The sequence below is a fragment of the Thalia democratica genome, chromosome 6 (genome assembly GCF_965202585.1).
Source record: "Thalia democratica chromosome 6, ktThaDemo2.hap1.1, whole genome shotgun sequence".
Lineage (NCBI taxonomy): Eukaryota > Metazoa > Chordata > Thaliacea > Salpida > Salpidae > Thalia > Thalia democratica.
In genome coordinates this window covers 15615951-15688039 of record NC_139170.1, presented here as the reverse complement: position 1 = coordinate 15688039, position 72089 = coordinate 15615951, and the positions used below count along the sequence as shown (strand labels likewise).

Sequence of the window (72089 nt, the reverse complement as noted above, 5' to 3'; positions counted from 1 at the left end):
GATTAAAGTGAAAAAAAAAATCATTTACATTGATTATAGACTTAAATTTTATTAAAGTTCTAATTAAAATTTATCAAAGTTGTTTACAAAATATATGGTGTGAGGCTTGATGACCAAAATTTCTTTCTCCACACCACCTATTTGACCATAGTTGTGAGCATTCACTTTTTTATTTCATTCTTGTGTATAATATACTATAGATTATAGAAGTAGTAATTTTCAAATATTTAAAAACAACAGTAAGTATTGCACCTAATATAAAACTGCTTTATTTTTCATAAAATTATTTCTTAAAAAATATATCATTAGGCAACTAAAACTAGATTCAGCAGGGCAGGGATACAGCATGATCAAAAATGTTAGGTAGCTGCAAATCTATGCGAAACATTTCTCCAGCTTAAATTAGGATACATTCTACAGTGAAAATGCTGCATTCGAGCTGCGACACTCAACAAAAACGGTCCAACAACCAAAAAAAAAATTGACAGGTAAGTCCTGGACAAGACGTTAAAGGTATCCAAGTGCTGTACGACTCGGTAACCGAGAGTTTTTTTGTGCACTTGGTCCTAAAACCAAATATTATTAGCGATAATTTATTGTTAAGACAATTCTTGAACAACACGAATAAAAAGTTTAAAGGCTTAGAGTTATAATTAGGTACCGAAATTGCTTATATAAAAACTAATATTTTTTTATAAAACAAAATAAAATAAACTAAGCTGTAAAAGAAACATCACTACTCATACATAAATTATTGAATTAAGAAAATGAGAACGGTTTAATTAAGACCTTGAAGAGTCCACTTCAATATTTGTATACTGCAAAATGTATCCAAATAAAATTTTACAAAACAAGAAAAATTTTTCAATAAAGTAAGATCTTTTTGTGGCCCAACAAATCCAAAATATAAGGTTTTGTTTTTAAAAAACTCAAACAATGAATTGTTACGCATTTAACAATTTTTTAATAGAGTTCAAATAATTAGCGATTATTAATAAAAAAAAGTTTAAAGTCTAAGCTTTAAACTATAGTTTTTGAAAAAATTTAAACCTTTGTACGTATGATTAATTAAATTTTGCTTTAAAACCAATTACTAAACAAAGTTTTAAAAGTATTTTTAGCAAATTATTTTTACATAAAGATTTAAACATACCAATTTGATCATCAGACCACAAGTCTTCGGTAGACTGTGATCAGGGCTTTGTTCTCGTTTAAACTTATCAGTTAGCTTCAACCGAAAAACTTGCAGTCGTCAATCTACAAACAGTTTATGATGTTGTACCATAAAGCAACCATTTGCTGGTACTGATCAGTAAAGACAGCATTGTCTTTTACTGTGCAACGTTTAAAACGTTGTCCACTAGCAAGACAGGCTGACTGACGACTGACGAGTGTAAATAAGAACAAAACCGAAAGCTTTTGGTCTTATCTGATGATTGCATTGGTATGACCAAAACTTTATGTTAACTTCAGCTTGTCTTAAAAGTCCTGGCTTAAGCTCTGTAGCCTATGTTTTATTTGATAACTTAATATTTGTAACAGTATAGTTTTGTGTTATAAAGTTTAACTTTTAAATCTTTCCCTTTTTTACTTCTTATTCTAATATTTTATTACACCTGAACATTATTCTTGAAATACTTTTAAAATGAAAAAAAAAGCAAATAAGTTTCATAAAAAGCATTTAAAATAAATCTTATCGTAACACATAAGTACACTAAAAGCTTTAAAAGTTAAGTTAAAACTTTTATGTTTAAAAATTATCTCTTAGCATTGCTAAATTAAATATAAATGCATAATAAAACTAGCAAAGTAGAGTCTTTCTAAGCTGAAGAATTGAAAATAAAATGCGTTTTTTTTTAAATATACGTTGCCTGCAGATTTTCATAAGTGTACCAAGCTTCATTATATTGAAATTAAATAGAAATTTTAACGTTCTTAATTGCTAAGCTTACAATTTATTAGTCACAAAAAAATTTTCGAAGGTCAATAAAAAGCACAATAAAAAAATATTTGTATTGCAAATAAATATGAACTACTTTTTGTTTATTGTTAGACTTACAGTGTTAGTAATCTTGGTAAAACTTTAGAAAGATTTATAAACTAACTTTATACCTTTGCAATAACAATAATTAAAAAAAAAAGAGTTTACTAAAAACGCTTTTTTTTTTTTTTTAAAGTTTTAAAAGGTAAATTTTAGTTTTAAATCTACATTTTTAAAACTACATACTTATTAAAGTACTTATTTAAAAATAAAGTTTATATTGCTGATAAAACAATTAAATATAGTATCAGTGTCAGTTAATTTCGATACTAAAAGTGAAGCAATTGTTAGATAAGCAGACGTTAAAAGGTATCCGTGGTGTACGACTCGATAACCGAAAGGTTCTTCGTGCACCAGGTTCAAGGACCAAATATTTTGAGCGTATATTTTTAGTCGTTCAATAAACTAATTATTTCATTTTCAATTTAATACATATTAATGAAAAAATTTTGGTTAAATACTTTATTGGTAAAGTTGTTCATTTATGTTCATACTTTATTATTACTGTTTATAAATTTAGTTTTTGCGATAAGTTCTTATAAATTAATTATTAAACTGCCTTAAAAAATTGAAAATATTTTTTTTTGTATAGAGCCTAATACGAAAAAATTAAACATTATAAACTATTTTTACATTTTACATATGTATTCGGCCAAATTAATTGTTTTAATAAGTTTTATATTTAAGTATATTTATTTTCAAGTTTAAATGTAACTTTAAAATAACTATTGTACTAATGCTTAACTTTTTAAAGTTTTACAAATTATATGAAACATAGGCTTTTAAGTATAGCATTATTAATAAGATTAAGCGTAACAGAATTTATGAATTTGATTAGGCACGTTAGTAAGTTTACAAAAAGTAAAACGTTCCTTTTATACAAAAGTGTGTATAACAAATTATAGAATTAAAACATGCAGCACTTTTTTAATGCTTGGCTAAAACAAGTACAATTTTTTAATACTTAGCTGAAAAAAGTGTAACTTTTTTTTTTGCATCTTACATGGTTTGAAAATAATTCATACATAAAACTTGTTTAATACATTCATATTCCAACAGCAAAGTAGGAGTTTGTATTTAATCAGCTCTAGTAATATCTTTGGTATTTTAAATTGTTAAAAGTTTTAGTTAAATTTAAATTTGTTTTTAGCTACCCGTGGATAGCTTTCAAATAAAACGTTCCAATAGTACATCCAATGTTAAAAATAAGTCTAATGTATTGTATCTCGCTTGTTTATGTATAGAGTTAAATCTAAAACTAAAACTAAACTAAAAGCGTTTTTGAAAACACTTTTGTTAGGTAAAATTTAAAACTAAAAAGGCATTCAACATTTTGTACGTAAAAAATTAAGTTAATAATTATTTATTTCTGTCTGAGTTGTGAAAGTAATTGTTAAAATTTGCAGCAATCAGATTAAAACTGATTAAGTCATAATTTAGTACAAAAAGTTTAAAAACTTTAATGTTTTATTTAAATCTTAATTATTATACAAACAAAGCAACTTTTATGTAAATAAGATAAGTTATATTTTAAAACAAGGTCAACTTTTGATAAAACTTAAAAGGGTGCGAAATCATACTTTACATGAAATATGTTAATTACAAGTGTACTTAAGTAAGGTTCACTTCAGCAATAAAACTTACAAAAAATACAACAACTAATATAATTATAATTGTTAGTAATTGTGTTACAATATATTTTTTTCTTATGCTTATTCTTTGAGGTTTTTCACCATGTAAATTTTTCAAATTATATATTTGTAGTTACAGTTATTCAAATTAAGTTTACTTTAAAATATGAAATAATATTTTATTTGACGATAACCAGGAAGTTAAGTATAATATTCGTTGATAAAGATTAATATTCTTTGTTTTAAACAAAAGTTTTTAAATTTATTTTAAATGAAATATATACAGGTTTAAATTGAATAATAGAATATAATACACTATAGTCTTGTAATAAAAATGAAAAGTTAAATACAAAAACAATTAAAGGTGAAAACAAGCTGTAAGAAAGTACTGTATCAAATATAAGTGTTCTTAAACTAAACTGATACTGCTTTTTATTAATTTTTCTTTGAAGCTTAGATTATATACTAAACGATTGAGAATTAGGTAAAACATTACGTTACTGTTGTGTTTGTTTATACTCTATTTTTTTAAATCACGAGCTTAAAACCTAATCAAAATGAATATTTAAAACAGTAGTACTAAAAAAGTATTAATTGAAGTTAGACTTACTTTTTCTCAAATTCTTGTGAGTCGTTATTCGGTATAAAAAAAAACAGTAATTACTTTCCAAAAAATTCATTGGTAAAAAATTACAATAACTTTTACTTGAAACAGATCTCGTAAATTTATTAATGATTAATAAAATGGTATTACTTTGTTGATTTTCATAATTAACTTTATTTTATTTTTAGTTTACGTTTATACACTAAAAATAAAACAATATTGTTTCAAAGAGTTATTTATCAGGCGTCTTAATTGGTGTCTCTAGACATACAAAATAAAAAAAAACAACTACTTTTGTAACCTTAACAATCACAAAAACAAAACGTTTTTGTTTTTATTCAAACATTTTTTAAAAATAGGGTATAAATAAGCACAAAAATAATGTAAAGTTTTATCTTATTCTCAATAATTTAGTATATAGTCTAAGTCAGGTTTCAAAGCATAAAATTAATTAAAAGCAGTATTCGTCTTAAAAACTGTTTTAGTTTTATATTTTCCTTTAGAAATGTTTTTCAAAAATACTTTTAGTTTGCTTTTAGTTTTAGATTTATCTTTGTATATAAGCAAGATACAATTCATTAGACCTAGTTTCATGATTGGATGCACAATCGGTACTCATTATTTTAAAGCTACACATGGTTAGCTAAAAAATAAAATAAGTTAAAGTTGTTTAACAGTATAAGTTACCAAAGATATTTCAAGTGTTGAGTAAATAAAAAGTCCTAATTTATAAGTTTCTTAAACTTGTTTCAAATCTTGTTAGATACAAAAATAGTTATTAAATTTTTTTTCAGCTACGTATAAAAAAAGTACTGCATTTCTTATTTTTTAAGTTGGTATAGTTTTAATTGTTTTTATTAAAACACTGCTTTACTTTTCTTAAATTTTCTTACAAATATTCCTGATCGATCAGCTCCATAAAAATCAATTTCCTAACCAACTTCGTTAAAAAGGCATTAATTTTTAAGTTTTATTCTTAATTTTTTTCTTTTTTGTTTACATTTGTATACTTAAAATAAAATAGTGATTCTTCAAAATGTCATTAATCAGGTTTACGTTTCTAAAAATACAGAATCATATAAAAAAACAACTTTTCTTCTAGCCTAAACAATCACAAAAACAAAACGTTTAAATTTTAATAAAACTTTTGAAAAACTTTTCTTTAAAAAAATATTTATTTTTAATTTATTTTTTTAACATTATTAGTTTTTAAAATAACCAAAGTTATTCAAAAACTTTTACTTTTTTTCATGTTTTAAAGTATATTAAAATGATCTTTAAAAATCTAATAAAGTGTGTTTAAAACTTAAATACTTTATCTGTTGAGTAAAAGTATTACAATCCTTAAAAATAAAATTAAAAGTGTATTGATAAAAATTCAAAAGAAGTGTATATACAAAATTGACTTAGTTTTGTAGTATATACATTGGATTTTACTTGTTTAAAAACTTAGTTTAGTGTTAGAAACCTTAAAATTTTTCAGTAGATTTTAATAAAACTTAAAGTTTTAAATAATCTTGTACATTTCAAGAACTTTAAATTTATTTTGATTTTGTTTAGTTTCTGGTAAGGTACACTCGAATACTTTAGTTTAGCACAATTAATTTTTATAAAATCAAAATATAAAATCGAGTGTGTAAACACTTTTAGGTATACTGAATTATCTGTAACAAACTTAAAATAGTTTTAAAAGTAAAAAGAAAGACAATATTTTAAATAACTAAAGCTAATATGAGTTACGAAGAGTACGTTAATATCTTAGAACATATATACTACTTTAAACTCTTATTTTATTTTAATTAATTATAAAGCTATACTAGACTTTAAGTATATAACTTTAATCTTATCAAATCTTTGTATCTAAAAATGCATCAATAAACGTTTTTAAGTTTTAAGAATTTTATTAAGTTATGAACCTCTGTAAAACATGTAAAATTGTTTACTATTTGACTTTTCAAAAATGCTAATAAACAACTATCTAATTAAACTTATTTTGTACGTAATGCATATTTTAGAACAGTAAGTTATTTATTTTTATTTGAAAACTTTAAACTAAGCAAAAACTATATATGAAAATGCTTTCAAAGACTTTTTTCCCAACAAAATTATCCTGAAGGTATAATTGATAAGTTAGATTGTTTTAAACTATAGCAGTGAAGTTATAAAAAACCTTAATAAAAGCAAAAGTAGTACCAATAATAAGCTTTTTTAAAGTTTTATTTAAGTAAAAAATTACTTTTTAAATGATAGTTTTTTTTGTCGTTGTAACTTAAGTTCTACGTAGATATTAGTTTTTTAAATACTCTTTAATACTTATAATTTACAAAGTTTAATTATTTTAATACAAAATACTACATAATATATACAATTTATAAATACGGTATTAATACAATAGTATATATTATTGATTTTTACATATACTGTATTGGAAAACAAATTGTTTGAATTTTTTTTTTTTTTATAGAAAAAAATATCTTTTTTAAAACTTATGTAAACTAAAGAACACCTTTTAAATTATATTACCATACTTGAATATTTAAATACTTGTAGTTGTGTTTAAAGTAGAATTTAAAGCTTGTTATATAATACTTATATAGTTTATAAAATACTTAGCTATTTTGTAACTTAACTGTTTGTACAACATTTGACATTTTTAATTCCAGCTTTTCTAGTAGCTGATTTTTTACATAGTTCTAAAAAAGTAATTGTAATAAAAATTTGACCTTATCGTAACAAAGATCTCCCGATTTTATTTATCTAAAATCGTAATAATAAAATTTATATAGTTTGCATATATGCAGTAAACTCATTTATTGTAAATAGTGTTTAATATTTACTTAACCGTACAATTGTTATCTCACTGGTCATTAAAAGTTTAATACAATTGGAAAAGGCAGTAAAAACTAACATAGTTAAATATTTAAACTTTAATTTCATAATTAAAGTTTATGACGAACAAAATATAAATGTGAACATACTTTTTTCTAGTATGTTATATATTTGCTAACATAATTAGCCTTTTGTTGTAAGTTTAAAAAATAGTTATATTAAACTTAAACTGATCAAAAAAAAAAACATAAGCAGACTTACAGCTAAAAGTCTAAAAACTGTAATTTTATGGTATTTTATTTTATACTAATAACTAATGACATTTTATATTTGAAGAAATAACTTTAGTTTTTAACAATTTTTTTAACAACACTTTTATCTGCTAAAAAAGATTTATGTAAATGTTAAAACAGTTTAAATGGAAAACTTTAGTTTTTTAGTTGATTAAAAATTTTAAACATTAAAATAGTAAAGTTTTCAATTTGAACTGTTTTAACGTTTTTACATACTTAGCTTCGGAAAAAGATATATAATAGCAAACGAACTGATCTTAAAATATTTTGTAATTTTGATAAGTTTGTAGTTAGTTTACACTTTGATAACTAGTTATTGATACCGCTACTTAAACTATTAATAAAGACACATTTTATTGAGCCATAAATCATAAGCCAAAATGATTATCTAAGTGTTTTCATAGTATGCACAGAAATGTTGATGATTTTTAAAAAGTTTAAGAAAGGTGTATTGTGTTTTAAGAAAGCAACATAATATTTTAACTTAAATTATATGATATATAAAAATATAATACTTCTTTTCTCAAAAGTTCATTCATAAAGTTTAGTTTAATTTCAAATAAATTGTGTTTTATTTAAAATTAAAATTACTCTTTACAACTATAAAAAAGCTTGGAACAAATCAGCGAGTATCGTTTAAAACTATGTTGTAGTTAAGATGTAAAAATATCTTCTTTATTGTATCATATATGTAACTAAAATTCTAAACATCCTTTGTCTACAGCATTAATTGATTTAAAAAACAGGTTTAGTTTTCATGATAAAAAAAATATTCAGCTGTATAAAACCTTTACACAAAAAGTTTATCTATGTTTGTTAATTTTTTTGTTATTTTTTTTGCTTTATACCAAAAATTTTAAAGTTTTATCGTTTAGTTTTTTAAATTGATTGTAATACCAAATAAATAAAATATATTTAATACCATGAGAATAGTTATGCACCGCATGTTATGTTATTATATATCAAAATGTTGTAAGTCTTTAAGTTATACACAAAAAAAGTGAAAAATTTATTTTGGTGATGTTCAGCTGTTGTCATTAATAATCAAAAAAATCAAAAACAAGCTGTTTAAAAATGTATTACGAAATAGTTGTAACGGTACTATTAAAGTTAAGGTCTTAAAGTCTCTAAAATAAAAAATATATAAACAGTTAAAATTCTTTTTTTTTGCTATTAACTTCCATAGTCTCATTAATAAGTATATATTTAGTTTAATACAGCTATACAATAACGCTAAACAAAAGTGTTAAAATTATTAGTTAGATGAGTACTTCAAAGTTAGGATTATTCTACATTTCTTTAAATTATTGTTTTTTAAACATAAAAACGACTTAACTGGTTGATAATAAAAATTTCTTACGTTAATGAAATTTAGTGATTTTTAAACCTTTTAAACATGTGCGAAGTATATTATTTATATTAAATAACTATAAAATGTCATAAATTATCTAATATAAAAACAATGAAAATTAAAACTCTTAAAGTTTTTATTTCTGTTTACAATGGAGAAACATTGTTAGAAAACACACTGTTTGCTTTACTTATAAACAGTATAAGCTAGAAATTGGCAATTTTTTTTATCGGTTGGCTAAATTTTGCAGAGTTTTTTTCAAACCAGAATTGTTAAAAAATGTCTTTGGAGCAAAGTGTTTTTTAAAATTATTGTATTAGAACTGGTTAAAATGAACTGTTAAGACTAAATTGAAAATAAAATAAACGTTTAATAACAAACTTTGTGTACTTGAACTACATTAAAAGCATATTAAATTTGTTTTTCTTACGTAAAATCTCGATTTGATTTTTTTTCTCAAGTAGTATTCAAACAAAAAAGTACGTCGCTGGTCGTAATTTTTGCTTACCCTAGGATGTTTCTCAAACAAAAAATTGTACTAATAGTTTTTTTTTGAGTAAAAATATTTTTTAAAAATAATTTAAGTCATAATTGTACCCGATAAAACTTTTTCTAACATAAAACTATAGTTAAAACATTGAAAACCTTTTCTTTGATGTATAAAAACTAAAAAAAAACTTTAGGTATTTATTTAAAATACTGTACGTATGTTAAATATATAAATGGATTTTTAAACAAAGTATTTGTTTAAAATGATTAGCTTAGTATAGATCAGGGGTCGGCAGGCAGTTGATGCTCGCGGGCCAAATTTAAAGTTTCCAAACTCTTCGCGGGCCGCAGTTTTAGTTTTAGTGAAATTTGAACAAACTTTTGATTTTAGTTTTAGTCACATTAAAGAAAGTTTTACTTTTGTTCACTTTATTAATTTTAATGGTATTTAGCTACAAATAGAATGCCTTTTTTAATTAAAATTATTTATTGGAGTAAAATTTACATTGACAAATATACTTCAGTTTTTATTAACTGTGTACTTTTTTTAATATAATTAATGGTCGAATACTCTAATATAGTACCTTATTAGTAATTAATTAGCTTTTAACAGGGTTTCCACTTTAGAAAAGCGAAAAAACTTGCAATTAATCAATCTCAGATACCTAACTAAAATTTCTTCAGTATAAAAAGTACAAAATGTATAAGTAGACCAGAAAAAACTACAATTAGTTAACTACACTACAGTCATAAAAACTGTTCTGAGAATTCGAAGATTTATTTAAAGTGTTTGAAAAAAAAGTTTACCTGAGTTTCTTTTAAATGTCTTAAACAAGTTCACCTAGTTTGAATTTTTAAATTTTTAAACTAGACTGTATGTTTGGCAACCCTTTTAAAAATAAAGTCACAAAATAAAGAAACAATGGAGTTTATTAACAGTGAATTAAATATATAGCAAAAATTCATATCATAAGTCAGCTTGAATGGACAATTACGTTTCTTAAACATTTTTAACAAAATTTAAAAATTTATTTAGCCATTAATAAAGTAGAAAAACTTAACTTTTTATTGAAAATTATATCAATTCTTTATCTACAATAAAGATGTTGTATATAAAGAGTAAATGTGAAATATAAGACGAGCTATAAAAACTAAAAAAACCTTAGTTAGGAGTTATTGCGAGAAACAAAAAATAGCTATAGTCAGTTTCAATAAAGCAAATGATTATATTCAGTTTCTACAGACTGATCAGAAAAAACTGTTAAGGTAAAATAACAATTAGAATTTAAAACTTTTTAAGAATTTATGTTGTATTTATGTATGGCGGTAGTAATTTTTTTTTTGTTTATTTCTTCAATGACAACAATAAGTCGTCTTAGTAAATCTCTTAAGATTATAAAGCAACATAAATCAAATTAGAACTTTAATCAATCTGTTAAGATGAAAGAATTGGTACAACAAATATTGCTCATCTGAGAGTTTTTATTAGAGGTGTTTTTACTGACTTTGATATTTTAGAAAAATTTCTAGGTTTAGTTCCAATGCACAACAATAGGTAAAGGCGTTTTAAAAGCAAAGATGCAATGCATTTACATAAAGTTTTTGAAAGTATAATTTTCTGCTTCTATTTTTGGTATAAAATTAAACTACAATTAACAAAAAAACTGTCTTTAGTAATATAGCAGTACTAAATAAATACTGTTAAACTACTTTTAATGTGTTTAAAAAAGTATCTATATAGTAAATTTTTTGTGTCAAATCAAAATTTCATACTTTACACGTAAAAGACGTTTAAAATTCCAGCAACTTTCACAAATTCTCAAAATCAAGGTTTTTCTAGAATTTTTAAGCATAAATTTTCAAATTCCAAGCTTTTCCGGGATTCAAGTTTTTTAGCAACACTAATTGTTCACACCTATATGTATACCATTATATAAATAGTATTTCAAATTTTATCAGCTGCAAAACTTGGAGTTTAATATATGTTATAATTCAAACCAACACTGTAAATTGATCAAAACATACATCATAAATTTAATTTGCAGCTCATAAAGCAAAAAAGCCTGCCTAATAACCAAAAACTAGCCTAATATTTTAGTATACAAATATTTATTCAAACCAAAAACTGAAAAAAATGACTAAATTGACTTGAGATTTGAAATCTACAGATAGTCATAGTTTAAGTGTGTGGCAACGTTTAGTTGTTTATTTGCTTAAATTTGAGCTATTTCGATTAACAATATACAAACCTTATAAATTTACCATCCCTAAATTTAGTTTGTATTAAATAGGTAGTTCAAAAAAACAGTAACTGTGTATATTAGTGCTTAAAAATTAACTTAGTTTGTCAAAAAAACATTGTTTGAAAAATTAAAATGTATACCTATCAAAAAATTTTTATTTTATATCATGTAATGTTTTAAATATGTCTTCACACACCTAGATACTACGTGTATGAACAATAATTTTAGAAAATTATGTATTAACTAAACTTAATCTAATTTAAGTATTGAATAAAATGTGGTTAAATGGGAACCGCTCATTTCCAACCCGCGATTATTTCCAACTCAATCAAATCCGAGAACCGCTTACAAACCAAGGGTTAGGGGTAACAGTGATGGTAAACATCAATTAATATTAAATAAAAATAAACCAAAATATCAAAAAAAGAAGGAATAAATAATAAAAGTTAAAAACATTTTTGAGTGGTAATTGTGCGCGGGTGGGATTTGATCAGGTGGGAATAATCGCGGGTGGGAATTGTCAGTATGCCGATTAAAATATGAGCATCTTTGTAAATTTGTGTGCATAGGGATTAGTTTAAAGTGCTAAAAAAGCTTATAAAAATATCAAATTGTGTAAAAATCAAAATAAAATACATAATTTTTCTCACTAATATGTTAATTTAAATGTTTTTGTGCACAATCAAATGTAACTTTTAGTAATAAAACATCTTCAAAAGAAACTTTGTTTTAAAAAACATGTAAAAAATACCTAAACTTGCTGTTGTAAAAAGAAAGTTATGATGAAACTGAGAAAAAACCTGGTGGAATGCTAATCTGTATTTACATTTTAAGCTGATACTTTAAAGTTTTCTGCTTGTTTTAAAATGTTAAACAGGGACTTAAAACGAAATTAATAAAATTAAACAAAAAACCAAAATAAGTTTAACTTGAATTTTTTTGGCTCAGCGGGCCACATTTACATGCTTGCGGGCCACAAAATTTTCTTCCGCGGGCCGCATTCCATTAAAAATAAACGTGCTCGCGGGCCGCAGATTTACCCTTCGAGGGCCGCATTTGGCCCGCGGGCCGCAGTTTGCCGACCCCTGGTATAGATGGAAGTTGTTTACAATTAGCTCGAAATAAGAATTTTAAAAATTAGTTTTCCTTTAAATGTATAAATGACTTTCTAACTTTCTGAAACAAAGTTTTTAACTCACCGTATTCAAAATGTCACATTACACTTAAATTAAAAGCTTTGAATTTTAGATTTGTTTTTCTACACCTCAAGTTTTACTATCTCAAACAACTAGCTTTTTAGAAAACTCTAACTTGAAAAAAATATATAAATAATGATTTCCTTCTACTAAATACTTATAATTAAGCTGTTCGTCAACATTCAAAAAAAAACTGGCTTACAGAGGTTTTTAAAAATGGAGATATCTTCTTAGTTTTAGTCAATTTAAAGCAAAAATTTTGTTGAAACTGATCTTGTTAAACTTATAAATCGTGCTATTTTATTTCTAAGCTGTATTAGTAACCTTTAAATTACTAGATTTAATTTATTTAGATGTTAAAAAACTTAAAAATAGTTTTACTTCTTGACTACTTGTTTTTTTTTTAAAGCATAACTCATAGCGTACCTTAATAAATATCTAAACTTAAAATATAATCTTATGACGGGAAGCAGAATAAAGATATTATAAAAGTTAAAGCCTAAAAAAAGATTAAGATTAATAATAAAGTAATGAATTAAAATGGTACAAACTACAAACACTGTAAGTGTACTTAAAACCCAAAAATCCATACTTCAATCAAAAAATTTAAAATAAAATAACAGTCTTAAATAAATTACTTATAAATCGATTGATTAGTGGATTTTTCACTTAAAAATTAGATATATTTTACGCTTTGAATAACGTCAAATGTTTTATATCATAAACAGAAAGTGTATGGATTTGTAATAATTACTTAACAGTCGATATAAAAGTTTTATTTTAATTTTATATTCTATTCCATGAATTAAAATAAGTTATCTCCTGGATCAAAGTATCCGGATCTAACTTGATAAAATATCCGGATCCATAACATTCGGAACTGGACAGGTATCAATTTGAAAAAATATCCGTACCCGACCTTAACGTTATTTAAAGATATCCGGATCCGGCTGGATCCTAATGTTATTGATCAGGTAGATCATTGAAGGCTGCTTAGAAATAAAAGCTAGATACTCTAGAATTCATGGTGAGAAGCAAAAAAAAAAAGGTATTAGCTGTACTTATATGTAATTTTAAAATTTACAATATATACTATTGGAAAATTTGAAATTTACAGAAGATATGCTGGAGTTCTTCGTGTAAAGAAAAAAATAAGTTCTTTGGTGTATTTAAAGGAAATTTTGAAATTTATTTACACTAGATATTACGTAAAAATTTTGAAAATTTGAGAGCTTATAGAACTCGGCCGGATCCTAACTTCAAAATTTGAGATCCGTTCGAGTACTAATTTTAACACAAGGTCCGGATCCAGATCCGACAGGACAATAATTTTATAGATCCGGTAGAATGTATATCATAATCAAAATACTGATAAAGTAAAGAGAAACTGTATCTATAGGTGAAATATATTGACAAGACATTTTCATGCCACTAAAAGACAGTTGCTACTTTTCATAAACTTAAATAAATAATTTCAAAACTATTATCAACAGCTATCTTAGGAACAGAATTCTTATCTAGAGGAGCACAAACAGCAGCAACAATTTCGAGCTAAAATTTAAATTGAAGTAAAAAATACTAACTGTAAGATGAATTAAGATTACAATATATTTTTGTTTACAATTTTTTGCAAAAGTACATAGAAAAACTAAAAACTTTTTAAAATAGATATTTTCTTTATGTTTAGTCCTTAGAGCTTTCTAAAAACTTACATGAAAGTCTAAAGCAACTTCTGATTTTTTTTACCTTACAAACTATAAAACACGATAACTAATATTAAAAAGGTAAAAGATTTGCGTACTTAGAGCTAACAACATGTAGTGAAAATATTGAAACTTAGTTTTCAAAGCAACTGCTTAAAATTTTTATAAATTAATTTAGGAAGGATCAGTAATGGTGAAAATATTATTTGGAAAAAAAAATCATTTTTTTAGCTAATAAAAAACTACTTAAAGCTTATATAACTATATTAGTCTCTTAGTTCTACTTATTACTTTTATCTTTATTACCTCTTAGTTTGTGGTAAGTATGTACATGATTTGAAACAACCTTAAATTGCAATAATTTATCACACCGTATGTTTAACTTAAAAATCATAACTTGTTTGTTAAACTCCCGAAATAAATAAAAAGTAACCAAAAAGAATCCCAATTAACTAGAGTAAAAAAAGCATTTAAACTTTTTGTACAGAACAAATACTAAAGTACGTGGCCCTATAATTATATTAAATACAAAAATACTCGTTATTTTTACTGACATAAACATGTTGTAGAAGTATGCTTACTTATTGACCTAATAAAATAATATTATTCAAAACTGACCAATAATTGTGTACTTAATTTATTGAATAAAAAACAAATAAAATACAAAAACGAAAACTTCAAGTAATTCTGCAACAAAAAGGCAGGCGTAAAAGTATTGTAGTAACAATTGTTAACATTATCTTAGTTATTTTCATAAAATTAACTGTTTACTCTATCGATTATTTTCTATGTATGTTAAAAAATTCAAGTGCTTAGTATTGTAAATTTATCAGATGATGATTTTTAGATATCATAAACAAAAGTGTAACTTTAACGCTGTAGCAACGGCATGAAAATGCAATAAAAATATTGTGGTTTAGTAGCTAGCTAAATCACAAATTACTTTAACTAAATTATTAAAAGTTTAAGTTATTCAAATAAGAATAACGACACCACTTACATTTAAAAAATTGATCAAAACTCTTAAAAAAAAAGAAAGACAAATGTACAACAATATTCAGCCATCATGTATATAGATAGTTATTCTTTCAAATTGGCACATCTTTAAAAAAAGCACCAAAGTTAACCGTAAGAGGTCGTTTATGAGCACTTAATTTGTTCAACGAGAGTTATTTGATCAGGCTAAGTGTTAAATACAGGCATGTAAACTTTTAACTAGATAGAAATACAGTACAGAAGCACACAATGTATTATTTAAAAGAAATGTGTACTTAAAAGTTTTCGAATGTAATTGAACGGTGTAAAGTTTTAGAGACTTAAAAGCCGCATTAAAGGCTGGTTTAAGCAAAAGTAGAAAGGCACAAACATTAGTAAAACTAGCTGAACTAAAAAAAATTCAAAATTCTGTTTAAAGGCTTAACTATTTTAAGAGCAAATAACTACAGGCTTCAAATGAAATGCTTTTATGGTATTTTAATCTTTAAAGGCCTTTGAGCTAAAAAGCTTTAAAAAGTTTTTATACAAAAATATTCAAAAACTTTAAAAACATTTGAAACATTCAACTAAAAGATTCGGATATACTTAACATCTGATCTTAATCAAAATAAAACTGCAACATCTCATTCAAAAGCTTACAATAAAACAAAATAAAAAAGTAAAAACCAGTGCAACAAAACTTAAACGCCAATTAAAAAACAAAAAAAGTTGAAACAGAAACGAAAAATTCATCTAATGTACAAAATACTGCGTATTTACAGCCAGTGTGACGTCACACTAGGCTACCTGCATCTTGCTGGGGCACGCCAGACCGGTGGCTGCGCCGTTCTGCGGCGGGTATATCTGGTGGTAGGGCTGCAAGTGGTGCGCACCGACGGACCCGCCGGCCGGGCTGCCATCGGACCAGTCGGACGGCGGTGAGTTGGACCAGTTGAGCGTCTCCGGGCTGCTGGTCTCGTACATTGTCCCGTCCAAGTTGCTCTGTAGTTGAAAAGTTAGCTTTGAATAAAAAATAACAGACGTATTTTCAAATAATTACTAGTTTTAACTACAAAAATCAAAAGTATTTTTTCCAAGTAAAACAACAACAACTCTATCATTGCTTTTGAAATGAATTTATTATTGAATCTCGCCTTAACTTCGCCCATTTGTCTACGTTTTAACTGGAAAATCAAGTTGTTTTGGTAAGATGAAAAGCATTTGGAACGCAGGGCAATGACGTAACTGCCAGGCAGCTACGCTCGACCAACTATTTCCTCAATTGGGTCGGGCGACGTCGTATTATTGTGTGATTGAGATTTGAATGCTCGTTTATTGCAGTGCTTCGACACGCTCGTAATGCTCTGCTTGGAATTAAGTCGACCAGACTGCACTTGACAGAAGCAAACAGCAACTGACAGCCTTGTTTTCGTAGTTACGTGATTAATTGTTGTGTTTGAAAGCAAGCGAGCTATACGCTCGACAAACAAAAGCAACTTCAAAGGTGTTTGTTCAACAATTTAAGAAAACTTTCAGTTTTTCAAGATATGTTATCAAATAAAGTAAATAATTGAGCAAGGTGAACTTATACGCAAAAGTGCTTTTAAATGACGCACTTCACATAAAACTAGCATCTATTTATAAAATATCTCTTCTAAGAGTCGTGGTAAGAAATTTCGCAATAAAGAATGAGTTAGTTTAGGCGACTTGGTGAAAAAAGACTTGCTTTAAAAGTTTTAGTTGCTAAAGTTTTAGAAGTTAGATCCATAACTGTAAATACTTTTTTTATATTTTATAACATACGTGGTTCTGAAGTGGGGATTGCTGCTTGTTGCTGCCATCGTGCGACGGGTGCTGGAACATCTGGTGCTGGGGAGAGATACCCTGTTGCGATGGTTGCGACGTCATCACTTGGTAGTTCTGTCTCTGTTGCTGGGTAGCGGCCAATTGCTGTTGCGACCCCTCAACATTCTGATGTATGAACATCTAAAAATAGAAAGTTGTTTTTACAATCATGTAGCATTTTTTAAGCAAGGATTCTAAAATCTAATCTACAAATGATAATTTAGATTCAAAAACACATAACTGATTGAGTAGTAGAAAAGTTAATATGTGTACAAAGTTGTATTTAATTTAATAAAACTAAATAAATTATTTGTAAGGAAGTACCCCTAGTTTACTGTTTAAAAAAATTATAAGAATAAAAACTATTATTATAGCTTAACACGTTTTGAAAACACTCCAACCTGTTGATTGTTGTGTTGTACACTTTGTTGTTGATTGGCGAAACTTTGCTGTTGTTTCTGTTGCTGCTGCATTTCGAACCTCTGTTGCGCCTCTGAAGCTTGCATTTGCTGCCTCATCTGCTGAGGCTGACTCGTCGCCACCATTTGCTGAGGCGCAAATGTCGTAAATCTAAATTTTAAATAAGAGTTAGTCATCAATTTTTTAAGCCAAATTAGCAGTTTTACATCGAGTATCAAAGAAGCTTATGAATACGTTTCGACAAAATGACTAACCTGTTGTATTGATTCGGCGGGGACGGATACTGCTGCAGACCGACCCTCTGATTCTGCTGTTGGGGAAAACCCCTGCCTGCTGGCTGCATTCCCCCTGATGCGGTTCCCGAAGGTGGTGAGAGCGTCGAGTCGCTTGTGTACGCCGATGGTGGCGAAAGTGTGGTGGCCTGGTTCGGAGAAAATCCCTTCATCAAGAGCATGGACGAGGGTTGCTGTTGGACGGGCGGTGGGGGCAGGTTCTGTTGCATGCCATTGCTAGTGACGATGGGGAGGCGCGGCTGGTGGACGGCAGCTTTCTTGCCCCGCTTCGCCTTGGACTCGGCCTGCCTGCTCTGCCGCCGCTTCTTGCTGCCGCTCATCTTGACGAAGTTCGGGTCGCGGGAAAGAAAGCCGGCGTGATGGACCATCCCCCCGTGGTGTTGCCCCGACAAGTTGTATTCGTCCAATAAGCGCACGATGTCGAATTGCCGGTGTTGCATGGCGATGTCGCGTGGCAACCTGAACGGTTTACGTGGGAATTAATTTGTATTGTTCTAATGTCATATAACCATAAAGACAAAAAACTTAAAGCTTTTGTGTTCTAACTTTATTTCTCATTCTATAATTAGAAATTTAATCTTATAAAAGCACCAAGTAAATTTTTTATCAAAGTTCTAAATAGATTAGAAACTCTTTTGTATTTCTACTTTTATTATTTAGCATTGTACTTTATAATCATTCCAGTTCATTCTCACATACTTAGTATAAACAATAAAAGTTATTGTAGTAGTTAATGTTCCTCTGAAGTACTTGTTATTTTACATTATATTGTGTGTATATGATCGACAAATATCTAATTAGTTGCGATAAACAACATAAGTATGACTTTATATTGACTTGTAAAAGCGTTTTAATGACTATATTATTTGGGAACTAGAATAAACAACTTCTTAAAGCTTGTTGAAAACAAAAAAAAATATACTTAATTCGTTATTGCAAAAACTATTTGTTTTAAATAACGAATAACTACATATATACAAACAAAACTATATACTTCCAAACATGATAGTCATTTTGTGAGTGTTGCTTACGAAATTGGCTGTTTACACGTCTGAGAAGTGCAAAACGCAATATACTGTGTTAATCTGATAAAACCTGACATTAAAGTTGAAACTAGTAATTTGCGAATTCACAATCGAGCATGAAGCTTAATAAAGTTAAAGAGAAAAACGTTTCAAGAATTTGCAAAGTTTATTAAACAACTTGTGATGTTTATTATAACTTGTTTTGCAGTTTCTAAATTTATTGAGTAATCTTTAAATCAATCATAATAAAACGAAACTTGTTTTTGTTTTTGTATTTCAAAATATTCATTCTAATAATAAATATCTTTGTATAAAACTTAAACAAAACAACACATAGTTTGTATTGTTTTACAGTATGTAGATAAAGTGCTACATTTCTTTTTAATGAGCAATACATACAATTATAACTAAAAGTGTACATTTATTACTTAAATGTTAAAATTCGTAACAAAAATTATTACTAACTTTAAAGTAAAAAAAAAACTTTTTTTTTGAACAAAGGTTTATCTCAACCAAAAATTTGAAATTCATAAAACACTTTAAATAAACAGTCACCTGTCCATGTGATCGGTGACGTCCCTGTTTGCTTGGAAGTCCAACAACATCTGAACCGCTCTGTCGCTTCCCTCTCTGGCGGCCAGGAAAAGGGGAGTTTCTTCCAACTCGCTCTGCACGTCCCTATTGGCTCCTGCTCTCAGCAACACCGCCATCGCGTGGAGATTGTTCATTGCTGCGGCCCAGTGCAAAGCAGCCTTTCCTGTTGACAAATATGCTATTTAGAATATTATAAATTAGTTAGACTGTAGCTGCTTAAGGGTAAAAATTCGCAAAAAAATAAAAAGTCTAGTCTTTGACAACTTTATTCTAATCTGTTATGACAGCATTAGGTTTACATTTAAATTTTGTGCACGCAAAAATTAAAATACTTAATACTTATTTTCTATTTTAGCGCTTCTACTATCCATAAGCAATTGAGCTTATACGCAAATGATGTTGCAGTATTGTTTTCGCTTATACGTGCTAACTCTATTTGCGCTGATATTTTTGAGATTAACTTCTTTAGTTAGCGGAAAAGAGCACGTTGATTTTGTTATCATATCAGCAAAACACGAAGGTAAACACTGCATGTGCACGAAAATCTGCTGAAACTAGCCCTTCGATCACGATTTTCGAAGCAAAAAAAAAAGTTCTCAAGTTTTCGGCAAACTTCTCTTCCGCAGCCGTATCGACCACAAATTTTTTCTCGATTACGCAATCAACAACGACCGGAGAGACCTCAACACAACCAATCAGCAGGCCGCAGCCTTAATTAAACGCAGACCGCTCCGGTGGCAAAAACATGAAAAGTTGTTGGCGATGCGCACTTGCGTGAACTAGAAGCGGTTGCGAGATGCTATCGATCTTTAAAAATAGATTTGTTAGTTATGAAGTTTATTAGAAAATTTAGCTTAAGGTAAGGTTCTTGCGGAATGAAACGGTCGGAAGTGTACTTACACTGTTAACTAATGTTTCCTAATAAACCGAATTAATAAAAACATGAGTTTTCTTGAAAAAGTAAAGTTACTTGAAGTTAGTAGTTGCCTACTTTCAACTTCCAAGTATACAAATGTTTGTTATAATTTAAAAGAAATTTTTTTATTTGAAAATATTTTAACTTTTTTCTACGGATAGTTTTATTACCGTAACAGGTACAACAGTTTAATTTTTAAAACTCTTAACTTTGTCTGTAAACAAACCAAAACTACTAAAACTCAACTTTTTCCACTTTATTTATGTTCTATTGAATAACAGTGTTTTAAAACTAACCAGTATCGTCCACAGCATTCAAATCAGCTTGTGAGTTTACTAAGTCTTCTACAACTTCCTTATGGTTTTGTTTTACAGCCAGAATAAGGGGAGTCGAACCGTCTTGCATTCTACGGAATTTTTGTTAGTAAGTAAATTGAAAATTAACAATCAAAATTAAAAAATGTCCTGGTTTGTCTATGTTTTTGTTAACAAGTAGGAAAGTTTGAAAATAACTTTATCTAGTAAAAAACTTATGAGAACTTTTTTATAAGTTAACAGTGGTTTTTTTAGAAACTTCACCACAATTTAATACTTAGCTACTACTCTTAAGTTATACAACAGCAACTTTTTGTTTTATCAACAAATAGAAAAGTTCGTGACGTACTTAGAATCAATGTCGACCGCGCGACTTCTGAGCAGCAACTGGAATATCTGATGAACTTCGGACTGAATACTGGCGTGAAGGGCCGTTCTTCCCTTCTTGTCCTTGCAGTTCGGGTCCACTCCTTGCTCGAGCAGCTGCTTCACCTGGTCACCTCGGCAGTTCCTTACCGCGATGTGCAGCGGAGATTCACCATCGGTCGCTTCTAAAAGTGTTCATTGTTTATTTGTTTGTTTCTACGATTAATGTTATTTGTTGTCTCGGGGAAAAATAAACTTGAAAGTTTTGAAAAGAACATTTATGCAATAGCTTTAAATGTATTGTGTTTTTTTACAACTTATTAAAATTTGAATTCTAAAACAATGGCTTTACTTAGTAATTAAAAGTGAAAAGATGTTTCTTTTTCGAGTAAATAGGTTTGTAATCGTAGAATTCTGTAAATTATATTTGAATATAGTTTGAAAACGAATACTAACTGGCAGGGTCAATTAAATGCTTGTGTGTGCGAATCTGAGCCGTTTCCACTCCGTTTTGTATGACGTCATCGTTTGAAGCGTCGTCTAACAATGACGTCATTCCATCTGAAACAACAAGCCTCATTACTAACTCTTACATAAATCTCTCACACGGCTTACTCCTATAAATCATAAAAGACGAACGTCGTTTAATAAGGTACTAAAATGGTAAGCTTTGCGTAATGGCAAATTTTTATAATCAAATTTTGTATATTTTAGAATAAAACAAGTATTCTAAGTTATATAATATATGCGTCATAAATTCAAGAACCAGCAACAAGTTATTTAGAGTTTAAACATAACATTTAATAAAGCAATCAATTTAAATAAGTTTATAGTCATGTTAAAACTTACAAGTTTATTGTGTAGAACGTGTGTAAACTAAATGTAATTGTTTTACATTGTGTCTGAAACTAAATTAAAATGTATTTAAGAAAGTCAGTTTTCGTGTAAAACGTTGAAGTGTGGCAAGATTTAATTACTGTTTGGGCTGATTACATGAGCGTCCTTCACACTTTGACCTCGAACCAATTATGAAATATTTTCCACAAAAAATAAGTGATTAACTTCAAGTGGCTCCATTAAAAAACAAAAGAAAACACAAAAAAAAGAAGAATGAAAAAAAGTTAGAAATAGCGGGACGCTCGTCGTAGGAAAAGAAAATTAAGAAGGCAAACATTTTTTCAGTGCAAACGCAAAATTATGTGGGAATGTAAATATTTAGTCTTGTTGAGATTCATGGTTAGTGCAAACAACAAAAACTTTACTTCTTTTCTCTACTTTTTTTATGTTATTAGCTGCTGGCGCGCACCATAAGTTTAGCGCTGGAAATCTTTTTTAGTTCTCGTTTCACTTTTGTTGGTTTAGTTTCAAAAACACGGTTTGTCTGTGAACTGAACGTAAACATAAACTCATGTTCACTAAAACAAACTGCATCACGTTTTTATGTCTTACAAGCTAGTATAGTGGATGTTCTGGTTTTGTTATTTAAATAACTTGCTTTTCACATATTTAAAAAGAAGTGACTAATTAAAGGGCACCTAACAAAATAACTTAATTGAAAAATTGTTAACTAGCCAATTAAAATATGTTAAAGAAAACAATATTTTTTTGCACTCAATTTGTTAACGAGAAGTAATTAAAAAACAAAGTGCAATGACGTTATCATACCTGGTCCATTAGGATCTGTGTGATAGTCATTATCTCTTGGTGGTGTCAGAATGTTGTTTTTGCTAATAAGTGCCTCTGTGGCATCCATGCTGTGTTGATTCCAATGTCGATTCAAGTTGTTGCTATTTTGCTGTAAGTATTTAATTTACTATCACCATTTAGTTGCAAAAAGTTTTTTTTTTTTAATGCTACAAAAAAAATATTTTTCATTAAATAACTTTACGAGTGTTTATTTACAATAACTCAGATAAACTTTAATCTTTACGTAAATACACAACTTAAAGTAAACAAACATGGTAGTAGTTGAGGTTATCTTTTGTTTGTTTCATGTTCGGATTGCTCCAATCGTTATAATTATCATCGTTTTGTTTAGCAGTCATTGTCTGCAGTAAGTTTAAAACACATTAATTTTACGTTAAGAAAAAAAAAACAGTTTAAGAAAAACGCAGAAAAACAAAAGCAAAGTATAAGAGGTAAACTAATAACTTTATATTGTAAGTTTATTTTGCACGCATAAAATATAAACCTTCAAGCTGAAATCTGCCGATCCTATTGGCTCCCTTCTTCGTGCCTTCTTCGCAAGAAATTGGAACCCTTCGGGCACCCACAACTTTCCTCTCTGCCTTTTCAGCTTCTTCGTCAGCACCACCACCACGACGAAGCCTGCCACGATGACCGCTCCTGCCGCCGCAATCAGATGGTACATGGGAGTCTGATTTTTCTTGTTGGGCTTGTACCCAACCGAAACGATGTTGTAGCCCGTTTTGAGCGTGCCCGTCGCGTACCTCGCGCCAAAGTAGTCGGCCGCCCCCGCAGCTGAGTTGAAGCACTCGCGGCCCTCCTTGCGGCACTGCTGGTTGTTCAGCGTCACCGACACCTTACTGTACTGAGAGTTGATGGACGATCGTTTGCGGCGGACGAGAGTTTCGTTCGAGTACGTCGTGACGTCGTCGCTTTCCGAGCCCATGAAAAACGACATGAACAGCGACCTTTTTTGTCGGATTGCCTGAAAATGTGCTTGCTTATGACTTGGAAAAATATATAAGAAACATTTTATTTCTTTAAATGGACTAGTCCTTCATATTAAAAATATTTCAAAAGCATATTTTCACTGTTTGTTGTTTCTAATCGATGATGATTTTTTTATTTAACAAACAATTTTACAATTCTAACCATGACATCTTCCACGTCAATTTCAACGACACCTTGCGAGTTGGTTTGCAGCTTACACACAGATTTAAGGATGTTTCCCAGCATTCTCTGAAAGTCGTTTTTTTTCTTACGAAGCTCCGTTGGATCTACGTCTACTTTAAGTACCTGCAAATGTTACGGGTTTGATATTTAGTAAGACAATAGGCTTAGTATACAAAACGAGTAAATTAAAAAAATAAATAATTACTCTATAGATACAATGATTTTTAGCAAAAGTTAAATTAAATAAATATTGACAATAGAGTTAATCTCTTATAAAAACATTAATACTTCGTCAGCTTATTGTGACTTTATTATTATTCAAAGTTTTAGTTCAAACTAAAGACAAACAAGTAAGTCGTTTGCATATTTGTCGTCCTCTTTTTCGAAACAGTCCAGACCGTCCCAACCACAACCTTGCGAATTGCAACCCTGATCGCAGTGACCGTTGCCGTAGTGGTCAGTACAATACTTGTCGTACTTGGTCCTGTAAAAAAATATCTATAAAAAGATGTAACTAAACAACTGATGGTAAAGTTATACTATTAAAGTGTTGCATTCGTTATTAAAATCAAAACAAACGATCGAATTTCTGAACAATGACTACGAGTAAAGTAAATATTTACAAATTTTTAAGACCTTAATTTCACACAGTTTAATAGATAAGAAAGGTAAACAGATAAATCTAGTTCTTTTTTACACTAATAGAATATTGTTAGTCTTTGTTAAACAAAAGACATACTAAGATTTGTAATAAATTATGTTTTTATAAAAACCTCCTTAATAAAATAACAGTTATTGTAATTTGAGCAAAGAGTTATGAAGTTTTAAACATAACTAAACTTTATGTTTATTAAAAAGTACTAAAAATAGTACCACAGGAAGTTGTTGTTTCTTAAATAAATAACTCTGTTTCATAACAAAAGCTGAAAAAGAATAACTGAAAATGCTATTTGAAAGTATTAAGTTGTTACTTAAGTCAATAAATTTCAAGAAAAAAACCAGCAGTACAAAAAAAAAACAGATTAAATTAAATTTAAATGCAATAGTCTACATCATTAAGGATTCCTTAAAAAATAAAACGATAAATCTAGTTGTCAGTTCTTTTACAACTCAAAAAATTGAAAGATAAAAACTCAAGTTTCACACATATTCTTAAATCATAATCCCAATACTTACTATTTTGTAACATAACAAAAGCTACTTTATTCTTTGGCAAATAACATTTATTGATGCTAAAAGTTAAAAAAAAATGCAAGAAATCAAAATTAAATCAAAAAGTTACAACTTACGGGCAAGTATCTTCCTCGGCTGAGTTTTCGCAGTCGAATCCATCAAACAAGCAGTTTTCAGTGTTGCACTGCTGGTCGCAACTTCCGTCGTGAAACAGCTCCTGACACATGAGGGCGGTGTTGCACTTGGGCCAGGGATTTTCAATACCCAATGAGCAGTCGCCGCCGTCGTACTCACACTCGAACGAGTTACATTGACGCTGTTAGAAAAAAGAGTTATGTTGTAGCTTGTGTTTATGAACAAGTATTCAGTAAATCATTTTCGCAAAACTTACATCGCAGACTCCGTTGTGAGAAAGGCTCGCACACTCGGCAACTAAGCATTTCTTTTCTGTAATCAATATGACCGTTATAGTTTGATCATATAAATTTTTTGCGACACGAAAAATTAACAAATAATACACTTACCAACTGCAGGTAGCTTTTTAGGGTCGGGCACAGTTTTTCCGGGGGCGGCGGGCTGGTCTTTTATTTTGTACTGACACTCAATACCACCGTAGCCACTCAAGCAGTTGCACATGTCAACAACACAAGTGCCTCCGTTGTAGCATATCAGGTCTCCGACTTCGCACTTGGACATTACTTCTTCGCACTTCGGTCCTCTGAAACCCTGAAAGTTGACAAAATTATTTATGTCAAGCAGGATTAGGTAACTTTTCATTTAAAAAAATAGGTAATATTAGGTACAAAAGAAGTTAGTTAATAAATAATATCTCACCTTCTCGCACATGCACCTGTAGCCAGCAGTTTCGGTGATGCTGTCAACGCATCTTCCATTGTTTCTGCAAGGCCTCGCTGCGCAACTAGAAGTCTTTATCTGGCACTGGTTACCAGAATAACCCTTCATGAAATTATTCATTATTTCTAAACTTTAAGATATGTTTATAAATTATTTACTAAGCTTTTGTAAAACTTGAATGAAATGAAGTTAAGTTGTAAAAGAAAATTAATTAAGCGGAAACGCCAAAAAGTGTAAAAATATTGATAAAATTAATTTTTCTTAAGTTCTTTTCTGTGAGGTTCAAAGGTTAGGTACAAATTCAGAAAATAAACATCAAAAGTGTTGTAATAAACTAACAGGTTTGCACTTGCAAGTGTAGTAGTTGATCCCTTCGATGCACTCCACAGAACCCTCCTCACTACAAGGGTTAGATGCGCACTCATCGACATCTCCCTGGCAGCGGTCGCCAACGAACCCGTCACGACAGTCGCACTTGAACCTACCAATCAGATTGCGGCATCTTCCGTGGTTTTGGCACGGGTTGTCCGCGCATTCGTCGATATCCGTTTCACAACGTTTGCCTGCAGATAATCGAGGTATAAGTTAAACAATCATGATACGTTGAACTTGTAAAGAAACGTTTGTTTTATTATATTTTACTTAAAAAAATTGAAGTTACTGTCTCTAAAAAATGAAACCTGTTTTTTTGAACTTTAGCTTTCTATTTGTTTTCGTACTTTTATTTTTAACAAAAAATACTATTTTGCCATTTTTTATTTAATGAAAAGGAAGTTTTGTTGACTTAGCAAGCTGAAACCAACACATCGTGAAATGCCTGGGTTTTCAATTACATCGAAAAGTGTAAGTTTACACATGAAACGTACTTTAAAATGACAAATAGCTAATCTAAAGTTCTGCACTTTATCATATTTATTTAACTTTGCCTTAGAAAAAGTTCATTTATGAAAAAAGTTTTTCATCATAGATTGCATCCATCATAACTTGGCTGGGACGTTTTAAGTGTTGCATTTGAACTCTTTTAACTTTTTTATTAAACTTTTAAGTTCTTTTAACATTTTTCGTCTTGTTTGAGCTACCGTTGAAGTTGCTTAAAATCGCCGCGAAAACCTCAATTTTTAAGTGTAACGAGCTCTAAACTCATAAATAAATAAAAGCGAAAGTCGTCACCGAGTAACTTTTACAACTGCATAGTGTTTTGAACTTTTTTGAACTCGCTTTTCCTTACCATACATACCGTGTTTGTTTTATCTCGTCGCATGTTTTTTTAACTTGGCTGAAGAAAAAAAAATCAGTAGTTAATAGCGAGCATGACATAAGCTTCAAAATGACTACACCTTAAACAGAGTTTGAACTTACTTAAAGTCCGTTGTAGTGAAACGACCTTTAATAAAAGCATATCGGTAGTTAGACTGTTTATGAAAAAAAACTGTATCATGAAGATTATACCTTAAGCTTAAAAACTTTTATCGGCATTTTAGTTACAAAATTATGTATAATATAACTTCCCTTTATAAACTACATTTAAACAATCTTAAACCGTGATTGATTTTTGTTTTAGTAAAGTTTCATTCAAAAACGAACCGAGCGTTCCGGGAGGACAATCGCAGAAGAAATCATCAACGAGATCAACGCACGATCCGCCATGCTGGCACGGATTTGATGAACACTCGTCAATTTCCACGGTGCACGTCGGACCAGTGTATCCCGCCGCACACTGACATGTGTACCTGCAATTTGTGTATTTTAGTTTTTGTTCAGGGATTTTTTTTAGTTTCTAATAGGTTCTTTTGAATTTTTTCAAAATCAACTAAATGTAGGAATGTGTTTATGATTTTGTTTCAGTTAACGTTTTTGTTAAGCTTCCAGCGTAAATCGATTTTTATCAACGCAAGGTATTAAGATGAATTTGGTTATAAATTGCTTATTATAAATTATATGAAATCTTAAATATTTGCTATAAAGCAAGTTTCAATATTTCATTAGTTGCCTTAAAGTCGATAAATTTCTAATTTACTTCTAAAAAAAAGTAGATGATATTTAAAAAAGTAAACTTTAAAATTATCGCAGGAATTATAAATAATAGTTATACAAGTTTTTAAGTTAGAACAAATATAGCATAGTTAAATACGTAGTTGTAATATTTTATAATGCTTTATACCCCACGGGAAAATATGTCTTAATTGATAAAATTCCTTTTATTGAAATATAGTGACAATATTAAGAAAAATAAACAAATAGGTCTATGAGCTTTAAGTTTTGTAATATAAATTGGTAAAAAATTACTTTTGTAACTTTATTAATTTAAAAGTATAAGTGTTCAAAATATAGGTTTAATCGTTTGCTAACAAAAGATCCTTGTGAAATAAATTCACCGAATATAATTAAAAACAAATATTACAGTAATCTTCCTTTATTGTACTAACATATGTTTCTGTGTGTTAACGAATCAACACACTTCAACTAAGTTGTTAATGGGAAGATAAACTCGTGTTTATCTTCCCATTAACAACCCAGTTTAACTTTTTTTTTGCAAACAATTTTTTTTTAGCTTAGTTAAATAAAACAATATTCAAACGCTTTTATAATATTTTTTTCAAATTTTATAACAAATGATATGAAATTTTCACCAACCTTCCGACATAATCCTTGCAGGTACCTCCGTTCTTGCACGGATTGGAGTAACAGTCGTCTACATCAACTTCGCAGTAATCACCTTCGTACTCTCTGCTGCACTCGCACTTGTGAGTGAGGTTCTCATCGATGCACCTTCCTCCGTGCATGCACACATCCGACACTGCCACCCCTACAATCAAAAAATATAATAATCTGAATTTTTAACATTATGTTTTACTTGTTATATTGTTATTTTAAGAAAACTATTTTTGACGAACAATTTTAAATGACAAGTTTTTGCAGCTAATAAAGTATTGAAGATTGACATCATTGGAATATATTTTACTCATAACAGTTTACCTTTCTTTTCGGCCATGGACTGACAAGAAATGTTGGGAACGTCACAAATTCGACCGGTAAACCCGTTATTACACGCACACTTGAAATCAGTTCCGGTCTGTATGCATTTTCCTCCATTGATGCAAGGCGAGTCATCTTTGTCGCATCTACTCACCAACGACTAAAATTTGTACAGTATTGAAAAATGTATTTAAGGAATTTAAAATTTGATACATATTCTCTATATAACAAAACTTTGAGCTAATTTTGACAGGCTCCTATAGAAAACTTTAAAACATAGATAAAATAAATTATAAAAATAAAAAAGAAAAAACTTTAAACACAGATATTAAAAACATTCTGAAAGTGAACTGACCGAGCAACGTTCGCCCTGGTAACCGGCAGGGCAAATGCATTTGTAAGAATCTTTTCCGTTCACGCATTCCGCTCCGTGTTCGCAAGGGTTTGACAGACACTCGTCAACGTCAATTTCGCAATGCTTTCCTGTAGCATAAAATCATCATAAAACATTTAGAGTTTGCTAACTTTCTGAACTTTAAAATGCTTAAATTGTTTTACAAACTAGACTAACTTTAATTTCAATTAAATTGTTAATTGATGATTCACAACAGTATAGATTACCGCCAAAACATTAATTTACAACCATAAGGGAATATGCTAACCTTTCACGCTAAGTTAGCAGTTATTTGTTTTTGTGATTCATATTTAGTGTTAGTCATTTATTGTTATAAACTAAAAAATCTCATGATTTTGACCAAAAGTAACTATAAACTATTAGTAATAAATTTGTGCAAGTTATTTAACTGAAACTTATTTAAATGCAGGTGCTATAAACTAAGTTATCACAAACATTGATTTATTTTATAATAAAACAATGTATTTTACTTTTATTTAAAAAACTATAATCACAATTACAGTTTGTTTAGTATTGATAGACACTATTGTTGGTAAAAAAGATACAAAATAGAACACATGTATACTATTTTTTACGTACACTAAGCAATTAGCACCTTTTGTAAATTTTTTTTTGTAAGTTCAAACCTTTAAAACCAGGAGTACACTCGCAAGTGAATGAGTTTATGGCATCTCTACATGTGCCTCCATTTATGCAACTACCACTGCTACACTCGTCTATGTTTATTTCGCACTGCAGTCCTTTGTATCCAGGCTGTAACATTTTGTTAAAAAATAACTGTGTGTATAAGAGGCTGAACTTATCAAATTACTAAAAAATTAAAAAAAAAAATACATTAAATTTTTTTTAAAGGTATAAACTATGTTTAAAAAGTTTTTGAATTTTAAATATGTTAATACTGCTATTAAAATACTTTGAAAGTCTTTAAAACTACTTTAACTGTTTAAAACTATAAAACAAAGTATAAAATCCTTTTAATATTTTTTCATTGACTACTTAATGTAGAGTTGAGAGAGTTAAAAACCGCTACACATAAATAAACATTCAAAAGTAAACTAAAAAAAGCGTTTAACGACAAATTTTCTTTGAAACTAGCTACAGCAGCTTACAATTTAACTTGATAAAATCAATTACTGATATGCTTTATCGCGAAATTGTTACTGCCGTTGACAAGCTAAACGCTGCAATGGGCCTTTTATTCGTTTCGTTATCAAAAAGCAAATATTTTATTAAAGGAACACTTATGCACGCGATAAGTGACTTTTTCATCGATGCAGGTGCCTTGTAGTGATGATGACCGATTTATTATAAAAGCTTAAAGGTGCAATTTTGCTATTTATACTTGAGTTTTAAATATCTTGAAATAAACATTAGTCGCACTTGAAATAACTTACACACAAATTAATCAAAAAAAGAGCTCAAAAAATTTATTATATACTTTGTTTGCACTTTTTCATGAAATGCTATTTATAAATATGCTTAAAAATAATCGCTTATAAAGATGTGCATTTTTAATTAATGTTCAAACTACTTTTTAACTTTCTACCTTTACAAAAATTTTCAAAAAATTACTTAAAAGCATGAAATCTTAGTTTTTCATTAAATCCTTAGCAGTTTTTAGAGCTGACTAAAACCGTAAAAACTTAATTCGGTATTCATTTCAAAAAGATAAATAAAGTAAAAAAACAAACTATAGTTCTTAGTTGAGTATACTAAATAAATGTTGATCAAATAACAATCGTTGCAACATTAGAAAAACTTTTTCTCGTTCAAAGTAAACAAAACTAAGAATAAAGTTTACGAAAAAAAGTTCTAAGAAACCAATTATTGCAATTAAATACGTTTTTAAAAACTTAATTTTAGTAAATATATAAATACTCGATGCTTAGTACTCCTTCCGTTACATAAAATTTGTTATAGCATTTAGAAAATTTAAACATTTTTCAGTGATTTTGTGCATAAAGCATTTAAGTAGCTTAAAAAAAATTATAAGAAAACTATATGATGAATTTACTAATAATATAAAAATAAACTTAAATTTGTAAAAATCCAATGAATTAAGTAGCAACTTTTAAATTTATAAGCAAGAAAGTTTTATTTGAGTAATTCTAAAAAGTATATAATTTCAGTTAAGTTTGCTAAGATACAGTTTTAATAAGACTTAGTCAAAAGTACTTAAGTAATTATTCATGAAATATGTGTTGTTATATCTTTTTGATAGTAAGTATAAAACTTATTTGAATATTTAAATTATGTCAGAAGTAAATTTTCAAATTGAAAACTTTTTAGTTTTATTTTTAGTTTTAAGCCCATTTCACATAAAAGTATTACATAGCTATTATTAAAGTTAAAAAACTATAAAAATAAGCCAATAATTGTTTCACTATCGAAACACCTCTTCTTGCTTTGTTTGTGTGATTTTACATTTCAAATGCGCAACTTCAAAACACAACAAGCTTGTATTAATGTTTTTGTATTCAACATTTCTGTTTAAATAATCAAACAAACATTTTTTATAATAATATAACAGGATTTTAAACCAGATGTAGGACAATAGTATTTTTTTAGTTCAGTAAATTAGACTTTAACAAAACTTATCAAAAGGTAAAACTTACAGGGCAGGTGCATACGAATGAGTTGAGGTAGTTGGTACACTTGGCCCCATTTCTGCACGGGTTACTGGCACACTCGTCCACATCGTACTCGCATCTCTGACCACTGTACCCTGCCCTACACTCGCACCTGTACGTGTTTTCCTCGTCCACGCAGTTACCTCCGTTCATGCACGGGTCTGTTGACGGTATTTTGTCTGGCTTTGTATATGAAGCATCAAAATAGTTGTTGCTACTCTTTAATTTTTAAACTTTAATGTTTCATATGTGGTAGTATTAGAATACGAACCTGACAAGCACTCATCAACGTCAATTTGGCACCTGTCGCCTTGGAAACCGGGTCTGCAGTCGCACTTGTACCCTCCCTGGTGGTTGATGCAACGACCCTCATTCATGCAAGGGTAATTCCCACACTCATCTATATCCTCGCTACAAGTTGAACCTAATTTTTTTAAATGTAGTCAAAAAAATGTTTGAGTATTTTTGTTGCTTTTGTTAGAACACGCTCTCGAGCAATGAAATTTGAGCAAACTTATTGCGCAAAAAACCAATAGCTGTAAGTAGGTTTGAAATGACAGCTTAATGGTTCAACGAAACTTGACTTTTACCTTGGTATCCAGGCAGGCACTTGCAGATAAAGCCTTTATAGTCCTTGGTGACTTGACACTCTGCTGAGTTTCTACAAGGACTCGGGTAGCATGGAGTGAGTCTGTGCTCGCACCGTTCACCTGGTGAATGTAAAGTGTTAAAAACAAGTTTGTTTCAGCGCTCTTGTTGTAAACAGTGTCCAATTTTTTAGTTTGAATTTTGATAAACTTTTTGTTTAAGAAACAATAAAAAGTGTTATACAAAATATAAAAAATATTGACCAAAAAAAAATTATAAAAAAAGTTTTACAGAATAAATTACGTATTTCCTTTTTTTAAATAAGCACTTTACTTCAATACACAAAACAAAAAAATTACAAAGTGGGAAAATCATCCTAAATATGGGTCAGACATACGAAAGGCCTCCGGCGAAATCTAATTTGTAGCGCGCCACTTTCACACGCTTCGCCCCGTTTACATGACAACCGCAATAATTCTGCCCGCAATATTTCCTCCGACTGCGGTTGCCAAGCATCACCGACTTAACTGCGAACAAACTTTGAATTTCTTAAATTTCCGATACTTATGCGCATCTTAATTTTGTAAACGGGTAATTAAAAAGCAAATAAACATCAACAAACGGTGTAATCAAGTTAAGATGAGATAAAAAATTGTTTTGCCAACAAACAGCTAAATGCAAAACAAAAGCTGTTTGTGTATTTTCATTTTAGCTTTTTCGGTAAACAAATAAAACTGCTAGGCGAGACAGGTAACAATAAACAGTTAATATTGACGTGCAAAATTAACAACAAAACAGCTAAATTTTGATGAGATTGGTCTTTTGTTGGGAACCGTACACAGTTTACTAAACAAAAAACAACAACTTATTTCAGTCAATTAATTTAAACGATAACGAAAAGTAACAACAAAAGGTGAAAACAAAAACAATGGTTTTAGTTGGCGCAGACGATCGGTGTTATAATGATAAATTGACCGAGTGTCACATTAAGACGGATGTTTTTCTTTTGTTCAGCACAATACCTGAGCCAATGTTTACACCTCTGATTACTAATACAATTTTTTGTGGTTTGGCAGCTACACAGAGAAGTTTTCAAATTACACTAGGAAAATGTTGTTGGGTTTGGAAGTTGTTAAAGAGCGGATTACATTGTTTTTGACAACTAGAAATAAAATGTAGATATTTTATTTTAAAGATAAACAAACCAGAATATTGTAGTGGGCATTGGCACTTGTACTTTCCGATGTAGTCGTAGCATTTGCCATTATTTAAACACGGGTTCGATTCACACTCGTCTATTTGTATTTGACAGTTTTTACCTGTTTTTTATTGAAATTTTTAAACCCATTGTTATAAGTTTGTAAGGTTCGTGTAATTGTATTAAAATAAAAAACAAGCATGAAAAAAGTTGGCTTAGAAATAACATTTATTTTTGAAATTCTAAAAACACTCATTTTAGTTTAATTGAAAAAGTTTTGTAAAGTTTTATTTTTGTTTAATCTTTAAAAAAACATTAAAAATTTTCCAAAACATTTTTAGCATGTAACCAGTATAAAAACAAACTTGTCAACCTTTTAACAAACTTTGATGAAAACAAAACTACTGCTATTTTTACACATGTTTTAGCATACGCGGATTTCAATTTAAGAAAAATCACCTTGGTACCCGTTCTGGCACCGGCACTCGTACCCGTTCACCTTGTCCACGCAGGTGGCCTTGTTGTGGCACGGATTGGACCGGCACTCGTCAGTGTCGTACTCACAATTCAGTCCGTGGAAGCCGGGCAGACATTGGCAAGAATATCTGCGAATAGAAAGTCGTTTAACAGACTGTTAAAATGGTCTTAGAATGGGTATGGATGAAATTTTTGTTTTTAAGAGTTGTGTGTTTAGTAGTTCGGAGAGTTACTAGATATTTGGAAAAAAAAACAATAACTAGATTAAAAAATAAAAGTGTTTTCTTTTAAGTTTGAACTTTTTTTTTTAATTTGTTTTATAGATTTTAGATTAATATTCTAAAATATCAACAAAGCTAGTTTCAAAAATGTTTGCAAGGTTAAAAAAGCTCAACCGCAAACTAACCTTTCTATAAAATACAATAAATTTGTATTTTGTACTATTTAAACAGTTCAAGCTTTTGCACGCAATTCAACAAAGTTAAAACTGACTCGTTCACTTTGTTGTGACAAATTCCGCCGTTTTGGCACGGGTCGCTGTTGCACTCGTTTATTTCCCTGTAGCACCTGGAATCCTTGAAGCCTGTTTGTTTAAAAAATTACGTCACAAAGCTTGTTTGAACTCCGTCGAGCTTCCCGTCAAAGCAAACACGTTTTATAGGGCAGACTTGCATGTGCACGAAAAAAGTAGTTAAACATTGACTAGAAATTACTACGCACTGCGCACGCTGTGAACACTAAAACGGGCTTATAAATCACAGAATGGCAAATCGCGTAGAGCGCACAAACAAGCTAGAAATTTAAATACCAACCATAAAGTTATAATAACAGGGCATTAAAATTCTTGCCTTTTGCACACAAAAATGCATGACTTTAACAAAGTAGTGGAGCGGTTTTACTGCGAGTTTAACGGCGTTTGAACTTCGCGTTAAATCGAAATTATGATTGATTTTATCAACGGTCGTTAAAGTTAGCAGTAACAATAAAAAGTTGCAAAGTTTTTTGAATTAGTTTATAAACAAGTAAAAAGGGAAACAAATCAGATTAAAGAAAACATCTTTTTTATACAACACTAAAACCCATGTAGACTTCTAAGAAAAGGCAAGCTAAACAATATAAAAGGAAAACTATTAAAGCGCCAGCTGTGGCTTCATATTTATATTTTTTAATTTTTCTTTTCCAGCAAAGCCGGTGTTGAAAACACACAAAGCACGAGAAAATATCCAATTACACATCCTTTGTCGTGACCGGCAATTCGAAACTAAAGGTGTGCAGTCAGCGGAAGACGCCAATGTAAACTGATCCGCAATCAACTAAACGGCAATTGTTAATTTTGCTGCAGTAACTTGCAACAAAAGAATGCGAGTTTTTTCCCAACAGAACTGGTTATGGCGCAATTTAGTTAACTGCGAGTTGCAATAGAAAGTCGAAGCTACATTTTTTGTAATAATTATTTGTCTTTAAGGTTGGCTTAATTTATTTCTTAACTTATAGCCAATCAAGACTGATATAAAAATAGAAATTTTTACGTAAGTAAAATTTATGTTGCACAAAGTGGTTTAACTAAATGCAACAAACTTTAACTATATTACTACTCAGCTTATTAATAGTAATAGTTTTACTTTTACTTTTATTTTTTGTAAGACTAAAGCATTGAAAATCGAAAACTTTTTATTATATACTTTTGTATTTCAATCAAAGTTTATTATTTCCTGTGAAAAAATTCAGCTTATTTTTTTTAATGAAAGGTGTTCTTGTTATTTAGAAATCAAAGCTTATATTTGTAAATTTGTTCATAAGTAAGCTTTATCGTTTTATAAGTTTTATCCAAAGTGAAAATCTCAATTTAAACATTTTAAAGTCAATAAAAACTGAGCAATGGTTTATACGTATATAACTTATGCAAATTTTATTTTTTAGACTTTTATAAAAATTATTACCGGGGGGACACTGGCATGTAAACCCTCCGATACCGTCGATGCAAGTTCCTCCGTTAACACAAGGACTCGACTGGCATTCGTCTATTTCGTGCTCGCACAAGGAACCTACAAAAAAATCGAACTTGAAAAGAATATGTGGTTTTAGCAAAATTTATATACACACCATAATTAATAATGATTCGTTAAAACAATTTTCGTTATTATTTTTTCACCACTCACCCGCATAGCCCTTGACACAGGAGCATGAAAAGTCGTTGAGCAAGTCCAAGCAAGTGGCGCCGTTTCGACAAGGACTTCCTACGCAGTCGTCAATATTTATCTCACACCTAAAAAATAAAATGCGTTAAAATCGATCACATTGTTGCCGCATCCGGTTGAAATGATAAATAAACAAGTTTAAAATGATTTTTTACTAAAAACAGAACATCTACAAACGGTATTAATTTTAACATTTAAAAAAAGGTAACATTTGAATTTAGCTAAACAAATTTAAGTAATCCGCTCAAAGTACACATTTAAATTAAAAAGATCGCGCAAAGCAGCTGTCTTATCGGATCTCACAGCAAAACAAGCTTTATTATTCATCATCGGATACTCTCAAGTATAAAACGGGCAATGGAAATAAACATGGTTGTCGTTGCATTAATCATCTCATAGGTGAAGCGCAGAGAATATCGACCCATTATCATCTCCCTTAATCTCCCCTTTGTTTTATTTTTTCTACTTGTATGTGTGTGTGGAAGGCGTAATGAATAATAATGAGCATTTCGGTTTGTTATCGCCAGCGCGCATATCCACCAGCAGCCGACTGCATCAGCAACTGTTTCATTGCCATCACGCATTCACACAGCACTCAATCAGTTCATGTGAGTAGCACTTTGTTTTTGTTGTGCCGAGTTCTCAAGCCCAACGCGCACGTTTCCCACGCAATAAGGCCCGCAATACATGCTATTGCCGTACATATTTGTTAACTAGTTGAAGGGAAAATAGTTTGTCGGTGCATCACAACTGTTCATTGGCCGCCGTCCAAGTGACAAAATCCCAAAAGGGTTCTTAAGCGATTAATCGCATTTACATGTTGTGTTGTACTGGGAAATGCCATTAATTCGAGGGGGTTTAGCGCGATCACGGATTAACGAAATTGACCAAATTGAAATTAATACACAAGTGTCTTTAACAAGCGCTTCATTTGGCGCCTTATTATACTTTTTATTATAATCATGTTAGCCACTCAAAGCGCGAGTGGCAGCACCCACGTAAAAATGCTAATCAGATTTCACACACAAACCTGTCTCCTTTGGTGCCGGCCGGGCAGTCGCAGGTGAAGGAGTTCTTGCCGTCGATGCACCTTCCGCCGTTGTGGCACGGGTTCGACTGGCACTCGTTGATCTCGCTTTCGCAGTATCTTCCCGTGTATCCCGGCTCGCACGTGCACATGAAACTGTGAAAACGTTGGTTTAGTTTTTTGGAGCGAATTTGATTTCGTAAAAGGCATTATACTTAAAGTTTAAATTTATATTTAAAAATTTTAGAACTTTTTAAAAAATTCTCTTTTTTTTTTGTGCTGTTTATTAAAATATCTTGTTAACAGAACAACGTTCAGAGTTTTATAAGTAAAATGCTCAAAAAATTTTTTTTTTTTTTAATAGATATTTTTAGCAAAGTATCTCAGCTCGACAGCTCAAATAAAAGAGTCTATAAAGTTTTGAGAAGTTCGCACGAGAGTATTGTTAAAAGTGTATTCATTGTAGCAATTTTAGAAAAGCAGACTATAAAAAACTTGGTATTCTAAAGTGAAAGCAGCACATTGAAGCTATAAAAACTTGCTCAAAAGCAAGCACATATTGTTTGCTATTTCGAGTCGTAAAAATTTCGAGCGTTTAACGACCACATGCAGAGTTTAAGCAGCAGAAAAATTGGCAGTAAAAATAGCTCAAGAGTTAATATAGTCAATTTAAACTTTATTGTCGCAGCACAAATGTGCTACTAATTTTGTTGAGTTTCAACGTTTAATTACCGATACTTTTTGTAAAAGCCTTTACAAAGACACTGTTTTCACAAATAAGTAAGCTTTAAAGCGAATATATTTATAATATTATATTTTACTGATAACAAAAAAAACACAAATTAATTTACTTTAGCTTAGTTTGTGAAAATCTGTGCATTGAAATCTGACAAAAATTGTACAAAAAATGAAAAAATTATGCATTAAAGAGAAACATCACGTCTCATGAAAAAGTTGAAAACTTTAAAAAGTTCAAAATGCAAACAAACTCGTTGACGGCGTCCGTGCAGTTGCCGTAGTGGCAGGGCTGGGGGGAGCAGTCGTCAATGTCGGTCCCGCAGTTTCTCCCCGTGAACCCCGGCTTGCACTCGCACAGGTAGTCGTCCTCCCCGTCGATGCACCTGACGTGGTTGTGGCACGGGGTGGAGGCGCAGTCGTCGATGTTCACCTCGCACGTCTCCCCGGTGAACCCTGCAAATTTGTTGGTTGCCAGGGTGAAATTAGTTGGTTGTCAGGGTGGAAGTTAAATCGGGTGAGCGTATAAACTTAATTGGGTGAGTGTATAAGTTTGGTTTGTGTTCATTAATATTTTTTTAATTTATAACTTAGACTTTTTAAATTGTGAAGTTTATGTTGAAAAGCATTTGTAAACCGATAAATTATTATTAAACTGATTAAAAAACCGTACAAGTATAACGTGTTGATACAAACTCAAAAAATAACTAGTAAGAGAAAATAGTCTAAATTACTAATTAGTGTGAACTATTTCTAACAAACTTCAATATACAAGTTTACATGTACAGCACAAAAATCATTAACACCAAGAAATCTTTCACACAGAAATATCTCACCAGATTAATCGATCAATTATTTAGTTATTAAACACTGAAGCGAGGTATTTTCAAGGTGAATTTTAATAACAATAATCTTTCTATCAGCATCACGATCTGCAATAGAAAACCTGAAATTCAGCTCAGCTAATAAAGTGTCGCTCGCTTAGTTATTTGTGAGGAAGGGCTGTACTAAACGCGAGCATATAAAACATGCTAGTGTTTTTTTTACTGGAATATGTTTGAAAACTTTGAGCATGTAAAAATGCAAGTTTTCTGTTACATTCTTTATAAAATTGCCTTATCAACTAATATATGCTTACTGTTAAAACCTGTGTAACAAAGACTTTTGAATAGTAAAATTGTAGCAACTGTTCTCAGTAGTGCTACATATTTTAAGTTGAAGATGAATAGATAACAAAAATAAACTGCCTAAATTAGTTATTATACTGTGCTCAAACTCAAAAGAACTTTTTGCTGGAAAACAAGGGGCATTATCAAACTGAAATGGTGCTTAACTAAATCCGCTCAAAAGCAAGTTTAAATCGCTAATTGTGCGTGTTAGCTTGAAAAAACACAGAGGCCAATAAGCAACTTGCAGACAGACGAAACCGCCGATGTGCGTACCAACAAAAAAAAACAAACTGCCAGTAACGAAATTCGGCGATTTCTGCAAATCCGAGGCGCCGAGCTAATAATTTACCTTCAATCTGTCTAAATTAAGCCGATCGGCGAGTTTTCGGAGCGAGGACTGATTTGCTTCGAATCTCATTGGATTTGGCTGGCGTGAGGCGATGCAAAGTCGAAAGGCAAAGGACAGCGTCAGCCAAATCTCCTGCAGTGTTCGCGTTAAGTCAGCCGTGACTGCGCGGCTTACTCACACTCACACACACACTGTGATTTTTTTTCTTTTCGCGTCCAGCTCGCCACTTTATATGAAAACCTACTTTTTCCAGCTCAGGTTTTGCATTAATCATGCGGGGACGCGACTTTTCATCGCGCAAAAGAAATCCCTTTATTGGCTTTTTGTTTACTCTAGCGAGCGAGCTCGATGTTGTATTGAAAGCCTGGGCTTTTGTTGACTGATAGATCTTTATTTTTGTGTGAACTGCACGTTTGTGCGCAAGCGGATGTTGTAAAACGAATCAGACTGCAAATATTGGCTGTGTATTGTGCTTTTTTTTTAACGCCATTTAAATGGATTGAACAACGTTTTTAAAGTAAATTTACCCCTTTTCATGTTTTTTTCATGTTGCAGTGAATTTAAACAACATAAAAGTTGTGAGATAAAATAAAACCTAACAACTTATACTAAATTCCAAAATCTTAGGCTTTTTTAAGTTTTAAATTTAAAAAACCTGCAAACAAGAGGCCAGCTTGGAGAGCATATTCTTAAATATTCGAATAGCGTTTCTTTAATTTAGATAATTCTTTTTTTAAGTTTGGCCATAACAAGAATCCTGAATGTGAATTTGCGAGGGAAGTTCGAATTTGACCAACTTCTTAGCAACTTCTCAAGCATTAAACATCTGCCGCACTCAAATCGCTCCTTTCTCACCCGACTTCAACCTGCCGCGCGCTGTGACGTCATAATACCTCGATGATCATTGCTACATAGAACAATTTGTGCTGAATCCGTAATGAGACTCGGCTTCAGAGTTTTTTCAACGTGAGAATCTGCAGAGTTTCGCACGGAAACTCTCTTTTTTGCGCTTCCTTTAACAAGATTCACGCGTAAAACATGCTTTTCGGAAGCAAGTTCAGTCGGATTAGTTTAACACTTCGGGAATCTAAACTAGTGCGATACATAATCGAAATCTATTGATAAAAAATCGATGAACGAAACATTAAATTTAACTACTTTGGTAGTTTTATTTCAAGCTTGTTTTATAAAAGTTACCGCTCAAACAGCGCGCTGATTGCTGTTTGATTGACGCTGACTGTAAACAATAGAAACTTGTACCTCGGGGGCAAACGCAAGTGAATGATGCGACGCCGTCTATGCATTGTCCGTCGTGCAAGCAGGGCAGGTCCCTGCACTCGTCTATTTCCTTCTGACAGTACTTTCCCTCGTATCCTGTGTAAAATTTGTGCTTTGTTATTTAACTCTGTTGAGTTTCAAATAAAAAAATATTAGAAAAAAATTTGAGCAGGCTTTGTTTTCCTAGAAAATTGTCCATATATAGTTTGTAAGTTTTTAAGTGCAAACATTATTCTTTTTAAAAAAAAACACGCTCATTTGTATACGGTTTGTGCTTTTGAAGTCTTAATTAATCAAATTCACCTGTCGAGTTTTTGATTAATATTAACTGTTAAAAATTAAAATTTTCAACAAACCTTAAGCTTTTATTCTCTTTTAACTTTGATTGCGAGCAAAAGCTTTCAGAAAACCATCAAACAAAAATTACTAATGTAATCAAAACAATTTACGAACGAATATATATACATATGGATGGAAGGTTTACGGTTTCTTCCATCAAATAAAGCCGCAGCAAATTAAGCGTGCAACGGAGCAGCCCGACATCAAAAGCAGCCCGAAATCGTGGCCGTGAACATCAGAGCCTTAATTTGCGTGTGAGCGTGTGGTGGCCGTGAAAAGCAGAAAGTTCTCAGACTGGAAATTGGAATCACCCGACTCGTTAGCGTTTTCTCACTTCAATCACGAGTTGCTTGTTTGAGAAAAAGTTCAACAAATGAAAAAAATATTTTTGTTTTCATGTTAGCTTCCACTTGTTTTGGTCAAAACTGAAACATTGTTGCGGGAAATATGTAAACTATCAGCGCTAATTATGATGGAAGGCGGGTGATGGAGTTGAAAAAGGCAAATTGAATCAGCGCAGATTAAGTTGGCAAGGCAAAAGCGCGAGACATGAGAACATTTCAAGCACAAAGAAGCACTACTAATAAACTTGCACCTGCTTTCACTCCCCGTTATTCTCCCCAACAACGACTTCTCTCCATGGCAACCGCTGCTGCGCGTAGCGACGACTTCTCAACAGGCTGCCTGAGACTTGTGCCTTTTGTGACGAAACGCACGTAGGAAACTTATAGAAGATCTTTCAACGAAGCATAACATTATAAAAAGTTTATAAACCCACACACATTGAGCGAACATTTTCTCAATTTCGTCTCAAAAAAAACTTTAAGTCTGTTTTAAGAGTTGAGTATGTGCTTTTTTTACTCGGCCTTAACAAACGTTTTTCTTCGAGATATGAGTTGCGTGTTTATTTAACAGCACACTTGAGTTACTTATCACCAAACCAAATCGTTCACTTTTTCAAAACTTTATTACTTTAAAAGGTGTTTTTGCTAAATGCACAGTGCTTGAATTTGTTTTTCTTTTCTTAAAAAAGTATAACTTATCTCTTTTAAGCTTTTTTAAGAAATTTTTAACTATTCGAGTGTAATTAAAAATCATTTTCTCTTTTTTTTTTTGGCATTAGTTCTACCATACAGCTTAATTAAGCTTGTTTTCATTCAGTTTTCCGTTTTTGTCATACTTTTGTACAATTTACTCGCTCAATTAATTATCAAAAACATTTCTTTTAAATTAAAATCACATATTTATTAAACTCAAGTCAACTGCAAATTGCACCAATAAGGCAACTCAAACTTTCAAAGGCTTCTATAAATATCTTCAATGGGCAATTTTTGAATAACACAAACAGTTTAAATTTGAAATCGTCACGAGCACAATAATAGCGCAAACAAGCAGCCAGTATGCACGGCTGTGCGACCCTCGGGCAATTTTGAGTTGAGCCGGTAACAGTAGACTAAAATTGTTATTTCATTGAACTTGTAAACTTTTCATTGTTCAGAGATGTTGAGGATGACCGCTGCGCTGCTTGTTCAAGTTTCGTTTTTATCTCAGCTGAATAAAAGCATGCTCTCGACAGCAGCGGCTCGGATACTTATCAGCGTTTTTTTCTGCGCACAACAAAGGCTTCGATAAGCAACTCGTTCAAAAATGCGTTTGTCATTAGATTTTCATAACAAGTTGTAAAAGATGTGTTAATGTCATAAATGCCCTTGATGTAAAGATAGGTACGGGTAGCGCTTTCAGTTCAGGCAATTTGTAGACGTATTTTCAAGATAAGCGTTTAAGTAATAAAATTTGAGTCAGTAAGAGTATTTTTGTATCTCGTTACACTTTGCTTTAAACGCAAAGTTTATTGCTTTCACGGTTAAATTGGTTTTTCAAAATGCCTAAAAGCACTTAAAAAAATAAAGTTGTTTTTGATAATTATATCAAGCAGTTCAAATTACAATAAGGTGTTTTAACAACGCAAGTGATAAAACAACATCTGTTTGAAAATCAACAGCTTGATGATTACGTTTCTTGTTCATTACATAACGAATACGAAAATCTCCTTCGCACTGCAGTGCACTGATAAGAGCGTCATTATGACACTGCAAAAGGCTCAAGTGCTAAGAAATATGTACACTAAAGTCATTGGCATCTCATTTAAAAAACAGGCTTGCCGTGGCAGCCATACAAACATTAAGGTTGACTCGCAAAATTAAACAAACGACGACTTACACCTCGCTAAGGTGCGACGAGCGAAAAGCGCAATTTCAAGCACCTTCGAGCTTTCTTCAAGTGTCGGTGGCGATTACTTCCACTCGCAAGCAAGATAAAAAGGAGAAGGAAGTTTCCAGCTGCTTTCTCTTCACTTGTTCCTCGCAGTCGTGCGAGAGGCAAGGCGAGAAGAAATGGCAAAACACGACGCGCTCGGTTTGAATTTTTTTTAACACATATTCGTATGTATGCCCAGACCGAAAGCCGCTAAATTGTTTTGGTTGTGCTGAGCTTCCAGCCTTGTGAAATATGGATAAGGTGTAAATATGAGGTGCGAGCGTGTGGTTCGCTACTTGGCAAAAGTCTGTGCCCAGCGCGTATTAAAATTCCTCGATAATTCAAATGGTTGTAGCTGGCGAATGAAAGGAAATTCGCACCGCAAACTATCAAGCTTCGCACAGTCATTTGCCGTCATCCGTCACTAATTTTCACAACAGCTGAGCCAAATCCTAACACAAAACTAAACAAAAAGACTTTCAAGCAAAGCAGATGGGCATCTAATGTTTTTTTTTTTTTTGTTAGGAAAGTGGAAGGGCACATGTAAATGAAAGACAATCATGTGTGCAGCAGTGTGGAGCAAGCACACCGATCAACCATGAAGTTGTTTATCAACTCACACTACTATCACCGCTGCGTTTGCTTTATTTTCAAGTATTAGTGAAAGGGCAATCTCTTGAAATAAGTTTGTTTTGCTTGTTTTCGGTTAAAGTTATCAAAAAAAAAGACAGTTTGAAAAATTTGAATTTTTAGAAGCTTAAGTGTAAAAATATTTTATAGCTATATTATTTTATTTATATTACATATTAGACTTGTTTGGTGCTTTTTAAGTAAGCGTAAACAAAAACTTTAAGCGTATATTCAATGCATAAAGTTGCAGAAAAGCTTTTTGTACTTAAAGTTAATGTAAATTACAATTAGCTTAAAGGTTAAAATATTAAAAAAAGATATTTTTAATTATAGTAAAATTTGACAAGCTTACGTACAAAGTTGAAAGGTCAAACAAATTAAAGCAGATGCAGCATAATTAAAAAATGTTGTTATTAGTTTTACAGTCGACCTATGACCCGAAACACGCATTTTATAAATTTGAATAAGCGAGTAAAAGCTTTGAAATCTTTTGTTTTTACAAGCAGGTAATTTTTAATTAAACTCTGAACTCGTAGCGTTCATATCACCCTAATACATAATAAGCGGTAAAAGCTGTTGGTAAACTGATTACCAGCTTTGATAATTAATATATGAAACAAACTACTTAATTAGCAAAATGTATGTTTTGTTTGATAAGAGCACGACATTATTGTAAAAGTAATTTTGACGTAGAAGAAAATATATCTAATCATTTTTGTTACGTTTAAAGTTTTCAAATTTTCCTACCTGGGTGGCATACGCACAGAAAAGTTCCAACCCTGTCCAGGCACGAGTAGGAGGTGTTCTTAGGACACGGATCGGGATCGCACTCGTTGATGATCTGCTCGCACAAACTTCCGGTGAATCCCGGATGGCACATGCACTTGAAACTGCCATCCGTGTTCACACAAGTGCCGCCGTGCTCGCATATCGCTTGTCCTAGGAAAGTAAAAAGGTAAAAAACATTCAAGTTACTCACCACTTGTTGTGAATATAGATTACGATTAGTTTAGTCCTTGGTATGTAACGTAAATATGATTTGTTAAATTTTAGCATTATTTTTAAATTAAAGATTATGATACCATCACTTTTTATATGTTCATGACTAAAAATTAAGTTTTTGACAAACCACTGTTGCATTCATCGATGTCTTTGTGACAGGTGATGCCGCTATAGCCAGAGGGGCAGCTCGAACAGATCGCCTCCCCCGTTGTTTTCTCGGTTGTGCACGTTGAAGCGTCCTTGCAGGGGTTCAGATCCCCGTGACAGGCGTCGTCAAGGTGACATAAAAACCCTGGTAATTTACAACGTTACCAAGGTTACACAAGTAAAAAGTTTCAATTTTGATAAAATCAGCTGTTATTTTAACAACTATAGTTAAGGTTTTAAGTATTAAGTAAAACATTTTTTGTTCATAGCCTTATCAATTTACTATAAACACAAAATCACTAAACCCTGCAACACAAGTTGTACATAAAACATAGCTTTTACAAGTTTTTGAACCAACCAGATTTTCCTGGAGGGCACTCACACCTGAAAGTACCAACTTCATCAACGCATGTCGATCCGGCAAAGCACCCGTTGTTCTCGCAATCGTCAACATTGTGGCTGCAGTCTATTCCGTGCCACCCGTTCACACAAATGCACTCGAAGCTTCCTATTATGTTGGTATGAAAAAATAGTAAAAAACAACGTTGAAAACTTTTATTGAACTTAGTTTGTTCTTGAATTATATTTTCATTGCTTGAAATATTCTATGTTGTTTTCATTACTGAGTTTTAATTTGTACTTAGAAGCTTAGCTTTAAAAAACTCATTTTTAACGTCTTTTTTTAAACTTTAAGTATACCTAAATAGTTGTTGCAAGTGGCGCCGTTTTTGCAGTAGTTGGGAAAAGTAGTGCACTCGTCCAAGTCTTTTTCGCAGTTTTCTCCTGTATTTATATAAAATATTAATAAAATTCCCATCTTTGCATCAAGTTGTATTAACAAAACAAACCGAGCCAGCCATCTTCGCATTCACAATAAGCATAACCAAGGTCGTCTTTACAAGTTCCTCCGTTCCTGCAAAAGTTAGATGCAGTGCACCGTGCCAGTTGGTCGCAAAATACTCCTTGAAAGTCTGTTAATAAAATATATAAATAACGATTTATATCAAGTATAAGTTGTTTATCTTTTTTGCTAACTCAATTTAAAAATACGAAAAGGGTATTATTTTGTTGCAATTTAAGACAGTTTTTTTTCAATGTTAATAAAAATCATAATTAATTAGATCAACAGATCAAACCTTCTAAACAGTTGCAAATGGCCTGTCCGCTGTCCCTGACAATGGAGCAAGTTCCTCCGTTCTTGCACATGTTGTGCTTGCAGCTGGCTTCGCGAGGTTTGAACATGGTGTACTCGCAAGTGGGACCGGTGAATCCCTTCTGACAGTGGCAAGTGAACGTCCCTATCTGGTTCTCACACACACCGTCGTTCTGACAAAGTTTTAAACATGATTTTGTGCTTAGTGTTTAAGTAATTTTCTACACATCAATTTTTATTAGTTAGCTGAGCAACGAACAATTTCAACAACAATTTACTATAAACTTTTTATTGTTTATATAGTATAACTATGTATTTATTTTACTTATTTTAATTTAAAAGATTATTATCTATTTTCTTGTTCAAATCTTAAATTCTATTTTAATAAAATCAAGGTTATGTAAACCTGCGTATATTACTTGCTGCTTTAGTACTTATGCGACATGACAGCCTAATTTGTTAACACAAATCAATAAAAGTCTTAAGTTAAAAACAACTTAGAAGATGTTACTTAACGAATTTTCATACAGTTACAAAGCTAATTCGATCAACTTTCAAAGTTAAGTTATTTAAACACTTTACATCCGCTTTTAAAAGTATTGTAGTGATAATTATGTAAATAAAATAAAAAAGTTTTGTTTTGTACTAAATGAAAAATACCCATTCGACAGTTAAGTTGAATTATAGACTGAGTTTCAAGGGTAAAAGCTGTCTGAATTTACGTAACGATGATTTTATTCGGTAAATAAAACTTTTAAGTATATGACTATATGTGGAATTCATTGCTTTATTTTTTTATATTTACAGCTGTTACAAGTACAACTTTCAATTATTGTTAAAATTTTCATAATTTTTATATTGATTGTGCATACCTGGCAGGGATTTTTAGGTTCACACTCGTTGACATCGTTAGCACACGTGTCGCCATGGTAACCTTCGCTGCACGAGCAAGTGAACGTGTCGTTGTTCATGGAGCAGGAACCTCCGTTTTCACACGGGTCCTGTTTGCACTGGTCCTCAATGTCGCAGTCCATACCTGAGGTAGAAAAAATACTGTATACTTTAAACTGATTTTTTTTTGAACTACTGCTAATTTTATTCTTTTTAATACTCACACAAAAAGTAAAATCGAGAAGCAACGTTATGCAGTTTTTATTTTGTTTATAGTATTAAAAGAATACTAAACATAAAAAATGTTATCAATATTATATACGAATAAATGTTCATATTAGAAAAAACTATTATTGACCAGTCCAGCCGGAGTAACAGTGGCAAACGTAATCTTCGCGACCGAGAGAGTCGTACACAAGACTGCACGTTCCAGATATGCAGGGAGTAGGGTTGCACATTGTCATTTTCTCCTCACAATTCTTTCCAAAGTATTCGTATGGACATCTAGTAAGCACTTTTGTTAAAAAATTAGTTTTGATAGTAACTCGATATTTATCAACTCGTTTGTGTAATTCTAACAATAAGTTACAATATGTTGTAGGAAAACAAAATAAACACCTTATAAGTTGTTGAAAAAGTTAAAGCAAAAAAACTTATTATTGTGAATACAGTACATAGCAATACTAACCTGCATTGTCCCCTGTTGCATCTGTGAGTTGAAGGACAATCTTTTTGAGACTTACATGGTTTAAAATCTAAAAAAAGTGTATACAATTGTGAGCATGTATTGTAAAATAAATGTAGTATTGACAAGCTTTATGCTTAAAAACGCTTTTTTATTTTTCTATATATGTTTAAAATAATTGAAACTAACCTTGAGCATAGACTGTGTTGAACATCCATAGAGATATAATAAGAAGGCCAAGTTTGCCCCTCATTTTTTTACTTAATTTTTCACTTTAGTATTAGTAATTGTTTATCCAAAAAGTAACTTATCAGATTGAGTTTAAAATAATTTCTTACTTAAAAACACTATTTAAACTTTTTTCATCTGAAAATAAAATATGTCAACATAAATATACTTTTAGATTCATATAATAATATAACTATTATACTACTATAAACCTTTTTGTATATTTTTATACTAATATAACTTACTAAACTGCTGTAAACAGTTTAGCAAGAGTAGCTAATGTAAGTTCTTACATTTTATTAACTTAAAGAGAAATAAAATGTATAAAATAAATAGTTTTTAAATTTACTAGTCTAACTTAAGAAACCTTACACACAAATTTAAATGCTTTGATTTTATAAAACTTCTCATCAAAATTCTTATTTTCTTAAAAAAAAAGTTTGTTCAAATCTGTTGAAAAATGGTTTCTGACTCAAAAGAAACATTTAATTTATTGTTTGATATAATTTTATTTTTTAAGTTTCACTGCAATTGTTACTTTTTTTAAAATAAACGTCTTAGAATGATTAAGTTTCTTATATCCATTAAAAAATAGTTTTTTCAAACAACCGAAATTCTAAAACCAAGATGTCACAGTTTTTTTATTTTAAATTTAAAACTCTAAAAAAGCAACTTAAACTTTTGAATTTAGCTAAACTGTATATGAAGGAAACAAAACAAATAATACAAATAAAAATGTAATAAAAAAAGTAAACAAAGCACTTTCACAAAGTCTATCAACATAAAACAGCGAGTATATCAAAATGCTTCGAGCGAGATTTAAGCCTTTCTTTTTTTCCGTTCATTCAAGCGTAAAGTGCGCAAATAATAAAAGTCCTTTTCGCCCATTTTGATTCTTGAAATGTTTAACTAATACTTACTAAACTAGAAAAAAGCACCGCACAGGTAGTAAAACTCCTGTAGTTATTTGTATATTTTTTTGTAGAGTTTTTTTTGCTCTTAGATACTTTGTATTGATTATTAAGATTTAAATTAAACTTTTAATTTCTAACTTAAACTTTTTTTATTTTTTTTTTATAACTAAATACTGTGTAAAGTATCAAAAATGTATGATTCCACTAAAGTGTTTCAACGAAAACAAACATAATAAAGTATAAATTCTTTTTATTAGTTTAAAAGCTATTATTACAACTAACTAAACACATTAGAAACATTACAATTGAAAAGAAAACAAAATTTACAGCAACTAAATATACTAATGTGTACGTACATGCATCATTTTTCCAAAAAAAAGTTGTAAGTACAAAACAGTATTGTGAATTATATTAAATTTTTATATGTTCTTATTTTGTTAATCTAAGGAATGATCTATGCGAGTAACAATGAAGAAAAACATATCTTAAAGTACTTGCAGATAGTTGCAAGAAATAGAGTGTGGCGTAATTCTAGCGGTTGTGAATTTGTATTTCTCTAATTTAGATCGTAAAGCTTCTAGCCTTGATAAATTAAGACCAAATATATAAGTTCTAAAACAGCAAATTGTATGAAACTTAATTTATGAAATGTGGCTTTAAAAATAAAGTAGGATAAAATTGCAAAACAAATTATAAATAGTTCGTTCAGGCAAGTATGCTATTTTTTTTTGTTACGCAAGTTTCATATAAAAATGAATATTTATTAATTTATACAAGTTTTATTAATGGAGCTTAAATTAAAATTAGTAAAATTTTCTATAGTATCTAGCGTAAGTTTCAAAACTACCCTTTAATACGCCTATGATTTTTTTTTGCTCTTCATCATCAACTCCATAATATCTAGCGTAAGTTTTAAAACTACCCTTTAATACGCCTATTAATTTTTTTTGCTCTTCATCATCAACTCCATAATATCTAGCGTAAGTTTCGAGTTATGGCCTCATGGCCCCTCTGTAACCGCTTTACTACTCTCGGCCCCTCTTTTGTTCCCTTTGCTGTTTCATGCCCCCTAAACTTCTGTAATGGACCCCAAGTAGGCCATATGGCAAAATTTAGAAAACCGTACGCTAAACGTTTATTATTAGTATTAGTTCAAATGTAATCTCTGTAAATTACTTTCAAATAAAAAACGCAATATAAAGTTTATCCGGACAAATATATAGTTATCTCACTATATAGTGTTTAAAAAGTTTTATTTTACTTGGGAGACACCTAATTTCAAAATATTTTTTAAAACTTGTTACGCTGAAAATTTATTAAAAATAATTTTGTATAAATGACGGATATTTTAACAATAAATACCTGAAAATGATTAAGACTAACATTTATAAGTAACTGAAAAACATTTTTTTTAAATTAAATATTATAATTAATTGTATTATCATTAATTGTAAGCTCATCATAACACCCTAATTCTTTTTAGATAGTTTACTTTATTCTTTGTAGATTTAATTAATGCAGGGATCGGTAAAGCATCTCCCATAAGCCGGATTCAATTTTAAGGGCTTTATTTCTAAAAGTAAATAAAAAGAAATCATTTTCAGTATTTCTGGTAGTTACTGCATTAAATTGTCTCCAAAATATTTTTCTCTCCTTGAAAACAAAGAGTGCATTTGGTCCAAAAGAACTTAGCTTACTAAAATTAATCATTTGTTGTTTTTTGCTAAAGTTTTTTACTTATCAAACTAAAATATATTTAAAAGGTACAACAAACTTATATTAAGAAACGCAAGTTAAAAACTATTATAAAGAGGTTTTAAAGAGTCAATAAACTTTAAATTTTTTTAAACTTAAGAAGTTACATAATTTAATAAAAATAGTAGTTAAAAGTAGTTTACTTAAACTCTTTGATTTAAAAAACTTTAATTATAAACTTAACTTTATTGATAGTCGACTTTCACCCATACTTAATTTTTTTGAAAACTGATTATCAAATTTAAAACGCTATTTATCTGTTTTAGCATTAACATTTAAGTTTTTATTGGTGTGATTTGGTAAAACAAATTAATTAAAGTATGTAAGCTAAAAAAATATTTTTATAAACAGTTTTTTATAGTCGAATTTTTTTAATGTTTTATAGTTTAAATTATATGGTAAAACTTGTTTTGCGGACTACTGTAAAATTATTTTCACAAAACAAAAATGTCAAAAAGTTATTTACTAACGTTAAAAATTATTTAAAAAACTGCCAACACACAAGCATTACGTTAATGGAGTTAATTATTATTCGTATATAATAAAAGTTAAACAGATAAATAGAACAATAGCTATCGCTTTTTTGCGCTGTTGAAAAAGTAACAGGAATTTTAAATATTTAAAAAAAAAATTCATCTTTTAAGTTTTTTTCGCAACAAACTAAAGTTTAGTTTTATAATTGTACACATACTTTTGTGTATAACTATTGTTTGAGCCTATGTAGCAGAAACGATGTATTAAAGCGATTGGTTTAAATGGAATAAAAAAAACTTTTTAAATTGAAGAACTGTATGTTTTTATTTCTAACATACAAAAGTTTCAGAAATTTATAGTATAGATTTTGGTTTTTCTAAATAACCAGTTTCTTCTTTAATGAAACAAGATAAGGACTTTTTTTAATAACTAACAATCAATTAGGATTAATTTGCTTTTACCGAACACTTATAGTTAAATAGCATAATTATTTTTAAGAAAAAAAATTACTGTCATCACAGCTACTTAGACAGCAATATTCTTAAAATAAGAAACATGTATGTAGAAAAAAAACAATTAACATTTTTAAACCTTATTAATCACAAAACATTTTTATATGAAATTAACTTTTATAAAAGACTAAAATTGTTATTGAAATCAAGAATTTTGAAACATTGTTGTTATATTTAATTAAAAACAAGAAGCAAATAAGGTTAATAAGTGCAAATAAGTTCACAGTTGTTTACTTCTTTAAAAAAAAAATTTAAACAAATTTTAATAGCGATTAATATATATAACATAATACAACAGCTAATTCAAAACGTTTTTTTGTTTTACTATATGCAACTTACAATGATAATATTTTCGTTTTAAGTTCAAAATTTTTAATTTCTTAAATTGATTAAAATCTTGTAATCAAAGGTTGAGTACTTAATAGATAAACAGTTTTAAAGCTATTAAAAACTTTTTTTAGATGTATTTTAAAGTTTGTTGGATTAGTTTTTAATTGTACACATATTTCTATTTTAAAATAAATATACTTTACACTTTTCATTAAAAAGTTGTTTTTGGAGTATTAATAAATCAGTTATAGTATTCGTTCTCTCTATTTTTTGTTTATACTAGATTAATATATACTTAATTTGAAACTAAAAAAATATTGATTTTTTTTGTTACCTTATTATCTTGCTTTAATATCATTTTTTTAAATAATCTTAAGTCAACACTTTTTCTAGAAAAATTAATTATAAGTTTAAACAAAAAATATTTTTAATTAAAAATAGTAATAAAGTTTTTTATTTTCACAAAATAACAAGTATCAGTTATTACCCAATAAATTATTAGAATTCATTTATACTATAGCTTGAAATTAACAATTAGAACTTTTCGTGTGTTGTATGGAGTTCAGTAAAAAATTCAGATACTTGATCATAAGTCGTTTTTAGATTGTCAATAGTTAACTTAATAAAGACAGTTTGAGCCTGTATTTTTGTTCGATATTTAAAACTATTTACTAGTTTACGAAATATTTATTGTAGAGCATATAAAATTTAAGGAAGGTTTGTAATTGAAGTTAAGAACATAATCTAAAGAAATATGAACCATGTTAAAGTTTAAAATGACAAAAAATATCGCAGACATTTTTTAAATGTCAAAAACTAATTAAATTAACAAAATTCATTCATAGTATTTTAAATTTCACCAAATGATTCACATTTGATTTTTGTTTTTTTAATTGTTTTATAAAACATTTTTTACTAATTTAGTTAAAATATCACTTATTCTAATATAAAACAATACTTGTAAATTATTAAATTACTTTTGAACATTAAGTTTAATTTGCATGTCATGCGGCTTTCTTAATTGTATTGTATGAAATAGAAATTTGAGACATGGTTCATTCAAAAACATTTTTATTAACCAAACAAGTAAAATCGATTTTAGCTTATCAATTTCTTTTGTAAGCAACTTATTTTAAAATTAGATTTTCGAGTAAGTAAATAGTTAGAGGTTTCATCAGAAAATATTCAATTAAAACCAATTATCATAATTATACCAATTGTACTGTAAAAAACTTATCATTAGAATTATAAGCTTTAGTACTTAAGAGAGAGTGCAGTTGTAATTTTTGTTTGTAAGTTTATAGTGTATAGAGAATAAAAGTATTCAACTAATGCTAGGTGTATATGTTTTTGAAAAACAACCAACAGAACTGTGAAAAAAACATGCAGTTTCTAACATTAGTTTGTAACTTGTTAGATTAAGTTTTAATTTAACAGTTTAATTAAAGTTTAATACATTTGCTTGTTTTTTCAAAGTATGTAGAGCTATGTTGTTAAACGTAGGTAATCGTAACCTGGTGTTAATCTGGTCGATTCAGTTAGTTTATTTATAAGTTTGTAAATAGACTTAATTTTAGTCAAATTTGTAAAACAATAAATACCAACTCTTTTAATGATTTACTCTGAAGAGTGTTACATCTCCGTAAAATTTATGTTTAACAAGTCACACAAATAATATCTAAAAGATTTTTTTTAATTTAAAACTACTTAGCTTTCATACAACTTGATTCTACTTACAAATTAAGTCAAGGAGAAAAATTTAGTATTTTACTTATAACACTTGGCTTCTTTACTGACTTTTTGTAAATAGGAAATTATGTCATCAAGTTATTTACAAAAAGACGGTTGTAGTTTTAGTAAAAAGAAAAATAATCTTGAAGAACATATTATTAAATAAATAAAAAGCAAAGCAATATACAATTTTTTTCAAAATTTAAAAAAATTACTTTTACTGAGGACCTTTTGAAAACAACACAAAGTTAACTTGAACTAAAAAAGGGTTGACTCTAAATTATTTTGTAATTGCAGTGTGCTTAAAAATATAACAATTAAATAAGATAAAACAAAAAAAATCGATTTACCTTTCCTAGTAAAAAAGCTTTAATTATTTCTTTGAAAGTAAAAGGGAAATAATAAGAAAACGGAAACAATTTGTGTCAGATGAGTTTAATTTTATTTGATAAGAGTTTTTAATTTCGTCTAATTAAGTTAGTAAGCTTTTAGAAAAATTGAATTATAATGTTTGAAATATTAACAAGCTGCAAGTGAAATATTTTTTTCTAAAATTTAGTTTTAGTTTGAAAAGCTATAATTTTTAATGATAAATAGCAGGATAGCTTAAAACATCTAATCCAGGATTTCCCAAACGTTTTTCAGAAGCCCCCTTTATGTAAATAAAAATATCTATATTTAGCATGCAAATGTAAAAAACAGTTATAGATGTTTATACTTTAAAAGAAAATAAAGTTTTTAAATAGTAGGCTGAGATAACTGTTTCAATCAAACTTAAGTTAAAAAAAATTCTTATTTTCGAGGAGATCAAAGAAAAAATTCTTTTTTTTATGTTTGCATTTTTATTATTACAGTTTTAGACTTGGACAAGTATTCAAAAAAAAAAGTTTAACTCAAAATAGAAGTAAATTTGTTGTTGTTAATATCATTATTGTTGAAACTATTATTGTTATTAACTTATTATTAAAAGCATAAATTTTACAGTACTTATCTTCATATTTTAATTTATAAAAGTTAAGTTCAGTTATAGTGAAAATCACTTCTTTAAAATTATTTAAAAAAATGACAATAGTTTATTTAATTATTCAAATGTAAAATTATTTTTACTGTTAATCAAATTATTAAATAAAATAAAATTAACCTTTTTAACACAAAATACTTATATTTTTTTTTTCGTAAAGATATTTCAGCGTGTTACATTTTACTTTCTTTAAAGAGGTTTAACATTAACGATAATTCAAGTATTCACACGTTTGTTATAAGTGTTGTTTATCTCATTTTAAAAGTTAAATTAAAGTTATGTATATTTTTTAGTGCTTATGTTACCAAACAAGATTCATAGTACATTATTAAACACAAAATTCAGTTAATTTTCGTTTAGTTTTGTTTTCTTTCATTTTTCATTTCGTTTAACTGATTGTTTTATTACTAAAGATTTAAATATCTTAATGATAAAAAAACTATGTATAATAGCTCGTAAGAATTTTTTTAAGCATGTGGTGTACGACTCGATAACTGAAAGGTTTCTACGTACACCAGGTCCTTAGACCAAACTTTTTGAGCGCTTTTTTTATCGTTCAATAAACAAGATATAAGCGCCCTCTCGACAACAATTTTGGGAAAACTACAATTAAATATGCCTACGACATTATTTTTGCACTTCATTATCAACTCCAGATTATCATGTATAATTTTAGATTATGGCACTGTGGCTCCCCCTTTTACAGCTTATGGCCCCCTTAGTTTCCCATAATTTCTAAGATTTTCCCATAATATCTAGTAAAAGTTTCAAAATTACTTTTGAATACGCCTATAATTTTTATTTGCTCTTATCATCGAACCAGAATATCTAGTGTAAGTTTTAAGTTATGGCTTTATGACCCCCTGTGGCCCCAATGCTGGTTACGGCCCCCTAAATTTCTGTAATGGCCCCCAAGGGAGCCATGTGACCTATATGGGGAAACCCTGATCTAATCTAAACCATTAATGACGTCTACAACTCCATAATTTCTTTGTTTTATTCTTATATAAAATAAGTTAAACAGTTTAGTTTTAAACAGACTATTGATTCTCTAAAAATTTCTTGTAGCTGATAAATGAACTGCTTCTTAGCAAAAGTATTCAAAAAATATTTAAATTTAGGATATGTCTACAAGTTAAAAGTTTAAGTTTTGATTACTTATTTTTAATTTAGTGAGTTTTTTAAACATTAAAAAAATGAGCTACAAGTCCAAAGTAGAAGATTTATGTTTTATAGCTTTTTGTTTTTATACTTACTAATTATGAACAACACATTAAAAAAAATCTGAATTAGTAAAAAGTATTTCTTCATGTGTTTATCAAGATATTATTTAAAAATAACATTTAAAAATATTAGTTATTTTATATTATTCTAATAAAGAACAAATTTACAAGTCTTTGTTGTAATATATACACATAATTAATATCAAACTTATTTTATAAAGCAATAAAAACTGATGGAAATAAGTTATACAAATAAATTGAGGATTACGTGGGTTTTGCTGTCTATAACAGCACTATTAGCGATCATAGCGTTACATGTTTCCGTCAACAACAACCAAGTAAAGATTCCAAACCATAACTTTAATGAAGACGTTCCTAAAAAAACAGGAAAAGAAATAAATTTTACTTCACTTTACCATGATGTTCAGGATATAAAAAGCCAAAACATTTCAAAAATTGAGCCTGAATTAGTAATCATCAGAAAACGTATTGATGAGCTTGAATCAAACATGGAGTATTTCAAAAAAAGAAACATTACTGATGCTCAACATGATATCATGGTTTCTAATAAAGTTACTGAGATCCAGAACAACATCACTTATTTAAAAGAAGGTTTTTTTTAGTCATTTTGTTTTGGTAAACTAACATAATCAACTTGTAAACCAATTATGAACTTTTAAACTACGAATAAAGAGTTAAAAAAGCAATTAAACCTAAAGTTAAACCAATTAAAGTTTTTTGTCTGTTGTTGATCAAAATTGTTTTGATAACTATTTAAAACTAAATTCCTCTTTTTAGAGTTTCGAAAGTACACCTCAGTAGTTTTCTTTCGTACTTACAAAAAAGAAAGTTTCAATCAGTCTAGAGAAATGTGCAAAGACCTCGAAGGTGATGTAGTCTATAAAACGTTTAATGAAAAAAACATTTTTGCAAGAGAGTGAGTTTTTTAAATTAAGTACTTTTGCTAAATAGATAGAATATTTTATTCCTAAATAGTTGTAAACATGTTTCATTATTATATTAACACAAAAACTTTGATATAAAAAAAACACATTGATGTTTTTTAATTAATACAAACAGTAGCCATGTTTTGATGCTTTTGTATATGTTGAAAGTTTAAGATAACAATAAATAAAACAAAAAACATGACTACTAACCTTTTGAAAAATAATAACAAACCTTCTTTGTAAACAATATTACTATTTAAATAAAAATAAAGTAAAAATGATATGTAAAGTATGATAATATAAATATATATATAAATACACTTTAATAATATAAAACGTTGTAAATAGTTTGATAACTTATATTTAATTTTGAATTTATTAATTCAAAATGAACTTAAAAGTTTATGTGATAAATAATAGAAAAAAGAATACATTTTGTTTATTTTCTATTATTGTTACATTGAAACAAAATTTTAGGGAAGCAAAAATCTTAAATTATTTTATACATTAAATAATCATTACACAAAGTTGCTTGTAATAAAATAAATAAAAACATTTACAAATTAGCAAACTAGAAGCGGAACTACGTAAAGAAAATAGTTCTGATGTTTGGATTGCTTTTGAAGAACTAAACAAAGAAGGCAAGTCAAATCTTCGTGATTTTGGTTATACAAATGACTGCAAAGAAGATAAACAAAACAGTAGTAACACATGTACTGTTCTATCTCCTAATAAAATGAAGGTGATTTGTGTACCTTGTGAGAACCAGTACCCAGTTTTATGTAAAAAATTCGTTTAATATGCGTATTTACAGGTTGACGCTTATTTAATTTAACAAAAACTGTAATTAATTATACTTTTCGAAATTAACACAGTTTTATAAAGAAAATTATTCTAATGTATTCTAAAATACAGATTACAAAAGTTAAGTGTAGAGGCTATAAAAGTGTATTATTAAATTAGTCGTTTAAACATTTTGCTTAGTTGTAAAAGCTACATTAAAAAAAATTATACAAGTTAATCTTTAGTTTGAAAACAATTTGATCTTTTTTTTTTTACTATGAATCTATTAAAGTTGAGCTTTTTCACTCATTTTTTGCAAAAAATTGAACACTCAAAAGTATTTTAAACTGCGTTCATGTGGAGAACTTTGACTAATCTGTAGTTTTTTAAGTCTATGAAATGTAAAGTTTGAAAGTGTTTTTATGCATTTTATTTAATCTTTGTTTTATATAATTATAGATGGATTAAATAATTTTAATTTATGTTTGTTAGTGTATAATTAAAATTAGTCGGGTGTTCCCTAATAGTGCATATATGTGTGCATAGAAGTTGTCTAATATAAACAAACAATTATGCATGGTCTGAAAAGAGCTTAAAATAGGTAAACAGATTATCTTTTTATTTTTTAATATAGAATTTACTCAGTTTTAACTTACAACTCTATTAAGACAGCAAAACAAAAACAGTTATAGTTTTTTTGGTAATAAGTTGTATATTAGATAGTGCAGTGAGCACAACTTGTTAAGCTTGTTAAAAACTACTGTCTTGAATAATATAACTAGATACACAAAATTTTATTTACAGTAGTACAAGAATATTAATTAAACTTTTTTAATCTTTTTTTGTTATCAGTAAAAATTTTATCTAAGTATACTTATAATTTGTGTAAAAGTTTATAAAAAAAGCAAATTTTGGATTGTTTTTTATTTACTACATTGTAACTTTATTTATAAAAAAATTAAGTAATTTCTTTGTATATAAATTTTTCTTTTGTACTGTTTTATGTGCTTTTCGTTTTTATTTTATCATTCACTTTAATTCATAAGTTTATCGTCGATTCAAACTTCTTTTCATCACTAGTCTGTTTTATTTAAACTTTTCTAAAAATAAATGAATAAAATTTTTTTTATAACTTAGTTATAAAACACAAAAAAATAGTTGCTAAAAATTAAAACTCGCGTGATTTATAACCTTTGTTCGGGTGAATTCTGTCAACTTACATAAGTTATTAAGCTAAATATTAACAAAAATTAAATTTTAACTATTAACACAACAATTAAAATTAAGATTCATTTGTGAAAAAACATGTTTATTTTAAATAAAGTAAAACATTTTATGTTTACTTTAAAATGTTGTAATTTTTGTGAAGAAAACTAATTGTAAAAATTAAGTTTCTCAGTCAAGTTTATCTCAATTATTAGATCCTAAACAATTATCAAATTTGTACACTTACTAGGAGTACTTATAAACTTTTTTTTCTTACTTTTCGTGCTATTTTTAGTTAAATAACTATAAAGATAGCCATTGATTAGTTACAGGAAAAACTAAAATTCAAAATAACAACGTACCTGATCAAGTAAAAAGAAAACATATACCTCACTTTTTCAGTTTATCTGACAAATGTGTTTTTTTTTATTATTCTGAACAGTAAGTGAAACTATTCGGTATTTAGCTGTGTTTATTTTAAATATAAAACACGTATATGAGATAAATTAGACAAATAATAATTATTAATTAAGCTATTAAAAAGTAGTACATTTTGAAAACAGGTGATAACAAACAATATACTAAAGCGATTTTTCAAGTTATAACCATTTTCTATTGAAAAGGTTGTAAGCTGTTATTTTCAATGGCATTAGATAGAATTTAAATTAGTTAGACAGAATAAGAACAAATTTAAATTGACATATCACTTTTTTTTCTTTATGTTTATTAAGTTAAAGAAGTGTTAAAAAAAACAACAATAGAATTAAAATATTGTTTACTGAAAAAAATATACTATTAATGTACGCAAATAATTGTAGTTTAAGCTATTAAAATAGCAATACTTGAAAAACTTAACAAACAAAAACTTTTAGTACATACAGTCAAAAATGTACTAGTCTGACGCCTTATCAATCTTTAAAACATTATATTTTGATGAAAGAAACTTTTCTAACTGATCAAAGCTTCCTTTAATTCGATTATTTTTAGACTTTTTTGTATGAAGTTCAATTGAAATAGTGTATTAAATGAGACAATTATCACTTAGTGCAAATAAACACTTAATTGATTTTTTTTTATTCAAAAAGAAAAACAATCAACATGGTTTAACAAATAAGATTTTTATAAAACTGTTAATTCAAAATCGAAAAGTGCAATTTATAGTTATATTATTACTTTTTTAATTCGAAACTAAATTACCATTTAAAGAAAAGTGAAATAAATTAAAAACATGTTACTTATATAACTATAGTACTACAAAATTTCATAGTGTCATAAAACTATACTTATTTAAAAAACAAATTACTGGTAGTTTAGACTTTTAAATAATTAAGTATTAGTGTTCGGTTCAATTTTTAATTAGATTAGCAAGATAAAAATACTTAGAAAAAAAAAGCCAACAAAATAAAACATACACGAGAATTCCGGTGAGTAAAAGGCTAATGGGGAATTTTAAATTAACATAAATAAAAAGTTTAAATTATAAAGCTTGTAAATTACTAAAATAGTTTACGTATACTTTATTAGAAAGAAGTCTTGAAAATTCTTAGTTCAACTTTAAAATATATACTTTTAAAGTTCATGACATAATATAATTTTAAGTTTTCCAAAAAATTTTTAGCAAACTAAGTTTTCTTTCAAGAACTCTTAAAAGCTTTAAATAATCCAAAATTTTTATACATATTCACGTTATTGGTAAAAATCATTTAAAGCTAATAATAAAAATTAGAGAATCATTTGAAGAAAATTGAATAGTTCATAACTCGCTTAAAATAAGTATAAGATGAGCTAAGTTATGCTTATTGATAGTTAAAGGCAAGTGATGAAATCATTTTAAGAAATAATTTTAAACAACATTTTAAATTTTATTATTAAATTTATTATTTAATAATTCTAATAAATTTTTAAACAACTGACGATTTTTTGACAAACAACTTTAATTTAAACCGCGAGTTATAAAAAAAACTTTACTTACAACATTTATCACAATTCTTAACATACTTTAAAAAATAGGTAGTTACTGTTAATAAAAAATAAATTGTAAGTTTACTATAATGAAAGTTTTTGTACTTTAATTTTAACTTTGGAGGTTAATTTTGATATGACTTAAATATTTATGTTTATTACAGACTCAGACAGCTATTAAGTTTCACCGCTGAACGGATTATCAAACTGCAATTCTGTAAAAAAACTAAAAATGACAGACTATTCAAAAAATAAACTATTTAAGTTTACAAAAGAAAAACATTTCGTGATAAAGAAAAACATACTATATAAACTCTAAATAATATAAAACATTAATAAGGTCCCTTCTAAATAACAAATAGTTCCATTTTAATTTTTTTTCATTTGTGATCTATGTATAATAAAAAAAGTAGGAACGCTTCACGATTTACATAGTAGGCTTTTATGCATTTTGGCCTTAAATACAGAAAAAATTATTTTAAGACAAGTCATAGATCATTCAAAAATAACTATTAACCTAGTTATACTTTTGTATTTGATTTAATATTGATTTATATTATCTATTAAAAGATTATGTGAAACATTGGCGATACAGACTTTTATTTGGACGAGTTTTTTCTTCAAGAGGTTCTAAAATACTGGTTTACCTGTTTACTCGTTCTTTAATAATTTAGTTTAATTTTTAAGTTAACTCAACATATCCGTAAGTTTGAGGTGTAAATGCTACTAATTTCAAGTCTTAGATATGCGTTTCAATATAATGTTAGAATTGAAACTCATAAAAAACGAACTTTACAATTTATAGTCACATATGTTTATATGGTAACCCGATGTGAGAGTTACTTTTCTAGTTTGTTTTTCTTATGTTCAATAGTATGTTGATCCGTTAATATTTATAGATGTTTTTTTTTCAATTAATATTTATTTTTTTATTACAAAGTTAACAAATCATTTTTTTAATCATTTATTTGGCAAGGTTTGAAATAGTACAGTAAATATGAACATTAGATAGCGAAGTTATAAAAGTTGAATTTAAAACGATGAATTATATTTATAATTTCATTCAGCTAAACAAAGATTTTGATTTTAATTGAGCTGAACTTGATTTTTAAAAGCAATTTTTCGAAAAAAACTAAATTTATACAATTTAAATAAAATAAATTATAAAAATTAATGGTTTAGTACCAAACTGAAATTATCATATCAACAAAATTGTTGCATTCAATCACACATAAGCAATACAAGATCCTAGATGGTGAGTAAAGTTCATTTCAGTGACGAGGTGCCAAAGGTTAGTGATTGGATCGTACCTTTCTACAGACTTCACAAACGTTTTCTTCTTTTCTTTCGATAGGCTATACCTGCAAAATAATATTTTAACTAGTTATAGAACTAGAGCTTAACTAGTTTAATTTAACTAACCCTCCTACTACGTATAGGCGATCGTCGATCATGCATGACGAGTGACTAATTCTCAGGTGCAGCATGGAAGTTAGGAACTTCCATTCGTTTAAATTCGGACAGTAGTACTCCACAGATGACAGGGCTCTTCCATTTTCATCTTTGCCACCTATTTTTTAAGTTTTGGCATGTTGAATTAGTGACTTCTATTCTGACTTGTATAAAACTTTGCTTTAAATTTAGTAAAAAGCAGTTTAGTTAGACTTACCTGCAACGACGATGTACCCGTTTATATGATTGACAGTGAAATGAGACCTGGCTACTATCATGCTGGCTCTGGATCGAATGGTTGCGTTTCTTCCGGGCCTGACAGACCAAACTAAGTTGCTCGTTTTCTTTTCACCGTCTTCAAGCAACTCTATTCCACCAAGCACAAAAACTTGTCCTGAAAATAGTGTTTTCTATGATAAAGAGGTTTTTTTTTACACAATAGCACAGTGAGTCTTTTAAAGATATAATTTACAATTGACTCTTAAAAGTTTATAATATTTTTTTTTGTAAACAACCTTGAAAACAGCAAACGGATTGGTTTATTAGCTTTTTGCACTCTTTTAAGGTAATTATCAAGGTACTGGAACAGCTAGTATCTAACTTATGACTTTCGCTAAAGCATTCAATGGCGACAAATTCATCTCTAATTATTCCTAGAACATACATCTCACCTAAAAAATTTTTCATGTTTAAAACAGTTAATGTTTTTAATACAATGAAATACGTTATTTTTGAACAGATTATGTTGGTACCGTAATAATACAAATAAATGAAAACTTCCTACTTCCTACAGAGTCACCTCCCGCTATTTCAGTCAAATTAAAATTAACTTTCCCTCTGAAATGTCTGAATTCTTTTTGTGTCGCCTGACTGGCAAGAAAGTTTTCTGTGACGCAATAAATGCGGTTTCCTAGGACGAGCGTCGATCGAATGGAGTTTGGTTTCGCCACAAAATGTACGCCAAACTGTTTAACAATGTATGAATTTTAGTCAAAGAATAGTTATTTGTCTGTTTACATAATTAGTTACTATAATTACTAACATTTTTCCATGTCAATTTCCTCAAATCCAACTGAGCATATTCTTCGGTGTTGGAGTTTTTTTCATAAATACTTATCAACCCAGTTTCTAAGAAAAAATATATTTGTAAAAAAAAGATTTATAAGTTAACAAATAATTATAATTTCAAATATTTTTACCAAATTTAAAAATTGGACACCTAAAACTAAATTTGTAAATAAGTTTACTTTTCACAACTTACTTCACGCAAAGCGGTAATCTCAAAAATAAAATTGTAAAACTTCTGATTAAGTGTGAAAAATATACTTCATAGATATGGTAACATTTTGATTATTTAACTGTGACAACTTTAACTTTACCTGATCGTTTCATCAAAGGTCCTAGATTCAAAATTTCCTTCTTTCTTGTGTGCTCAAGTTTTTTTAGCAACGCTAAACTTATGACCTCATGGGCATTTGGAAAACTTCTTACCTGCAGTTTTGATGTCATTTAAACTATCACACCAATACGTTTAGCATTACATTTAGTTGGTACAAACCTCATCTAATATATTTTGAATTGAACTTGAAGTGAGTCTGTCGAAATCCAAATAGTCTAGAAACTCTGGACAGTGATGCATCCGTTCTTCAGGGTCATGCTTAACCCATTGCAAAATCAATATAAACTTTAGTTCCTCGTCCATCTGTTTCATAATACAAGTTATTTTTGCTTTAATTAAAATAAAACATCTATAATACAAACCCTGTTGTAGTAAGTATCCATCTCTTTGAAAACAATAGAAAATTTATTGTAGGAAAAATATTCCAAGAAGCCGCATTTCAAAATTCTGCCCATAAACTCTTGAGCACGCCTAACTGCCTTATACGCAAAAGGTTTCAAGTCCGGATAGAAGTAACTAAGATGAATTATTTCCATACAAAACTCATCGCTTTCCGTCATACTAGACTCCATAAATTCTCTGCATTGTTCTGTTAATGCTGAAAAATGTTATACGGTTAGACTGTTTATAAACAACAGGAAATAATGATATGCTACTTATAACTAAAATATATAGTCAAGTTACCGTCTATTGATAAGTAGTCTGCCAGCATGTAAACTTCAAGGATTTTACTTTTAGTTGTGGTCAATTTTCGATAGTAGATCCAATGAATAACTAAACCGAAAGTATCAGCTTCACACTCATCAGCGTTTTGATATAAAGGTCCTTCAAGCTCGTAGCAGTCGTTCAGATTTGGAGCAAAAAACTTTAATACAAAGTTAAGTCTTTTTTTTTAATTTCTATGACTTTGTTTAGTTTTAAATTTGTTGCAATTAAAATTAATTGGTTTATTTATGTTAGACATTTATTTACTTACTTTATTACTAAACAATCTTTTAAAAAATTGGGATACTTCTTGCAATAAAATTCTGTGCAGAGAGTATATAATTCCATTGTGCTTCATCTTAAAATCAGTGAAATTTTTGTCGTTCAAGTCTCTGAAAAAAAAAACAAAAAACAAAACTGAATTAGAAGCTCTTTAATTAATTGAAAGATATGATTTAAAATTATGATAAGTTAAGTTTAATTTTAGAAAGTTTCAAACAACAAAGTAAAATTTTAGCTAACACTACATTAGCTAACATCATCATTATTTAAATTAAAGTTCTAAAAAGTTCTACAAAGTACATCTTTAATAACCTATGTTATATATTAATGTGTGCTGTAAACTACCTTTGAAAAGCTTGAAGAATTTTACAAGTTTCCTTTTCACATAAAACAACCTCACTCATGCTTTTACTTTAAAATACAATAACTAAGAATTTGTTTTGAAACATTTGTATTTTTTTATTTTTAATCAAAAACTTAATTTTTATTAAAATGAATAGTTATATATTTAACTAACGTTTTTGTACTTTGTCTTTTTTTCTACTTAAACAGTTTCAAACTGAAACAATTTTTATTAGCAATTTTAATACTAAAATTATGTTAAAAAAAATCTTTTTAAGCTTATCTAAAAAACTAGTTATTTAAGCTTTACTACAAATTTTATTTTACTGAATCAAAAAACAAGCTATTACGTCTAAACTTTTATTTAATTCAGTTTTTTTTTTATTAAATTCTAATAACTCTCTATTTAAAGTATAAACTTGAAAACTTTTATTAAAAACTTAATTAAATTTTTAATTTTTAAAATTGAACTCTCTAAACTCAGATCACAAACCTCCGGCTTTAGAGATTAAAAAATAAAAGTTGCTCTACATCGAACGTACTTTTAACTGAATATTTTTTACAACTATACCTTTTAGAGTTTTATTATTATAAATCTTAGAAGTAATGATGTATTTAATTTCAAGTTTTAATAGTTAAGGCAATGCAAAAGAGTTTTACGATAGATAGAAATAGGGAGTATTTAAAAAGTTATTTAATGCAGAAGTTATACCTTTTTTAGCTACCTATTTTATTGCAATATACTTTTATTATTAGGTTGCTTTGTTATTACGACAATCAGAATAAATGGCAAAAAAAACTTTTTTTACGTTAGATAAGTTTTATTTTTTTCTATTCTTAAAATTTATGAACATATTAGATAAATACAAAAAACTTTGCAAGATCTCAGTTTAGTTAAACTAATGAGCCAACAATAACAAAAATATTTACAAAAAGTTATCTGTTACATACATAACTAAGTAAATAAAAAAAATAGTTTTCAAAATACATTAGATTTTTATAATTTTAATGCTTACATATTTAAATTGTTAAAGAAAGCATTTTACTGATTTTTTTTACTTATAAAAATTGTACTTTTTGATTTGAATTCCTCAAAAAAACATGAAAACCAAGCTCAGGTTTTAATAACAGAAATGAAGAACAATAATTGTCCTTTAAGTTAGAATTCCCACTTCGATATTAATTGTTGCCAACTGACAAAAAAAGTTAACGATATCGCTTACTTTCTGAAATTCTAATTTAAAATACTTGTACCAAAAAATCGATAAAATAATATTGTAACAATGCGAGCTACTCATAGTTTCTTACAATATTTTATGTAAAAAGAAGTTAGGTAAAGACTAGTTTTAAAAAACATAAAAATATTAAACTGTAAGTATAAGTATAAGTATTTGGATTTTATAGTTAATAGTATAACTGGTCAGCACACACTAACTGCAAACACTAAGTTATAAAAAACAATTGATGATTAATAAAAATTAAATCTAACTTAGAAATTTTAGTAGTTTATATTTAATTTGCTCTTTATAAACTACATTTGGTTTTTTTGTGTGAGTGTATAATAAAGGTAGAGTGTATAATAAAACTATAGTTTATGTCATCAATATGCAGTAACTGCATTGACACTTGATAAAGTACGCACTTTTAGAGATACGCACTCGCTTAAGGTACGTATTAGATCTTGAGAAAAAGTGAGATAAAAAGTTTGTTTGATAAATACTAAGGTATTTATAAATAACGAATGTAAGTATGACTTTTATATGGTGAGGTCAACTTAAATCATTTTATGAAAAAAAGCTAGAACAGATCGTTTTTAAATAAAACTTGTAAATACTACCTCAGAAGCTAGCAAACTGCGGACCGCAAGCATTTATTTAATCAAAATGGGATGTGGCTTATAAAAAGTAAAAAAAAACTCTCAAACTTGCACTAAATATTCTGAGGCTTCAAATAAAAAGCAAAAAAAAAGGTTCCTGTGAAATTTACGTAAAATTTGAAACTTGATATAAGTTTTTTAGGACTGTTATGAACAGTAGAAATTTAAATTACAACTGCCAACACATATTTTGATTTTTTTCATTTGGCTAACGATTATGTCCGACCCCTGGTTTATCTATTACTTGGTTTTAGGAAGGTAAATTGTCTCAAAACTCTAATGTACGCATTTTTTGCATGGGTTCAAGGTGCATAGTTGTACCTCATGACGACCCAACTGTATTCAAAAATAGAGTATTAAAATGCAGTAATAATATATAACTGTTAGAATCAAAATTAGTTACAAACTCAAAACTCAATGTTAAAACTTTTTCTTTTATGCTTGTAGTACATTTTTTTTATATGAGTAGCACGTTAAATTTCAAGAATAACTTTTACGCCAGCTAGACTTTACCTACTTATTAAAACTTATGGTTATGAATTACAAAATCAATCAACTAGTTTTTATAAGATAAACTATTATTTACCAACATTTTACAATAACTATGGACAAAAATCGTTAGGTGTAAAGCTGAGGAGGACTTAACTACTTTTTATATGTTGCAATAAAGAAAATATGTCATACTTGTTTTAAATTTCTGAATTTAATGGATTCGAAAAGGAAACCCTACGACTAAATAGGAACACCATAATTAAAGAAACAATAATTCGGAACATTAAACAAGCGTGTGTTTGTTTTAAGTTAAAATAATATGCACTAGTAGTTTTTAGCAAAACGCTTATTAATTAATAATAAATAAGCTACAGGCCTAAAATTTTATAGTTTTAAATCTTGAACTTTTAGCTGTTATAAATATAATAGATTTCTACATTACGTCTTATAGTGTCTTATAGTCTTATACTAATGGCTCATCAAGTGCAAAAATGGTAAACTTTAGAAACTTTTAAACGAAAGATTTCTTCATCAAAAATCTATATGTTTTGATATTAACTAATTTGAGAATTCTAAGTTTTGGGAATATAATAACTGTATTATTAAATATTGAGTGTATTAAACGTTAACACATGTGTTTTTTTATACTTTCACAGAAAAATTTATTTTTTATAAAAAAATCAAGCACAGTTTACATCTTGTCTTTTTTTTTGACGCCTATAGCTACTTAAATATAAACTAATTTTTATTATCAGATATTTAACATAAACAAAGTAGTACAGAAAAGTTTTTATTATGATAATGCTTATTATCGAAGAGAAAAGAGTAATTTTCATTCTAAATTAAACGTTAAAATAAATCCAAGTGGTGTGCGGCTCAATATCCGAAAAGCTCTTCGTGAACCAAACCCTAAGACCATAAGTTTTGATTGTTTTTTGTCGTTCTGTAAGCTATTAAAGCAATCGAGTTTAACAAGTTGATGATCGTAGTTTTTATTATAAATAAAATGTTTAATTTATCCGCTAACTGTCGCTACGAATTCTGTTTACACATCCTCCCTAACACAATTATATTACTAAAAAAATATTATTTCTAAAAGCTTTTAACAATGAAAAATATAAATAAAAACCTGATATTTTTATGAGTTTTTTTTGTTAAATTTTTTGTCAACTTAAAACCTCGTAGGCAACAAATATTAGAAATAAAATAGTATTCAATTTAAAAACTTTAAAAGCATTTAAAATCTTCAAATTTTTAAGTTGTTGGTTTACATTTTAGTTAAAGCTTTGGTAAAAATCACATTTGGTGGTTTAAGATTAGAGATAACCCAAATTTATACATACAAACAATTTGTTTTATTTATTTATAATTTTAATGTACTAATAAGAGTAAGGGATTTCCTTTTAATCTACAAAAGGACTCATTAAGGGCATAGGGGGTTTGCTTGTATTGGTATTTTTTACAAGAATGACTACACCTTGAAAATTCATTGAAATTTATATATTCCAAAAATAAGGACTTAAAGTTTATAATTTTAGTTTTTATTCAAAAGCCAATGCTAACTTATGTAAAATCAATGTAGGACCTTTGCCCTTAACTACTAGCAACTTTACTAGCATTTTCAGGGTTGCCACTTGGTCAGGAAAAGTCAGGAAATCAGGAAAAGTCAGGAAAAATTTGAAAAAATTACAAAAGTCAGGAAAAGTCAGGAAAAATTGGGGGGTTTTGAAAAAAAGTCAGGAAAAGTCAGGAAATTTGTTTAAAAAAAAAAAGTCAGATTTTGTCAGTTAAAATTTACAAAATTCCTTGTTATCCAAAGCCTTCAAGTGGTAAAAGTTAATTAAAAGTCCTTTAAAGTCAGAAAAAAATTCCAAAATTTTCTTAGAAATTTACAAAAATATTTTATGTTATTTCCAATGTCTTCAGCTGGTATAAATTAGTAAAATTTTCTTTAATAAACTGCAAAATGTTCCTTATATGTCGTTTGTTTATCTAGATACATTTATGCTAGGATTTGCTAAAAAAATGTTTCTTTTTTCAGACAAGCTGTGTTTATAAGGTAATAATACAAGTAAAATATTCAGACAAGCTGATAGGGCTGTTTATTACAAACATCAATCATACACAGATGGTTGAAGTGATGTACTGGAAGTTTGATGATAGAATTCAGCAAAAAACTATTGTTTATAACCTGTATTAAAGTTAGATTGAAAGCTTTATATAGTTTACGGCAAATTATGTATTTTAGAATAAGTTTAATTTAAGAGTTTGATTTAGAAAAGTCAGGAAAATTTTGGTAAAAAGTCAGGAAAAAGTCAGGAAAAGTCAGGAAAATTTTCTTAGCTTGATGAGTGGCAACCATGCATTTTATAAAAAGCTGTAAATAGGTAAAATAATAACATAAGTTTAAATTAGCTTATGTTTGATAAAGTTTTAATTACAACTTTTAAATTTTAACTTTCAGGTATTTCATAGACATAAACTTTTTTTAATGTTTTTAAAACAAAAACAAAAGTATTTATTAGTACTGAAAAAAAGCATAAGAATGATAAATTGTTTCAACATTTTCAAACAATTATTTTTTTAATGTTTTAATTATATTCTATAAACCTTTCTATAAATTAGGAAAAAGTAAAAAAATGTCTGAAATGTTCTTAAAATTCCTTCTATTCTTATTTAGAAAATAATGTAGTAAGTATTCTTTTTAACACAAATCTCAAATCCAGCCTTCAATAAGTTTATTAAGGGCATAGGGGGGGGGGGGGGGGGTTAACACCAATTATTGGTTTTTGATCTTATTTTATATAGTTTTTACTAAGCTACAAATTTCTTTTTACAGATTTAAAAAATTCAAAATAAATTTTGAGATATAGCCGGTCAAAGTTGGAGGCAACAATAGGTTCTTTATGGAAGGCGCAAACTAAAGCAAAAGTAGACTATTTCACTAAAAACAGGGTTGCCACACACTCAGGGAATTCAGGGAAACTCAGGGATTTTTAAAGTTGTAGAAAATCTCAGGGAAACTCAGGGAATTTTGATTCTCTTTTTAATTCATGGAAACTCAAGGCAGTTTTGGTTTTTTCTAAAAATTTCAGGAAAATTTTAAGATTTAAAAAAATCTCAGGGAATTTTTTCTTGATCTAGAATGAGATTTAGTTAATTGTGTTTCAATATTTTGTTCATAAAAGTTTATTTTATTTATTTATAAGTGTTATTTAAAAATTTTTATTTTTGCTGCAAGTTCTTAAATATTCTTAGAGTTAAGATGGTAATTTTTTAATAAATAAAAATAATTTTAAGGGTTTGAAAAAACTCAGGGAAACTCACGGAAGTTTAAGGTTACTCAAGGAAGTTTCTAGTCACTCAGGGAAGATTTATTGACTCAAAGAGTGGCAACCCTGTAAAAATCTATCATCTCCTACCTTTTTTGAGATAACTACCTCAAACTTTCAGGAAATGTTCCTTGATGTATTTAGAAAGTTCTGTCGGAAGGAATTAAAAAAAAAAAAAAAACTATATAAGAAATAAACAAAAAAAATTTTTTTTTAGTTTTTTGTTATAATTTTTTTTTTAAACTGTTCTTACAGAATTTTTTAAATATTGCAAGGAACATTTCCGAAAAATTTGAGGTTGTTATCTCAAAAATTTGTAGCTTAGTAAAAACTATATAAAATAAGATCAAAAACCAAAAATGGGTGTTAACCCTCCCTATGCCCTTAATAAACTTATTGAAGGTTGGATTTGAGATTTGTGTTAAAAAGAATACTTACTAAAATATATTCTAAATAAGAATAGTTGGAATTTTAAGCACATTCCAGACAATTTTTTACTTTTTCCTTATTGATAGAAAGGTTTATAGAATATAATTAATAGTTAAAAAACTAATTGTTTGAAAATGTTGAAACAATTTATCATTCTTATGCTTTTTTTCAGTATTAATAAATACTTTTGATTTTGTTTTAAAAACATCAAAAAAGTTTTTGTCTATGAAATACTCAAAATGTTAAAATTAAAAAGTTGTAATTAAAACTTTATCAAACATAAGCTAATTTAAACTTATGTTATTATTTTACCTATTTACAGCTTTTTATAAAATGCTAGTAAAGTTGCTAGTAGTTTAGGGCAAAGGTCCTACATTGATTTTACATAAGTTAACATTGGCTTTTGAATAAAAGCTAAAATTATAAATTTTTAGTCCTTTTTTTTGGAATATATAAATTTCAATGATTTTTTAGGGTGTAGTCATTCTTGTAAAAAATACCAATACAAGCATACGGACCAAGATTTCTTTGATAAT

At 28.8% G+C, this 72089-nt stretch overlaps 2 protein-coding genes across 2 annotated transcripts; both read right to left on the bottom strand.

The window, feature by feature from the left end:
* Positions 1 to 15001: 15001 nt before the first annotated feature.
* LOC145837929 (uncharacterized) lies at positions 15002 to 48509 on the bottom strand. Its single transcript, XM_082945422.1, has 44 exons — positions 48348 to 48509; positions 48162 to 48228; positions 47832 to 47977; positions 47455 to 47618; positions 46566 to 46755; positions 46278 to 46400; positions 46129 to 46212; positions 45788 to 45937; positions 45410 to 45574; positions 45028 to 45219; positions 41038 to 41151; positions 38514 to 38715; positions 37528 to 37680; positions 36459 to 36565; positions 36240 to 36344; positions 34792 to 34882; positions 34282 to 34427; positions 33830 to 33943; positions 32627 to 32746; positions 32308 to 32460; positions 32022 to 32197; positions 30033 to 30159; positions 29347 to 29474; positions 28992 to 29151; positions 28650 to 28821; positions 27600 to 27745; positions 26355 to 26578; positions 25995 to 26117; positions 25685 to 25886; positions 25552 to 25607; positions 25277 to 25476; positions 24336 to 24471; positions 23967 to 24110; positions 23320 to 23799; positions 23087 to 23176; positions 22794 to 22923; positions 21585 to 21689; positions 21112 to 21313; positions 20745 to 20854; positions 19494 to 19695; positions 17875 to 18372; positions 17602 to 17770; positions 17159 to 17341; positions 15002 to 16357 (listed from the first exon to the last, which is right to left on the bottom strand). Exons 1-44 carry the CDS (start codon positions 48409 to 48411, stop codon positions 16154 to 16156), a joined length of 7017 nt encoding a protein of 2338 aa, XP_082801548.1. The 5' UTR covers positions 48412 to 48509; the 3' UTR covers positions 15002 to 16153.
* Positions 48510 to 62469: 13960 nt separating this feature from the next.
* On the bottom strand, positions 62470 to 65486 carry LOC145838850 (kelch-like protein 26). Its single transcript, XM_082946473.1, has 11 exons — positions 65428 to 65486; positions 65072 to 65192; positions 64780 to 64960; positions 64458 to 64693; positions 64255 to 64398; positions 64076 to 64187; positions 63739 to 63824; positions 63481 to 63661; positions 62914 to 63090; positions 62667 to 62814; positions 62470 to 62605 (listed from the first exon to the last, which is right to left on the bottom strand). The coding sequence occupies exons 1-11, from the start codon at positions 65484 to 65486 to the stop codon at positions 62470 to 62472; spliced, it is 1581 nt and encodes a 526-aa protein (XP_082802599.1).
* Positions 65487 to 72089: the final 6603 nt, after the last annotated feature.

Excerpts from the sequence above, each read along its gene's own strand:
- LOC145837929 (XM_082945422.1), bottom strand. The coding sequence starts at position 48,411 with ATGAGGGGCAAACTTGGCCTTCTTATTATATCTCTATGGATGTTCAAC. Across the intron at positions 45,220-45,409 it reads CATCGATGAATGCAACAGTG|GACAAGCGATATGCGAGCAC; the intron begins GTTTGTCAAAAA and ends TTACTTTCCTAG. Across the intron at positions 32,747-33,829 it reads ATGCCCACTACAATATTCTG|GTGAACGGTGCGAGCACAGA; the intron begins GTTTGTTTATCT and ends TACATTCACCAG.
- LOC145838850 (XM_082946473.1), bottom strand. The coding sequence starts at position 65,486 with ATGAGTGAGGTTGTTTTATGTGAAAAGGAAACTTGTAAAATTCTTCAA. Across the intron at positions 64,399-64,457 it reads TGGATACTTACTACAACAGG|ATGGACGAGGAACTAAAGTT; the intron begins GTTTGTATTATA and ends ATTATGAAACAG. Across the intron at positions 62,606-62,666 it reads CGCCTATACGTAGTAGGAGG|GTATAGCCTATCGAAAGAAA; the intron begins GTTAGTTAAATT and ends ATTATTTTGCAG.